The 72,089-nt window shown below is 35.9% G+C and overlaps 1 pseudogene; it reads right to left on the bottom strand.

Moving 5' to 3' along the window:
• Window positions 1-45,334: 45,334 nt before the first annotated feature.
• Window positions 45,335-66,357, bottom strand: LOC131062971 (flavonol synthase/flavanone 3-hydroxylase-like; annotated as a pseudogene).
• Between the last annotated feature and the right edge of the window lie 5,732 nt (window positions 66,358-72,089).

Raw genomic sequence — 72,089 nt, 5'->3', positions numbered from 1 at the left:
CTAACATTTTCATTAAGTATATAAATGTATGCATGTATGACTCTTGGTTGCAGGAGATTTCAGGTCCAGTACTGCATGGGTGCGAGGTTCATCTCCACCTGGATTTGCAAGTTTGAGTGTACCTCTTTAATCCTTAAGAGTTGGATTAGGTGGTCGTGATACCCTCATTTGACCATTGTCGTGCTCAAGTGAGCATCATCAGTCGTCCGTCAGTTTTCCCTTTTGGTTGGGTTGTGGGTCGTCTGTTTGTTTGGCGTTCTTGGGTTGCGTGTTTGGTGTTTATGGTTAAATTTAGTAATTAGTCCTTATTATTTAATTTGATTAAATATGTGTTTGTGCATTAAAGATTAAGGGACTAAATTAAATAGGGTTTTTTATGTGATTAATCGTTAATTGGATTGCCCAATTCAGTTTGGTAGCGAGTGCAATTAAATGGTTAAATTTAAATATTAAATGCATTATGCTTATGCTTATGAAATGAAAGATCGAAATTTAATTGAAATAGAATTAATTTATCTTCTTGACAGTTTGGAAATAGAAAGGTTAATTTCAGTTATTTGGAAAAATCAATTTTAAATTGAAAAGCAAGTTTTATTTATTGATATAGTTGGAAAAGAATGATTTTTGTGAATTATTTTAAATAAAAATATTTTAATTCCAAAAATAAAATTTTGGTCAAACTTCTCCCATTTAACCTAGACTTTTGGAAAATATTGGGGATTGAATTTTTTTTTGGGAAAAATATTTTTGGAAAATATTTTGGATGGAAAATTTGGGGGTTTTGGAAGGAGAAAGATTTCTTGAGCTGTAGGTTGGGGCTCTCCATCAGATCCTTTCTAGGAATGCTTATTGAGGTAGGAATTTTGTTTATCAATTTAGTTATTGTTTAAATAAATAAAAAAATGGGCTTGAATGTTCTTCATGCAATTTTGGTTTCAAATTCTCCATTGATTGCCCAAGATTAAGAACTATTGTGGAAATTAGTTAAGATTGGTTGATTGCTTGTTTCTTGTATGAAAAAAAAGAGCTTCCTTATGCCCAAAAATATTATTTATTTGCATGGTTATTCCACAAATTCTTTCAATTTTAGAAACCTCTATCATGTTGGAAATTTTTATTTTAAGTCTCAAAATGAGACTGTTTTAAACAAAAATGGGGGGGTTTGTCTTTTGAAAAGAAAATATTTATAAATCGAAATTTTTATATAATTGAAAAAATTGAATTTCGTGTTTAAAAAAAAAGAAAAAATTATATTTTTTGGGGTTTGGAGGAAGCGGTGGCCGCAGCTAGCTGTGACCCCCACGATGGCCGCAGGGAACTGCGACCCCCGTGGTGGCCACGTGGGCGCCGCAGGACCTACGACCCCCACGGTGGCACCGTCGTGGCTAGGGCATGACCGCCCAACCCCCGTGTAAGGGACGTGGGCCCAGCCACCCTTGCCACCCTCTCATTTGTGTTTTTTATTATTATTATTTTTTTAGTTTAAAAAAAATAAGTTTATTAAATTTAAAGTTTTTTTTTAATAAAATGTTTAATTAATTATTAAATATTATTAATATATATTTATTAATGCAAATATATATATATATATATATATATATATAAATTAATATTAAAGTTGGAAGTTGTGTATTATTAAAGTATTAATAATATATATTTTATTAATGAAAATTAATATATATATTAATTAATATTTAATTAGATTATTATGTATTATTATTTGTTAATTGTGTATATTTTGTTAACCATGGGTTAATGAATATATATGAGTTAATATTTAATTTTTGGATCTGTAATAATAGGGAAGTATCCTTTTGGAAAAAGATAGAATATTATTTAAATTGGGAAATTTTTGAGATAAAATATACATTATGCAGGAATATATATATTATTTGAAGATTCAAATGTTGATAGGTCTTCTGGAAATGTTAAAAATGAATATTTTTATCATTGGACATTATGAATTTAAACGCCATGCTATTGGTATAATTGGAAATTTAATTAAGTATCATTTGGAAAAATTGTTAAGTTCCTGATGTGTTCATTTAGTAAAATAAATGGTTTAATCATACTTTTCCTCTATTTAGGGAAATAGACAAATGGTACTATTGCAATTAAGGTATTGTAATCACCTGGTAATGATGATTTCTTGTTAGTGTATTTGGAAACTTAGATCATTTAGAGAACTTGATCGACATTTAATGTTTAAACCAATTTGGTAAAAGATTGTATCTGCTAGTTATTGCCTATACGAGTTTAATTTCTGTATTCGCTTTTGCTTGAGTAATGGCAAGCCTTGCTTTGTTTGATTGGACCCTGTCGTATGGTTGATTTGGGTACCTATTTCTGTCCTCGGTCTCGAGTTGACTGTTATTTAGTTGTGGTGTTGTATTGGTCATATCCTTTATGTGGGTGTCTAATGATGATTCGTGGTTGACCATAGTTGGTCAGGTCTCTGGTTAGAGTACCGTCAGAAAGTGTACCTCTTTTGAGTCATGTTTGACCAGATGGATGTTCCCTCCTTTTTGAACTTTGTTTGCTTGACCATGTGTGTTCCTTGGTTTCTAAGGTCTCTTGAGTATAGTCTAGTGTCGTATGGGAAAGTTGCTTTCAATTGGGGGCCGCACCCAAAGTGGCTGCTAGGTAGCCCATCGAAAGTGAGTCTAATAAGTGATAACCTATCAGTAGATTAGAATGTTAATCTCTAAGTAAGATAATTGTGCCTCACACATGGGACGAGTGCTAACATAGACTCAACATGCTGTGAGAAGGCCTGAAATGGCAAACCATCATCCTTGTCTTCATGAGAGGATGTGTGGGTCCACATGAGGCTTGGATGGGCCAAAGTTTCAGATTAGGTTTCTAGGGTAACCTAGTGTATGAGGTCGGAACCTATGAAGACCTGCCATGTTAACCATACCAGGTTGTGTGATGACACTTGTCCCTATGTTCGCTAGTGTGTTGTTGTATTGTCTTGATAGGAGCACATTTGTGAAGTCGTCTTGTTGTCTATGCCCTTGTGAGTACTTGGTTTCATGTTAGACCTTGGGTGGTGATGACTTAGTTTTGTTGATGCTCTAGTGGACCTTTGTATTTGCTTCGTTTATGCTTCAAATGGATCCTTTCATTTTCAGGGATCGTTTATGTATTTATTGATCGATGTGGTCGTTTGTATATTGATTATGTTTCGCCTTGATGGCAGGATTGTAAATTATGAGAACCTCGTATATTCTTAACTTAATTAATTATCAGAGGGGTCTTATAGTTGAGCAAACCCGAAGATGTAGCCCTTTAGGGGTGAACTCCGAGATCATCTTGGTGTTATGTGATGCTTTTTTTCTTATGTTTCATGTTTAGTGTTAGCATGTATCAATGGCATTTTATAGAATGTATAAGAGGATAAGATGAAATTAATTTTAAATGCATGTATGCAGTCCTCTCTTGAATGCAATAAATTAGATCATGAATGAATGTAGCTTAGTATAATGGAATATATTCAGTTGTTGTTAAGGAAATTAAGTATGCATGGAAAGATCTCATAAGTTATGATGAAATTCAAGTGTCTTGTTAAATTAGATGCATGGCTTATATTTTAATGAAAAGTATGAACAAAGGGTATAGATAAATCTTAATGGATGAACCTTATTTTTTGATTATATTTTCATCTATCTGAAAGAAATTATCCTTGTTTAAGAATTATCTCGTTTTAACATAATCAACTTATTGGATTTATTAGTGCGAGTTAAGTTAAATGTGTAATTAAGTAATCACATTAGGAAACTCTTTAGGTGTTAGTTGATGTCTTCCGCTATGTAATCTGAATCTTTGATATCTTGTTGTATCTTAATGTTGTGTAACTTTAAAAAAAAAAAAATTATTGCACTCCATTTGTATGTTTTAGCTTTATCCCTTTGGGGTGTCCTGGTCGGGCATTACATAGTTAATTACATCAAACCGGTAACAACCAGGTTACAACATACTAGCACACATGCTTGGTAGAATAGGTCACACCGGGACCTTAAATCGAAAGATCTATCTTCTAGGCACAGTCTATCTATTTGATGTTCCTTGATCCTTGGATTGATTGCATTCTAAAGCATGATTACAAACATATATATCGATCCAAAGGATCCAGTCGGCCCAAAAAGGATCAAAACCTGAAGAGCAAGACCTAACGTGCAAAATGAATAAGGTCAGCCTCCACCAAGAGATTCCTCTCGAAAATCCAAAGGATGAAATGCAGAAGGTCAGCCAAATGCCAAGCAACATTGAGATCAACATCCAAGGCTCTACAAGCTTCGAAACAGGTTCTCGTAGATCACTAGAATAGGTCTTAGGCAACCGGTAACAAAGGAACAACTGGTAACAAGAAACTATCAAGGAAACTAGTAGCGATATCTTGCTGGAAAGTGATCCAAATGAGATGCGGTTAGAAAGAAAGCAGGGTGATCAAGTCTTCAAGTAGATTCCAACTCCACAAGAACCGGTGAGCCAAAGCCGGAACACACACAAAGGAAAACTGAAACTACAAATAGAAAAAAAATTTTAAAAAACAAATATTTTTGGTTGATGCAAGATTGTTGTGAACCGGGGATGCTCCTACATCAGACATCTGGGATTAATAAAAAAAGTGAGCCTCTCACTTTGTTGGGGTCAGAGGAAAACCAAGGCGGTCTACCTCTGCCTAATAAATCCAAGATGAATCTTCCACTGGTCTGTTTTTCCACTTCACAAGATATTATTTGTACTAATTGCTTTGGGTATGATGCCCAATCCTACTATCCAAAATCTCTTCAATTTGATCTAGTTCCTTCAAGGGCAATTGTTCCTCCAAATCTGTAATACTATCCTCACTGAATTTTTTGTTCATGGTACTCATGAATATCTGTAATGTTGAATATAGGTGAAATACTTAGACTATCCAGTAGCTCCACTTCATATGCATTTCCAGAACTAAACTTTCTCAAGATCTTACATGGTCCAAACTTCTTCATCTACAACTTATTATAAGTTCCAACCGGTAATCTCTCTTTTCTCAAATAGACCATCACTTCATTGCCAACTTCAAATTCCTTATGTCTCCTCTTCTTATCTACCTTCTCCTTGTATTTTCTATTCATGTCTTCCAAATGTTGTTTAACCTGAATATGCAATGTTTCCATGTGATCTGCAAATTCTTCTGCTTCTTAACTCTTTCGGTCTTCACTGCTAATATCTCCTAATTATTCTATTCCTTTAGGATGCACTCCAGTAACAATCTCAAAAGGTGTTTTTCCAGTACTTCTATTCACTGAATTGTTATAGGCAAACTCTTCTTGTGCAAGGATCAAATCCCAACTTCTGGTTTTATCTCCTACTAAACATATCAACAAGTTTCCCAAACTCAAGTTAACTACTTCTATCTATCCATTAGTCTGTGGATGAAAAGTAGAACTGAACTTCAAATCTGTCTTTATCTTCTTCCAAAGTGTTCTCCAAAATTAGCCAACAAACTTAGTGTCCCTATCTGAAACTATGCTCTTAGGTAATCCATGTAATCTTACCACTACTTTGAAAAATAGGTCTACTACATGCAATGCATATGATGTCTTCTTACAAGGTATGAAATGAGCCATCTTTTAAAATCTATCCACTACCACAAATATAGAATTATTCCCTCTCGATGTTTTAGGTAAGCCAAGTACAAAATCCATACTTATATCCTCCCAAGGTCTTACTGGTACTGTCAAAGGTTTATACAATCCCACATTCTGACTACTACCCTTTTCAACTTGACAAAATCTAGAACTCTACACATATCTCTTAACATCCTTATGTATCTGGGGCCAAAAGTACTACTCACTCACCAATGCAGCTATTTTATCAATGCCAAAGTGTCCAGCTAAACCTCCACTATGCTTCTCTTTTATTAGGTTCTCTCTCATGGAACTTTTTAGGTATACACAACTAAACTCCCTTAAATAAAATCCCATCTTGAATGAAGTAGTCCAACCATTTGCTCCTATCAACCATAACTGGTTCTCTACATGTTTTCCAAGGTTTTGCAAAATACGGGTCTTCATCATACAAGGTCTTCAAATCTTCAAAACCTAGTAATGTCTCCATTTATTCAAGGCTTGAATTATGGCATAAAATTCCTGATCATATAATGAATATCTCTTCCAGACATCATTTAATTTCTCACTGATGTTATTGCTCTCCCTTCTTGACTCAAAACTTCTCCTATTGCTATTCCACTTGCATCACAATCCACTTGAAATACCTTATTGATATATGGTAAAGCCAACATAGGTTGTTCAATCACTTTCTATTTCAACAACTCAAAACTTTTGTTTGCTCCAGTGGTCAACTTGAATTTCTTCCTATCTACCCTCATGGTCTCAGTCATATGATTACAAACTAAATTGAAATGAAATGATCTTACCTCTCCAATGCTTTCTAGTGTAAGCCACTCAACAATGGCTTTCACTTTCTCAGGGTCCATCTTCAAACCATCCTCAGATATCACAAATCCTAAATAGACTAGCTCATTCTTCATGAAAGTACACTGCTTGATATTGATCAATAACTTCTGTTCTCTCAACCTCTGCAAAAATTGTCTTAACTGCAACAAATGTTCCTCTTTTGTTTTACTGAAAATTAGAATGTCATCCAAGTACACAATAAAAAACTTACCCAAGAATTTCTTCAAAACCTCATTCATCAGCCTCATTAAAGTACTCGGTGCATTAGTCAGTCCAAAAGGCATCACCAACCATTCATATAATCCTTCATTTGTCTTAAATGTTGTCTTCCATTCATCACCTTCTTTGATCCTAATCTGATGGTATCCACTCTTTAAATCTATCTTTGTAAATTACTTTGCTCCACTCAAACAGTCCATTATGTCATCCATCCTAGGCAAGAGAAATCTATATTTCATTGTGATCTTGTATATTTCTCTTGAATTGGTACACATCCTCCATTCTCCATTCTTCTTAGGTGCTAATACTGTTGGTATTGCACAAGGGCTTGAACTTTCCCTGATCAAACCTTTCTCCAATAGTTTCTGCATTTGTCTATTTAGTTCTTCATTCTCTGTTGGTGTTAACCAGAGTGAAGCTTTGTTAGGAAAATTGGCTCTGGGAACTAAGTCAATGCAATGAGTAATACTTCTAATAGGTGGCAAACCATTAGGTACATTATCTAAAATGATGTCCTCATATTCTGCCAATAAATCTCTTATCTCTGCTCGGTGTTCTCCTTCCAGTTCTGGTCTCTCAGTCTTCTTAGGAATTAAGATGAAACACGCATTCTCATGTCTTAGTCCATCCATGAACTTCCTTCCATCTACTAGACAGATTCTGATATTTGTACAGACTTCATTCTTCAAAGGTTCCTCCAAAGGCAACAAGGTTTGCTTCATCCCATTGGCCACAATAGTGTATGTATTATTCCTTTTATCATGTATTACTTGTCTATCAAACTGCCAAGGTCTTCCCAATAAAAGATGACAAATGTCCATAGGCATAATATCACACAAAAATTCATCACGATAATTCCCAATTTTTAATTTTACTACACACTATTCACTTACTAACAACTTATGTTCATCCTGAATCCATGCTATCTGGTAATGCTTAGGGTGTTTCAATCTCTCCAATTTCAACTTATTCACCATCTCTTCTGAAATAAGATTATCCAAACTACCACTATCATTGACAACTTTACAACACTTACCACATACCTTATATCTAGTCTTGAATAGGTTCTTCCTCTACAAGGGTTCTTTATCTTCTCTTGTATGACACAAAGCTCTCCTCATCATCAATAGTTCTACATCTTCCAGTTTATTGTCTGATCCGATGGCGATCTATTCCACCATTGTGGGTCTTCCGATAGGATTTGACTTCATACATTCAAATGCACAGTGTCCTCCTCCACATTTAAAATAGGTTCCTCTGAATGTCCTTTTGTCTTGTCTTCCAAAGTTCTCATTTCGGTAACCATCTAGTTCTCTCCTCTAGTAGAAATTTCTATCATCCTTCCAGTATGAATTACCTTCTTTGCTCACTTCCTTGTCCTTCTTCTAATTTGTACTGGTTCCTCTTCCTCCAGTGTATCCTCTTCCTCGAAAACTTCATCTGGTAAACCTTCCACCTCTACCTCTTTGTCTCTACTCATGCCTTTTATTCAACCTTTCTTCAGCTTTTATTGCATATTGGTAAGCCTCTTCAACACTCTCTAATTTGATCACACTGAGTTCATCTTGTATAGACATCTACAATCTGTTCAAATATATTGCATATTTTTCAATTTCATCATCAACATGTCGAGATCTGATGTTCAACTTGTAAAATATTTCGATGTATTCCTTCAAGCTAGATTCCTTCTGTCTCAAATTCTGCAACTTCAGGAACAGATCTACTTGATAATTTGTTGGGATAAACTTTGATTTTAACTTAGCAATCATCCTATCCCATGGTTTAATTTTTCTTTACCTCTTCTTTGCCTATCAACTTGCAAGTGCTCCCACCAAAGAGATGCATGACCCTTCAATCAGGTACAGGCATACTTCACCTTCCTCTCTTCTGTAGTGTTTTCAAAGTCAAAATACTTCTCCATCTTCAATATCCAATCCATCAATTCATCTGAATCTAACTTCCCATCATATTCCGGTGGGGTAAAATGAGGTTTAGTGTTCACCCTACTCAAAACCCTTAAAAACCTTTTCTCCTCTGGATCAACTACCGGTAGGTTCACTTGTTCTATCAGGGCTTCTTCTCCTTCATCTTTGCTCACATCCTCAACATGTCAACCTCTTCTCTGGGCTGTCTCCATGACTTCTAACTGTTAGGTCCCAAAGACAATTGAGAGGGGGGGGGGGGTGAATCGGTTGTCAAATAAATTTAAACCAAAACAACTTAACCAACTTAATGTTTAATACCGGTAAACCAATTAAGTATGTCGGTAGACAGTTATAACAATTAATTTCTACACCGGTAAGGATTAGTGCATGAAACATAAACACAAAGTCATCCACAAAACATAACACCAATATTTTTACGTGGAAACCCTGTAAGGGGAAAAACCACGGTGGGAAACCTTACCCACAATCAGATGATACTACTGCAGATAGTAAGTGTACATAAATGGGGTTTACACATACAGAAAGGCCAGCAGCCTAGAGCTCACTGCTCAATCACAAAATGGGAGTCACACTGACTATAGTTGGATGGTTAAATCCAATAACAATGTACTACACAAATTAGCATCTTCATATGCTGGATTCAGTACCAGTGTAATGTTGATATGCTTTCACAAAAACCTAGCTTCACCTTCAAATGATGTCTTCATGTATAACTCTACTTAATCTCACATATACCTTCACACAATCCTTTTTCGCATTCCATACTTGATCTTACAAATAAGATCTTACATTTACACCATAACCTAAGACCAATTTTAGTAGGTTGGCTCTACAAGATATTACAATAAAAATATTTTACAAACAATATAATATCCGATGCAATAACCAATTGAACATGTCAGCTTAATGCATTTACAACAATAATTAATCATCTCCATAGCGTGCCATGCTGATCTAGAAAAGATAATCCTACCGGTGTAACCCTAGACCTATTTGCCGGTAACAACAAATATGCAATTGTGAATATACCAATGAACAAAACTCTAAGATAGGATGTCCAGATGATGTCTTCAACATTACCAAGAGTTTTCCATGCCATTCAAAGTACCGATGATCATTATATCTTGTCGGTGTACCATATACCAGTAATTGTGCAATAGTTACTTGCTTGTCAGTGAATGCTGTTGGATCTCCAAAGTGCTAGTGTTTTATTATGTGTTGACATCAATGAGAAAACCATACCAAAATACCAACAATCTCCCCCTTTGGCATTGATGAAAACACAAGATGGAAAAGCCATCAAAGTGCCAAAATAGAAATGCCAAGTACCAAAAACCAACAATCTCCAAAAAGATCATAACCAGAAATCAGAGAGTAATAATCTTGCCTAAACAAAAATCTCTCCCCCAGGGAGCAACATGTGTTTTTCAAAGTTTCCATACCAATCTCTCCAAAAGATAATGTGTTTTTCCATATATATCTCTCCCCCTTTGACATCAAATGCCAAAGTTATAATAAAACCAGGTTCATATACAAAATACCAATCAATTCAATATACCAACTACTCCCCTTGAGAAGTAGCTTCCTCATCAAAGACCAGAATAAAAGATTTATCTGTTAATTATGTCGGTTGATGACAATCATCAACTTGCTAAGTCTCTATCGGTGGTGGTATGACTCCAAGCCGATCTCTAAGATATTCAAAAGTCTCCTTAGGCAAAGGCTTTGTAAAAATATCTGCAAGCTATTCTTTAGTATTCACATAAACGAGTTTTATCTCCTTTGCTTCAACTTTTTCCCTTAGAAAATTCAGTTTGATAGAAAAATGTTTGGTTTTAGAATGTAATACCGGATTCTTAGATATATCAATTGCTGTAGTGTTATCACAATAGATAGTAATAGGTTCCTTGCATTTTACCTTTATGTCTTTCAACATTTGCTTAAGCCATAGTACCTGTGTACAGTTAGTTGTTGCCACAACATATTTTGATTCTGCTATTGATAAAGATGTACAACTTTGTTTCTTACTCAACCAAGAAACTAATTTGTTTCCAAGAAAGAATGCTCCACCTGTGGTTCTTTTCCTATCATCCACATCTCCTGCCCAATTTGCATCTGTGTATGCACATAGATCAAAATTTTCATCTCTAGGATACCATAATCCAAGATTTATAGTGCCTTGTAGGTATCGAAAAATCCTTTTTACTGCCGATTCATGATTTTCTCTAGGATTACTTTGAAATCTTGAAACAATACATACTGCATTCATAATATTAGGTCTAGTTTGTGTCAAATACAGTAAACCTCCTATCATAGATTTGTATCTTGTTGGATTAACAGGTGTAGATTCATCCCTTTGAGATAATTTGTCATTTGTAGTCATAGGTGTGCTTACCGGTTTAGAGTTCTCCATCCCAAATTTCTTTAGTAACTCTTTTAAGTACTTGGATTGACAAAGAATATACCTTTATCAGTTTGTGAAATGTACAACCCTAAAAAGAATTTTATTTCACCAGCCATTGACATTTCAAATTCTTGCTGCATTTTAATAGAAAATTTCTTACATAATCCATCTTCTCCTCCAAAGATTATATCATCAACAAATACTTCTATAATCAATATTTCATCATTAGTTATTTTGTAATATAAATTGTTATCTGCATTTCCTTTAGTGAAACCAATCTTTAAAAGATACTTATCCAATCTTGCATACCAAGCTCTTGGAGCTTGTTTTAATCCATACAGGGCTTTTCTTAACCTGCATACCATATCATTGTCACCTGTCAAAGAAAATCCATCAGGTTTTTCAATGTATACTTCCTCTTCAAGATCTCCATTCAAAAATGCACATTTAATATCCATTTGATAAACTTTGTAGTTCTTGTGTACTGCAAAAGCCAAAAATAATCTGCCTGCCTCAATTCTAGCTATCGGTGCAAAGGTTTCATTGTAATCAACTCCTTCCTTCTAAGAATATCCCTTACACACTAGTCTTGCTTTATTTCTGACAACCTTACCATCTTCATTAAGTTTGTTTCTAAATACCAATTTGGTTCCAATTACATTTTTATCTTTACGTCGGGGAACTAATGTCCAAGTGTTGTTTTTCTCAATTTGTTCTAATTCTTCTTCCATAGCTTTAATCCAAAATTTATCTTCACATGCCTCATTAACAGATGATGGTTCAATTTGAGAAATAAGACATACCTCTTCATTTTCCAATCTTCCTCTTGTCATAACTCCTTTAAACTTGTTTCCAATTATCTGATCTTCCGAATGATTCAGTCATACATACCGGGGTGTCTTAGTTTGTTGTTGTTCTTAAATTACTGTGGAATCCTCAGATGGTACCGGGGTAATTGGATCTTCATTCTGTACTGGTGGATTTAGTGTAGGTTCATTTGTCAAAATTTCTATTACCGGTTCAGAGTCTATATACCTTGAAGTTCCTCTGAATTGTTCATCAATCTTTACATTTGTGCTCTCAACAATTTTCTGCAATCTCTTGTTAAAACATCTATATGCTTTTCTCTTAGATGAATAACCAAGAAATATTCCTTCATCTCTTCTAGGATCAAATTTTCTAATATACTCATCTCTTCTGATATAACATTTACTTCCAAAAATTCTGAAATACTTAAGATTGGGAGTATTACCAAACCATAGTTCATGAGGGGTCTTACCGATTTCACCTTTGATGTGAACTTTGTTGAATGTATAGACGGCTGTGTTGACTGCTTCCGATAACATACTTCTTGCTACATCCAAGATAGTTCTATTTTTTCTTTCAACAACTCCATTCTGCTGTGGTGTCTGAGGTGCTGATAGCTATCTTCTGATTCCATTTACTTCACATAATATTAAAGTCCCTAGATGTAAATTCACCTCCTTGATCTGATCTTAAACATTTGATTTTCTTACCAGTTTCATTTTCTACCATTGGTTTGAATAATTTGAACTTTCCAAGTGCTTCTGATTTTTCTCTAAGAAAAGTGACCCAACACATTCTAGAATAGTCATCAATGATTAGCATGAAATATCTATCACCTTGTAAGCTTTTAGTTCTAGCTAGACCACATAAATTAGTGTGAATCAAATCAAGAGAATTATTTGATTTTTTCTGGAATACTTTTGAAACTAGCTCTAACTTGTTTTCCAAATTGACAATCCTTGCATACTGTTTTATGAGGTTTGACAATTTTAGGTAAATCTCTAACTACCTTAGTAGTACTGATCTTTACCATGCAATCAAAGTTTACATGATACAGTCTCTTGTGCCATAACCAACTTTCATCTATATGTACAATTAAGCATGTCTTTTCATTTTTATTCAAAAGAAAGATATTACCTCTAGTCTGATTACCGGTTGCAATTTCCAAACCAGTTCTATTCATGATTTTGCATTTTCCATTTTTAAGTTGTAACTGAAATCCTTTCTCAACTAATTGACCAACACTCAAAATATTATGCTTTAATCCTTCAACATAGTAGACATTGTCAGTGTTATGCTTACCATCAAGAGATATTGTACCCTTACCTTTTATTGAACAAGCTTTGTCATCTCCAAATCTCACTAAGCCTCCATTGTATTCTTGAAAGTTCAAGAATTTACCTTTGTCTCCTATCATATGATGTGAGCATCCTGAATCAATGATCCATTCATCCTTTACTTCAACATTAGCTACCAGAGCCTGTACTACCGATTGAGCAGTAGGTGCCGATTGATCTTCTGTTATAGCAACAAAAATCCATCCATTGTCTGTCGGATCGTCATCAGAATCATCAGTCACACCTTCATCAACAATATAACAAGATTTGTCTTTATTCTTCTTACATCTATACCTCTGATATTCAGGGTTAGGCTTGTATGTTCTTCTAGCTTCTTCTCTTAGTCTAGCATGTCTATCAGGGCATCTTGAAGCCATATGACCAATCTTATTGCAATTAAAACATTTAAAGGGTGCTTTACCTTCATACTTACTTCCAATTGGACCTTTAGGCATTTTCCTTGCAAATAGTGCTTCAAGTTCTTCATTTTCTTTCCTACTTTCTTCAAGTTCTCTTGCATAAAAGGCTTTCCAATCAGATTTGTCAAATGATGGAGTAGATGATGTTGATGCTTTAAAGGCCAAATTTGTCTTTATAGTAGTAACAGGACCAAATTCTTCAATTTCAAAAGCTGAAAGTTTCCCAATCAATGTATCCCTAGTTACTGATGTATTAGGCATTATTCTCAACTCATTTATAGTAGTGACTTTCATTTTATATGCTGGTGGAAATCCTCTTAAAACTTTTGAAACAATTTCATCCTCACTTAAGGTTCCTCCACAACATTTAATACCCAAAACAATTTCATTTACTCTTTCCATAAAAGCAGAAATCCTTTCATCTTCTTCCATTTTCATATGTTCATACCTGACTTGGAAGCTTTCAAGTTTTGCAATTTTGACTGTGGAATCTCCTTCATTTAGTGTTTCCAAATGATCCCAAATATCTTTAGCAGTAGACCTATATGATAGTCCCATGATTTGTTGATCTGATAATGCGCTCAAAAGTGCTTCTCTTGCTTTGCAATCATTTTCCTCATCTTTTGTCAAGTTAGCTGGACTGGGCTGACCTATTATAGCAGCAGTATAACCATTCTTTGTAACTTCCCAGATGTCTTTTCCAATGCAATTTAGATGTGTCTCCATTCCGATCTTCCATATGCCATAGTTGGTTCCATCAAGTTTAGGACTGTCCTTCCTGAAATAGTTAGTAGACATTGGATCTCCTCAAGTTGTTAAACTTCTACAAAAGAGGACTAATCTCTGATACCAATTGTTAGGTCTCGGAGACAACTAAGAGGGGGGGGGTGAATCAGTTTTCAAATAAATTTAAACCAAAACAACTTAACCAACTTAATGTTTAATACCGGTAAACCAATTAAGTATGCCGGTAGACATTTATAACAGTTAATTGCTATATCGGTAAGGATTAGTGCATGAAACATAAACACAAAGTCATCCACAACACATAACACCAATATTTATACGTGGAAACCCTGTAAGGGGAAAAACCACGGTGGGAAACCTTACCCACAATCAGATGATACTACTGCAGATAGTAAGTGTACATAAATGAGGTCTGCACATGCAGAAAGGCCAACAGCCTAGAGCTCACTGCTCAATCACAAAATGGGAGTCATATTGACTATAGTTGGATGGTTAAATCCAATAAGAATGTACTGCACAAATTAACATCTTCATATGCTGGATTTAGTACTGGTGTAATGCCGATATGCTTTCACATAAACCTAGCTTCACCTTCAAATGATGTCTTCATGTATAACTCTGCTTAATCTCGCATATACCTTCACACAATCCTTTTTTGCATTCCACACTTGATCTTACAAATAAGATCTTACATTTATACCATAACCTAAGACCAATTTTAGTAGGTCAGCTCTACAAGATATTACAATAAAAATATTTTACAAACAATATAATATCCGATGCAATAGCTGATTGAACATGTTGGCTTAATGCATTTACAACAATAATTAATCATCTCCATAGCATGCCATGCTGATCTGGAAAATATAATTCTGCCGGTGTAACCCTAGACCTATTTGCCAGTAACAACAAATATGCAACTGTGAATATACCAATGAAAAAAACTCCAGGACAAGATGTCCAGATGATGTCTTCGACTTTACCAAGTGTTTTCCATGCCATTCCAAGTACCGGTGATCATTATATCTTGCCGGTGTACCATATACCAGTAACTGTGCAATAGTTACTTGCTTGGCGGCGAATGTTGTTGGATCTCCAAAGTGCTAGTGTTTTAGTAGGTGTTAACATCAATGACAAAACCATACCAAAATACCAACACTAACCAGGCTGCTATTCCTCGCAACATCTCCATTGCAATAGGGTCTGCATTCCCACATGCTCCACCATTCCTAGTTCCTCTTCGTGCAATTGATCCATTCTAGTCCTTTGCAATTTTAGGTCGAATCCACAATCTGCCACCCTACAACAAGATTCAGGACATGCAACCTTCGTAACAAACTTTTCTTTGATACCACTTGGTGTTGTAATGCCCACCAAAATACCCCAGAGAAATATAGCTAAATACACACTAATTTAATTTTTTTTTTTTTACAATACAACACATAACATCACTTAAGCAATGCAGCAAGCACAAAACAACGTTTAAGCGTTATCAACATAGAACATTTCACTCAAACTATTTAACAATTATGCAAGTGGAATACAATAAATTATTACTACTAACTCCCTAGGGTATCTCAATGCCATTACTTAATCTATCTACATAAGCAATAAGCATTTACTTTCTTCCAAATCAATACCTAATAATCTTAGTCATTATACATGCATAGGTGCAACATAGCAATACCTAACACTCATGATATGCAACCCACTTAATCTTTCATTTAATATATGATTCTATCTTTCAATGCATATCTATTTCCCTTTTTCTCTTAGGTTCATTTTATACACCAAGTTCAAATGTTTCTATTACTATTAACCAACCTTCAACTATAAACATCACCATACACATACCAAGATTAACCCTTATATTACATTAACACAATTTCCATTTACGATTAACTTCCACATAATCATTTATGATTATATGCTCCTAGCATGCTTATTACTTCATCATGATTCTCAAAGTACATAAGGCAATAATCACAAAGTCTTCCTAAACATTTAACCCATAGCTCATTTAATACTCCTAAAATCTCTTACACTATATCAATTAACCAACAATCATCTTATTACAGATTACGTAAATATACGAATTCATCTCAACACAAGCTAAGATACAATATTCTTATTCCATAACAAATAATAGCATCCACCAAATGGAGATATAATGTTAAACCATAACACATGATACATTCTACTCCTTTCCTAAAAGACAATCATCCATTTTACCATCTACCCATACTCTTACTAGTAATTTCCATTAATAAGATTAGTAATTCATTCATTTAGATCATCCCTACAATATTTTCATAAGGAACATTCAATTACATCCCAACATTATAAGATTTCAATCCAACCACTAGATCACTGTCTACGAAGTATGATACTACAATTTCAAATTCTTTAATCACAACTCATAAACATGTCCTAAGATATCTTCCAATATTACTCATACTCATACATCCTACCAAGGCATAACATTTCTTCCACTTAATGCATTAGTTAAAGACATCATTTAAGTCTAATACCATTATCATAACATTTATACTATTTCCTTTTAACATGCCTTATCAAGAATACAAAATGCATCATTTAATTCCAAACCACAATACTTATCCACATCTCATGCATCAATTTCATTTAATATAAATGCATTACAATAAAACTCAAGGTTCATCATTACAATCATATACCATAACCAAAAGCTATCACTATAACTAGAATAACTTAATCATTCCTCATAAGCACAATTTCTTTTACAAACATTACATAAGAATTTCATTACATAAATCACATCATCATTTACATTCTTGCTGCAATTATTATCCATGAACAATCTGAAGAAGCATCCTCATCCACGCAAGAAGAATCCAAAGACAGGAACATCCTAATGGTTTAAAAGCACCAACCACCCGACCATGTGGAACCAAAGGAACTACCCCCCCATGCTAGGAGATGACACAAGGTCCCAACACACACTCTACATCTAGGCTAACACTTAAACCAAAGAGACTAAACAATACAAGGACACTCAAGCAAGAACCATCACAAGGTAGCACAAATAGAAAACTCCCAAAGGTGCACAAAACAACAAGGCATCAATACATATCAAGAAAAGGACACATGTAGGAGTGGAGTGTCATCACATGCTATCCTCCCCCATAATATTGCCAAACACAACTCTTCACGGTATAACCCTAATAGATATGTGGATATATTTCTACCCATGAGAGAATCAAGGGAGGTTTGACTTACCGTCTTCACGGCCTTCTCATGCCTATCCTAAAACATCCTCCCTAGGAATAAGCCATAAGGCTCAAATATTAATTATCTTGTTTAAATGAGATCTAATTACCCATCCCAATTAATTCATTATCAATGTTATCACTTGTTTACAAATCATAGAAAACTCTAATGTGCCCTCGTGGTCTAGACTTCATGCATCCTTACAAGGAACCTCATGCAAGCCTATCTCTCGTGACCCCGGTCATCACAAGGAAGCCCACTCCTCCTAACATGGCCCAACAATAAATCACAAGAGGCTCCAATTTAAATTTCAAAAAAATATCCATAACTTCATCATGCAGCCCAACAACACATAAAAAACATGCAAGGAAAAAACCATAGCTAAAGAGCGTAAAGGGCTGAAATCCATTATAATGCAAAATGAGCCTCAATATGGAAATCTATATCAAATAAGAGATATTCCATCAATAAAACATATCAAATTCTGTTGTCTTCACAACAATATCATCTTGTTGTCTCCACAACAATAATATCTTGTTGTCTCTACAACAATAACATCTTGTTGTCTCCACAACAATACCATTTTTCCATTGCAACATCTCAATATAAGAAAAGATTCAAATCTTGAACAATAAATAAGTCAAGAATGTTACAACATAGAAAACATAAAATCGCATCAAACTGATAAATAACAGTAGCTGGAAAATGTCTTCAAAAACCCCAAAAAGCCTCTCGAATGAAATCAACTTGAGAATCCAAATTTGATTGGAGAAATAGTGAAAACACCAAAGACAAGTAGAACAACACTTTTGTGTTGCAGAACAACGCTTTTGCACTTAAGTTTAGCACTTATGCATTGCAGGTTAGCACCCATGTTAATAGTTTAGCACCTCTATAGTTAAGGACAACACTTTTGCACAAAAGACAACGCAAATACACCTAAGTATAACGCAAATGCAACAAAAGACAACGCATATGCAAGAAAGGACATCACAAATACAACAAAAGACAACACTTTTGCATAAAAGAGATGGAAAAACATAGAACTTTCGACAGAGATTAAAAATTAAACTTGAAGCATAAGGCTTCGAAAAACATATACACAAAGTCGCCGAAAACCAACAAGTAAGAAGAAACAAATAGAATAAAGTTTAATAAAATATAGGGAGAAATTCTAAAACATATCCATAGCTGGGAGACCCATAACTCACACACTAAGACTTCTTTTGATTCTAAAATTCACAAGTAACTCTACCAACAACAGATACAACCAATACTACATAAAAAAAAAACACCAATCACATGATCTAGACAATGATACAAGATCTCACTACAAGCAACCATGAATCCAAACTTTTCAATGTCATGAACAACAACATATAGGAGACCAAATATTTCTCCAATACAACTATACAAACACCCATATAATATAAAGTTTTCTCCACCATATATAAATGTGAAAACTACAATAAACCAAATATTTCATCCCCAACTCCCGAAAGACATTTTCAGACATGGAGCATACACAGATAAATTTTAAGGCTGAAAGTAAACAAAAGACAAGAAACCCAACTTGCACCCTGAGTGATGGATGAAAGTTGAGGTAGAGCTCCAACCAAATCCAAAAGCCAGACCAAGAAACTCCAGCAACAATCCAAGCTAAAACCCAAAAGAAACTCTTGCAGAAAATATTTTTGCAAAAGAAGAAGCCAACCCCAAACACATCACGGGAATGAAAATAAAAAGACAAACAATAACCAAAACCCTAGCCTCCACAACAGCCAATCAAAATATTTCAATCTTTAATATATTTTACCAACCCCACCATATAATATAGTTTTACCCCCCTTTTCAAATTCAACCAATAAAAGAAGACAGTAGGTAAGATAAATACAAATCATGCTTTTACAATTAGGTGGGAATGTTTTATTATTTTATTATAAAGTGAATTTATAAAACCCACTTAATATAAAAGTCAAACTAATAAATAAAATATGAGCCACAATTAAATAAATCAAATGGGGAAATTAAATTAAATAAACCAAAGACTCATAAATGAATTAAAGAACTAGATGAACATTAAATACCAAATAAATATTAAACCATAGGTGATTAAATAAATAAATAAATAATTAAATACCAATAAAAGGTCAAATCACAAATAAATATAAAACCACAACATAAGCTAAACAATAAATATTAAATCATCATTAAAATAAGTAAACATTTAAATATCAAATAATTAAATACCCAAAAAGGCAAGAATCCAATAAATTAAATTAAACATTAGATAATCAAATAATCAAATCGCTATTAATCAAAATAATTAAAATAAACATTATTAACTATTTAATCTCACATCAATAATCAAATAATCAATCTCGACATAATGGAATTAACCAACCAATACCAACATACTCACAACATAGAAGAAACCAAGCTTACTAACTGACATGGCGACTTGCGCCAAGACGCTGATGACTCACAGTGAACAACTTAGACCTAGAGTATGTGAGGGGAACTTGTGTCAACTCTGAACCACATACCATTGGGATTTAAAGACACGCTCAGACCTGTAGAGCCAGGTGGATTCAGTGTTTGGTACCTGCCAATCATGCATCCACAAAGCAACGATAGACATATATATATTTACATATATATATATGTATATATATACATATATATATGTATATATATATATATGTATATATATATATATATATATTATAACAGACAAGGGTTAGAGAATCGCAATGACACATCCTGCTCACAATGAGTGATGTGGCATTGTCTCTATCCCGAAGACAGTCATACAACAATCAAACACACCATAAGCTCAACTCATCATAGATAATCATTAAATATGGTCAGTACATAAAAACATCATGAAGTGCATGATTAGTATAATTCATGATTATAGTACAACATGTAAAATCCATCAATACTTATGCTCCTCAAATCACATGATCAATATAGTCTTTCGATAATCAATCACATAATAAGTATATAGTGTCTAATAAATCACGCGATCAATAACAATAGTATCAACATCATATAAATCATCTGAGACAGCCTATTCCCAATAATGTCTATCATGCATGAATTAAAAGTCAACTCTAGTCAAAACAAGTCAAGTCAAGGGTGGACACTATAGGTGTAGTCACCAGTGAGGAGGGACCTCGAGGAGATCAGTCCAAACCAGTTAGCAAGAGTAAACACAACACAATCACACAGATATGATGGAGGCAATGCATAAAAAATAGTTTTATTGCATGATAGTTAATTACATCCAACCAGTAACAACTAGGTTACAACATACCGACACACAAGCCTAGTAGAATAGGTCACACCAGGACCTTGAATCGAAAGATCTATCTTCTAGGAACAGTATATCTATTTGATATACCTTGATCCTTTGATTGACTACATTCTAAAGCATGATTACAAATATATATATCGATCCAAAGGATCTAGTTGGCCCAAAAATGATCAAAATCCGAAGAGCGAGACCTAACATGCAAAATGAATAAGGTTGGCCTCCGCCAAGAGATTCCTCTGGGAAATCCAAAGGATGAAATGTAGAAGGTCGGCCACATGCTAAGAAACATCGAGATCAACATCCAAGGCTCTGCAAGCTTCAGAATGGGTTCTGGTAGATCACTAGAATAGGTCTCAGGCAACCCGTAACAAGAAATTGTTAAGGAAACCGGTAGCGATATCTTGTCAGAAAGTGATCCAAATGAGATGCAGTTAGAAATCTAGTAGGATGATCAAATCTTCAAGTAGAATCCAACACCATAGGAACCGGTGAGCCAAAACCGGGACACACAGAAAGGAAAACTGAAACTACAAATAGAAAAGAAAATTTTGGTTGATGCAAGATTGTTGTGAATCGGGGATGCTCCTGCATCATATGCTCTTTTGCTCAACATTTGCACTAGTAATTGCCAACAATGTAGTCTTGGCTTCTGATTCTCTGATAGATTCCTCTCCCTTTTTCTCTAATGATGGTGCAGAAACACTTGTCTCAATTTGAACTTCCCTTTCCTTCTCTCCTTCCTGACTTTTCTCTTTATCTTTCTCTTCCAGTTTAATTTCTCCTATATTATCTTGTTTTGCACTCGTGGCTTTCCCACTTGGTGCAAATTTGTTACTGTTGGTTTCACATTCATTGTATCCATAACCTATTCATTCTGATCTGGAGGACTATTGTCCTCAGCATCTATAACCTGTTCATTATGTATACTAGCCTTCTCTTCTTGTATCCCCTCTTTAATCTGTACATTAGCTTCTGTCGGAGATATTGCATTTAGTTCCTTGGCATCTTTCAAAATTTTAGATGGGCTATCCACTACACCTTTTCCTTTCCCATCAACCAGGATTTTTGAAGTGCCAGACTTAAGATTAGCTTTCAGTGATGTAAAGAAAGTTGGGTTGTCAATAAAGAATTTAACCCATGCCTCATTAGCTTCACTGATTATTTCTTTGACTCTACCTACCATAAGGCTAACTGTCCTATGCCTGCTTCTGAAAAATTGTTCTATTGGCAATCTCAAGACACCTATCCATCTCCTCCAAAGTAATTGAACCACAATTAGTTAATAATGCTTGAATATTTATGTGTCGATCTTCCTCCATAGCAGATAATCTTCTAGCATTTAGATTATTATATAATTGTGCTGGTATTTTCTTTGCAATCTCTAATAAAGGCTTCTTATATATGTCCAAGTATAACACAACTGCCTCCCCAATTTCTTTTTGTTAATTATCATCCAAATGTTCATAATAATGCTGAATTTTCTTTAACATACCATCCTTGGTTATCTCATCTATTAACTCAGCACATGACATAGGTGGAATGATAGTTACATTACCAGTTTCAATAGCTCCATCTATGTCTTCCTTCTTCTTGCTGATTGATGCAGTAGTTTCTTTCACTAGCCATTTTCTTCTGAGTAGGATTCCTTTCAGCTGGCTGACTTGCCAGTATCTTAATGTTTACCTTCCTTGCCGATTGCTTCCTTGTCTTCTCAGCTTTCTCCTTTGGATCTTCTACCTTCTTTCTCTGCACCCTCTTGAAAGATAGAGGAATTTCATCCTCAATCTTAGTCTCTAAAGTAATTGGTGCAAGGAGAGCTTTAGGTGGTTTCCTCTTCTTGACTTGTTTGGATGATGATGCATCAATTATAGTTTGAATATATTTTGAGACTTTTTCAACAAATTGACTAACTTTTCTTTGCTGCCTCTCTCTCTTCTTCTGATTGAATTCATTTTTAACTTCAAGTTCTTTTTGCTTTGTAGTCCCAAATGATTTTTTATAATAATCCATCGATGCATCAATAAGCATCCTAGCATATGCATCCAAAATGCTTGCATCTACCTCATAACCCATTTCCTCAATCTATATCTTTTGGGGTATACAGCTTCTGTAAGAGTTTCATCCCTTTTCACCTTGAAACAGATTTCAACTGAGTATTTCTCAACTATGTACTTTGGAATTCTTTCCCTTGACTTCATGGATTTCTGAAATGATTTTAAGTATCCTCAAACTTTGTCATCTCTTAGGCTCCCCAAACTGGCGATAGCATCCTTAAGCTACCTGCTTACTGGTATATCAAAGGCCCATTGATTTTTGCCCAAACCTAGTATCTCATTCAAGAATAAAAGCATTAAGTACACTAACAGATTTCCATACCAGAAAAATCCTTTCTTTTCTCCCTTAATCTTGCCTAAGCTCATAATCAGCTTCTCTTTCATCCATTCACACAGATCATACTTTTCATCCTTCTTAAACATTTGATATGCAACAAAAATGCAAGAGCTAGAAACAGAGTTAAGTTGGTTGGATTGGGTTACCTTGTAACCTATAATCATGCTGACGAATTTGACATCTTTATTAGTAATGATACTGACTCTCATTGATCGATTATCTAAGGTTGCACTTGTGAGATTGTTGATCTGATCATTTGATATCTTCTTTTCTGGCTTCTGACCTATTTGAGGTAAGCTAGTGATAGCTCTAATTGCTTCCTTGGGGATCTTATGGGGTCTATCCAACCAAATAAATTCACCATGAACCCTTCTCAGCATATACCAAATTATTTCATCCTCAAACTCAGGAATATCCAAGATTCCAGTTAACCCTAGGTCTGCAATATGCTTGAATTCGAGCTTGATAATTTTGAAGTCGTTCAATAGATCAGATATGTACATTTATTTGGTCTCAGATGTTCCCAAATTCTCTAGATTATAGTGGATGTAAGCTCTGACATCCTCAACATAAACAACACCTTCAGGAACCCTTGAAAAAGCATCGACCAAATCATCTAGAGTTGCAATATGTGCATCTCTTAAATACTGGTCTTAGATGGTCCTTAACCTATACTACAGTGGGATTTGCAACAAAAATGGGGACATAAGAAGAACCAACCTCCATTTTGAATGATTGAATTACGGAGAATACCTAGAAATAGTCACTGGTGATAAACCCTAGATATCTCCTTCGAATGCAGTTGAAATCGTTGATGGTTTCTTCTGATCACTCTAAATGCAAAGTGAACATACTGAAGTTGACTATCCCTTTTATACTTCAAGAAACCCTAATTTTCCATCGACATAAATGCCTTTCGGTGAGACATACCGGATCTCAATTCACCATATATATCCCAGATAAATTTTTCAGATGTCTGAAACTTCCTTCCAGATCTCTTTCTCGGGGAATATACAAGATTTACATGAAATTTTCCTACCCCTAAAGCATCTATCTCAGTTGCTGAATGAGATTTCTACCAGTGTAGGAACATTCTGCTCTGTTGATTGAGTAACCAGAGCAGTTTCACCTCCCGATTGATCATCTGACTTCTTGACCCATCTCTTGGTATGATCATACCGAATCTCATTGATCTTTTTCTTTCCTTTATCATTTGATCCATCATTGCTAACTAGACAATTTTTGCTTCTACAAAATTTGGCTATGCATCCACTCTTGTTGCATGCATAGCATGTAACATTGTTCATTTGAATTGCTTTGCTATATCCAGAATAATTTCTTGACCTGCACTGATTAGCCATGTGTCCAAACTTTCCACATGCATGACATTTTACATTCATTCTACAATATTCTATCTTATGACCATACTTATTGCATTTGGAACATTAACCGAGGACAGAGTTATAATTCTAATTTTTTGTACTTCTATATTGTCTAGCCATATGACCAAATTTATTACAAACAAAGAATCTACCATTAAATTTGTGAGAATTGAGTTGCCTTACCGGTGTCTTCTAATTTTGGTTGTTCTGATCATTCTCCATACCGGATGTCTGATCTTCATTTGTAGTACCGGAGCTCTGACCTTGTTCAAATCCAAGTCCTCTGGAGTCTTTATTCTGCCTTTGGCTTTCCAATAATTCATTAAGCTATGTTGAACTAGCCTTGAATTTTTCCTTATACTCATTTGCAATAGTCAGATCATCTCTTAGGATTGTCATCGGTCTTTCAAGTTCATGTTCATTGTTTTGGAATTGCATTAATTATGTTCTCAACACATCATTTTCATGAGCTAACCTGATGCATTCTTCAGATCTTTCCTTCAGTGATCTAGCAAGGTCTTCTTCCTTTTTCTTTGTCTTTAATTTCTTTTGTCATCCTCATAGTTAGGGCTTGTGTTTCATTTTTCATAACTTTATTTTCTTGACTCATCTTTTGACATAGGTTCTTCAGAGTGTCCTTTTCTTCATCATCTTAATCTTGCAATTGTTACCATAGTTCCTTTCTTTTGGCTTGAGCATTTGATAGCTTTTCTTGCAGAGTGATAATGAATTCTTTTGCAGATCTACGTTCATATTTTATCTTTATGTTCTTCACCTTTTTAGCTTCAAAATCTTCAAGAGCAACTTCAAGCTGCTATCTCAAACACATCTCCATGGATTATGGATTCAAGATCTCCCTCAAGCTGTTAGGCTTCCTCTGAGGCACAAAGCTTTGATACCAATTGTTGGAATCCAAGAACATTGAGAGGGGGTGGTGAATCAATGTTCTACTGGAATATAAGATTTTAGCCCTACCAAAACATTTATTTATCAACCGGTAAATATAAATACATGTAACTGAAAAAAATAATGCAAGCACACAAATGAACACCATAACACAAATAATTTATATGTGGAAAACCTCAATGAGGAAAAGCCATGGTGGGATTTGTGACCCACAATATTAGTTCACTAGCCATATAAGGAGATATTACATATAATAGGGGCCTGCACATGCAGGAAGACACACTGCTCATCACAAAGAGTCTCACTGACTACAATCACTTTTTGATACAAAACAGCAAAACTGAACTCATATAATGCATCCGCTATGCCTGATTGAGTTCTGGTTAAGGCTCTAACTGTCCCGGTTCTTAAACCCTAAACCCTTGCCAGAATAACATACACCTTATGAGTACCTTAGAAATCGTCTACAAATCATTACAAAATATTTCTTTCACAAACAAATGATCTCACATACATAAACTTCGCATGTCAGATCTTATCTCCAATGTTATGTCTTAAATGACCTAATAGACTGACTTATACAAACATTTATGCCATATGTTAGCTTACATACAAAATGATAATGCATATCGGCTCATTAGAAATACATATGAATTATAAATGCTTTGCCAGTATACTACCCTTTGCCGGATCTCCAAGCAGTTTTGGCTTCCCATACTAGTACCTAGTTTGTCGATTACCTTTGAAATCCTTTATGTTAGTAACGTGTCTGCCGGTGCTGGTGAACCAAAATATGTTGCCAATGTTGTCATCAATGACAACATAAGAAACTGAATGAGTGTCAATTGCCAACAGAATCAATAATATGAGCAATACCACGCAAGATATCAACACCATGTTTATCACTTTGAATCATTCTTTTTAATCCTCCAATCAATGAGAGAGCTTCACTTTCCAGGTATTCTTGACTCATCCATTGTTGAAGATTGTCAAATTGATTATCCATCTTCACCAATTGGTCAACGGATACCCTAGCTAGTTATGCCACCTCATTATGATAATTATCAAGAGGATAAACGAGAATATTTATAAGATTGGAAGAACCACCGATATCCTCATTGAAAAAGCTAGCCAAATTAGGCTCCATTTCCTCGATATTTAAACCTTGGGCAACCTTAATTCTACAACTTCTTCTCACAGGGATACTATCAGTAGGACTAATAGTAGTTAAACTCATGCACTAAGGGAGGGAATTGGAAATTTGAATTTTAGAATGTAAAATAATTGAAAGAATAATGCAATCTCCTAGGAATTTGAAATTTAAAATTAGGGTTTTGTTAAAATAATCTCTTAATTTAAATTTGAAATTATCCATTAGAAAATAGAAATTTAAATTTAAAATTAGGGCTGAAAATGACCTCTTAGTTTTAAAAATTTGAAAATTGAAAGGAGGGAAGATTAAATTTAAAATTAGGGTTGTTCAAATCTAGCCTCCTAGTTTTAAAATTTTGAAATTTTGGAATGTTGAAATATTGAAGAAGTCAATTTAATTTAAAAATTAGGGTATATGTAATTAACCACTTAATTTTAAAATTTAAATTGAAAATGGAAATGTTGAAATTCAAATTTGTTTTCGACCTTAGGGCGACCTAAAATCAATAAAATTTCACAAATCTCTAGAATTGAGCAGTAAAATACAATCAAAATAGGCTCCTGAAATTTGAGGAGAAAACGTCGAGACCTGGTAGGTACCTACTTGGTCTGCCCAACTTTTTACCAAATTTTCAGCGAAGCAAGACATTGTGATTTTAATGCAATTTCGAGAAGGATATGGGAATTGGAGATGTCTAGATATGTGAAAATAAGCCTTGAAGGTCGAAATAGGACACACTTAGGATGTTCGAGAAGATGATTAATTGAAAGAATAGAACAAAAAGGGGGCACACTTAAGGGATGACTTTTATGATATTTAGAAGTATAACAAGAGGCTTTAGATTTAATTGAGTCAATTAAATGCTTAAAGGAAAATTTGAAATTGCACAAGATTAATTTAATTTTAAAAATTAGGGCTCATTGCATAAACCACTTAATTTAAAAAATTTAAATTTGAAAATTTGAATGTTGTAAGGTGGGAATTTGAATTTTGAAATTGAAGCAAGGACTCAAATATAAAAATTAATTCAAGATCTACACAACCCACAAGTTCAATTTTAAATTAAAAATTAGGGTTTTTTTATTTAACCACTTAATTTTAAATTTTTTGAAAATTGAACATGTAAATGAAAACTTGAAGAGTTCTTAGATCTGAAACAATCAATCCAATTTAGACAAATCACAAGCTCAATTTTGAATCTAAAAAATAGGGTTTTTGTGGATTTAACCTCTTAATTTTTTAAAATTGGAAGGAAATTAAACTTTTAATTGAAAATTTGAATTTTAAATTGCATACACTCAAATCGAAAAACAAAAATCAGAATTAAGGGTGTAAGGAGTCGGGTTCACCAAAATGTAAAGTGGAAAATTGGGAGCTTAGAAAATTCACCACTTGGAAGGGAGAATTCACTAAGCTCAATTTTTCACTCGGAGAGACTTTACATTCAAAAGAGGGGATGAATCTACTAGATTCAATCCTAAAATGATGCAAGGACTGAATACTAAATAGATTGATTGTGTTTGGGATGTGTTTGACCCTCTTTTGTAAGTTGACTACTTGAATTAAGACTAAGTGTTGGAAATGAAGCAAAATATGAGAAAACAACGAGCTACATATTCAGGATTTCGTCATGCACCCGAATCTGAGAATTTCAAGATGATTTGGAGCTGCATTATGAAATCTACCAAAATTTGTAGGGACCGTGTGTCTGGACCAGGTTGCCCTCCTATTGGTCCTCTGAACTTTCCAAGTGTCGAAAAGGGTTTTTCCATCTCTACAAATAAAGCTTAACTCCAGAAGAACAGTTACGCACCAGCTTCCTGCACACAAAAGGAAAGGGAAATGTGCTAGGAATTGGGGTTTGCCTTTAGGTCAAACTCTGGTTTTGGAATTAACCAAATGGTTGAAATAATTGAAATGACTAAAAGTAAAAATCCTCCTCTTTCAGGGGATGTTGAATTGACTAAAAAAGAAATGCTTATACCTCCTTGTGAAGTTTTGCTTTCCTCCACATGTAATTATGATTTCATGGATTAGAATGATGATATCCTCTTCGATGCTTGAAATATTGACTCTATTACTGCTCCAAAGCTTGAAGGAAGACTAAAATTTCTCAATTTCTCTTGAATGATTGATCTCTTGAATGCTCAGATGCTTGATTGAATTTCTTGATATATCAAATGAGAGGGGAAATCCCTCTTATATACTTGCTCGTAGGATGAATTGGTTAATTTTTTGACATGAGCCTACATAAAGGGGATTTTCCCACTTCAAATTTGAGATAGGTCAAGGGGAGGGGCCCAAGATAGGTCCCCATTAAGGGGGACTAGGGCACCATGCCCTGGTCTTGTTTTAACTTAGGGCAGGATCAAGGTGCAGGTAGGATGCATTACTAAGTTAAATGATTTTTTTGACATGTGTGAGCATAATTAGGTCTTTGATCAGGTCGAGGGGTGCAAATAGTAAGGTGGAGACCCAAATTCAGTCGAAAATTGCAAGGGATGCAATTTTAGGATGTTACAGATGTAAACTGATCAAAAGTATAAATATTATTGAAATTTATGTTTGTTATTTTTTAATTTTTTATTTTTTTAAATTCACATTTTTTTATATATTCAAAGATAGCTTTGTTATTGCTGAAAAATCAGGGGTTCTAGTTAGCGTCACCAAAAAAGTGAAAACAATTTTTTTTTTTAATTTAAATTTTCCAAATAGAGGACATATATATGTAGTGCTAAAAAACTTTAAATTTTGATGTATATTTTTCTTGTAATAATATTTTTAAGTCCAACATAGCTGAATTTGGTAGTTTTCATTTGACGTCAGCTTTTGTCTACTAAATTTATCATTATCAAAAAAAATTATACCCTTTTGGAGAAGATTCTCACATCTAGTGAAACATATTTAAAAAAAAAAATTAATATCATTTAATATTTTTTTTAATTTAAAATTAGCCTCTTTTTGAACTTAAAAACCCTACTTGCAATGTTTAAAAATTTAAAAAAAGTTAAAATTAATCAAAATATTAATAAATTCATATGTCTAGATTCCTAACTTCAAGCTCTACAAAAGGGTATTTTTTATTTTTGTAATAAAATATTCTGCCTGAAGAAAAATAGAGTAGAAGTGAAAAGTTTCAGAAATGCAAACAAAATGGTGATTTTGCTACCACATCACCTGACACATATGCTAGTTCGACTAAACTATTTTGAACTATTTTGAATAAGTTTGGCTAAACTTTTAGTGCCATCTAGGCACCACGACCATGCCAACAAGTGCCACCGTAGTAAGAAAATAGTTTGGTTGGACTATGCCAGTTAGCCCAAAGGGTGACACTTCTTTGTGATTTTGCCCTACTGGTAAGCTCATACACCAAGACAATATGTTGGCCAAGCACAAATTCTTTACATAATAATATGCTTCCTAGATCAACATGTTATCCAAAATATGCCTCGACCAAAAATAGGATAAACAAGTCATCCTATACCAACCTCTTACATGCTTCCTTCACATACTTCGTTTATTGAAATGTATTCCTTAATAATCAAAACAATTTAGGGGTCTACCAAACCCATAGACTTAGACCCATAAGCACAACAACTCCAAGCTCCAAGATACCATATATTTTGGAGCAAGATAGAAATAGATACAATTGATATGACTGATATAACTGATATGCCTTATATAACCAATATGCGTGATGTACTTGATATAACTGATACTGGGACTCACATAGATGATACCAAAATTAGATACAAACCAGGATAAGCACAACACATGATTTCGGGGATCAGGGTCTTCCAGAAATGACTCTAGTAGATCATGTATGCCTTACTACTTCATATCACATACATACCTATCTTTCATTGATACTTAATCTACAATAAAAAAACTGATTACGCCACATCTGGTCCTAACCGGATGACCGGATTTGACATCAATGACAAAATTCATACAAATCCAACAATCTCCCCCTTTTTCTTTGATGACAAAATATCAACTCAAAAACATATCTGCATACAACTCCCCCTTACACATATATCTCCATTATCTTTCTCCTACTCCATTAACTTTCTCCCATTCCATTATTTTCCTCCCCCTTTTACATCAAGGACAAAGGGTGCCTTTGATAAAAAAAGAGAAAAAAAAAAGAAAAGAAATGAATGCGTTCAACTGCAAAAAGAATGTCAAAAATTGTATGCCAACCAAAAAGGATTCTCAACTACTTTTCTTTTGAAATGTTTGTTTATACTTCTCCTTAAGCTCTGGAAGGAGAATCTTCTAGGAATGAACAACCAACTTAATATTGATAGGTGGATTATACTCATATTCAACAACAACACATGAACATGAGAAAAATTATCAGAAACAAACGAATTCTACTCATATTCAACAATATCATCAACCGATACTGAAAAGTGCTCTAGTTTAGCTTCAACAATTTCCTTGACCTTCCAGAAAACACTCACAAAGTCTTCCCTTTTCCTTTACAAAAATAACAATCAACCTGAAGAGAATTCACCTTTTTTCTTTGCTCTCCATCCTTGTCATTAAGAAAATCAAATGACTTACCTAAAGAATTCAATTATTCTTCAATAGTTTCAATCTTTGCTTTATGCTTCACTGCAGTAGCCGACCATGAAAGACAATACCTGCAAATTTTGCAAGTACTGCTAATACAATCTTATAGAAGTTGAGAAATACAACCCCACAGTAGCCCTAGGTTTGCACATAATAATTAATTAAAATAATTAATTATATGCACCTAATGTTAGCTTAAGTGTAAAAAGATAATTGGAAACTTAAAGAATTAAACAAATAATGTTTAATTAATCAAGTAAAGACCCAATTACTCTAACACCCCCCCTTAAGCTAGACTTAGGGAGAAGCTAAAACCTAGAACAACTACTGAAAGCATGAAAGATGGGTCTCGGCAACAAGGCCTGATCAGGTACCCAAATACAATGAAATCTCTATGAAATGGAGACAAAGGAGAAAACCTAGTGGGAAAAAACTCCTCTCCAAAAAGAGATAAAAGAACATGCTGAAAGAAGAAGAAGGAAGGAAGGAAGGCCTCATAAAGACCCCCCAAGGACAACTTCCTTCACCCCAAGCATAGAGTGCAACTGAAGATAGCGCGGCGATGCAAAAGGTTTCGTGAAGATGTCTGCAACCTGCTTAGAAGTAAGAATGTATTCCAGAATGAGAACACCATCCTGAATCAACTGACGGATGAAATGCATATGAAGCTCAATGTGCTTCGTCCGCTGATGCTCTACTGGGTTGCGGGAAATATGAATAGCACTCTGATTGTCACACCAAAGAACAGTGGGACTATCAGGAGGAAAACCAAACTCAGTCATCAATTGTCGAAGCCATAAGATCTCCTGACTAGCAAGCACAGCAGAGCGGTACTCAGCCTCTGTAGATGATAATGCATGAGCAGTCTACTTCTTGCAAGACCATGTGATAGGACCAGAGCCAAGATAGAAAACAAAGCCGGAAGTAGACTTCCGATCAGTGACATCACCAGCCCAATCTAAGTCAGTGTAGCCAACAATGTGTGGTTCTCCTGATGTATAATGAATGCCATGAGAAATAGTGCCTTGAAAGTACCTCAAAATACGTTTGGCAGCTTGCCAATGACTCTCATGAGGATCATGGGAGAATCAAGAGACAAGACCAACCGCAAAGGAAATATCAGGACGGGTGTGAGTCAGGTACAACAAACTGCCTACCAACTGCCTATAAAGTGTAGAATCGACTGAAGGAGTGGGACAAACTGTGGTCAAAACAACCCCTGACTAAAATGGTGTGGGAGCAGGCTTGCAATCAAGCATGCCAAAGCACTGAAGCATCTCAAGAGCATACTTCTGCTGGTAGAGAGAGATCCCATCAGAAGATTGAATCACCTGAAGACCAAGGAAATAGTGCAAGAGACCGAGATCTGTCATCTCAAACTGATCCATCAAGGCATGCTGAATATGCCGAATCATAGAGGATGAGCTACCCATGATGAGAAGATCATCAACATATAGCACAAGAATCAAAATGTCACCCTCAAGAAGCTGAATGTAGACGGTGTGATCAGAATGACTGCGGGAGAACCCAATGGAGAGCAAGAAAGAGTCCATCTTCTCATACCAAGCCCGAGGGGCCTGTTTGAGACCATACAATGAACGCCGAAGTCTGCAAACCAAAGAACTATCCTACACAAATCCTTGAGGTTGTTCCATGTATATTTCCTCCTGTAGATCCCCGTGCAAGAAGGCACTCTTCACATCCATTTGAAAAATAGTCCAATGCTGAGAAGCTGCAAGAGAAAGTACAAAGCGAATGGAATTCACCTTGGCGACAGGGGCAAATGTCTCAGAGTAATCAATACCCTCAACCTGTGAAAAACCCTTTGCAAGAGGACGTGCCTTGTACCTATCAATGGAACCATCAGCAGCATATTTGGTGTGATACAACCAGCGACACCTAACCATCTTTTTGCCCTTAGGAAGAGGATAGAAATCCCATTTATGATTCCTCATCAAAGAAGAATACTCCTCCTCCATAGCACAATCCCACTCAGGGTGACCTGTCGCCTCTGAAAACTTTTGAGGATCATCTGAAATAGCATGACTCAAAATACTAGAACCCACGGTGTGAGAACGAGTGTGACGAGTATGTGAAGGGTCACCAGCCAGAGGACCGGCTGCTGCAGCAGTAAGGCGAGCCCACTTGGGCATCTGAGGTGGGGCAGGTGGAGGTGGGGATGGTGGAGGTGGGGATGGTGGAGGTGGGGATGGTGGATCATTAGCACCGTCATTAGAATCATCCTCAAAAAGATCCTGAAGTGGTGCAATGGCCGGAGTAAGCAGAGGAGTAGACACTGAAGTCGGGGTATCCACTGTGGGAAGACGCTCATCAAACTGAACATCCCGTCGAAATAGGACCTCTCTAGAATCAGGATCAAACAACCTATACACCTTAACATCCTCACAGTAGCCAACAAAAATGAGTGGTCGGCTCTTCCGCTCCATGGATTTCCTCTGAGCATCAGGAATAAAAGCCCATGCCTCACTACCAAATACCCGAAAAAAGGAAACATCAGGCTTGTTATGAGACCAAGCCTCCTCAGGAGTCAAATGTCGAATAGCCTTGTGAGGCATCCGATTCTGAATATAGTTGGCACAATTGATTGCCTCAGCCCAAAAAGATGAATCCATGGACCTGGACTGAATCATACAATTCGCCATCTCCTGTAGAGTTTTGTTCTTGCATTCAGCGACAACATTCTACTTAGGGGTGTAGGGAATAGTAAACTGATGCTGCAAACCATGCTCAGTGCAAAAATCTCTGAAATCTTGATTCACATACTCCCCCCCATTATCTATACGTATCCACCGAATAGAACAGCCAGACTGCTTCTCGACAAATGTCTTGAAGATTCGAAATGAATCAAAGACATCAGACTTGTACTTAAGAAAGTACACCCATGTGCGTCTGGAGAAGTCATCAATAAACGTGAGTACATACTTGGCCCCTGAAAAAGGAGTGGGAAATGACATGAGATCACTGTGAATCAACTCCAAGGGTGCCAAAGCACGAGAGGCTCTCCCTTTTGGAAAGGGATCTCTGTGATGCTTGCCAAGAACATAACCATGACAAACACCATCAGTGCAGGAAATCTGTGGGAGCCCAAAAACAAGTGCCTGTGTACTCATCTGCTGAAGATATCTGTAATTGACATGGCCCAATCACTCATGCCAAAGCTTACTCACTGAATCTGCATGTGCTATGAGAGATGAACCTATACCCGAAGAGGGCTCAAATTCGTCAAATCTGTAGAGACGAGATGCAGAATCCACACTACCAGAAGCCACAACCAAATCAGGGTCATAGAGGTCCCGAATAACCACATCATGTGGTGAGAACTCAACTATCTTACCAGAGCCAGAGTGGCAAATCTGATAAATGGACAGGAGGTTTGTCGAGATGTCAGGGACAACCAGAACATCCTGTAGAGTACCCCCATCCAAAGAGACAGAACCTGAACCCAAGACGGAAAGCTGAACTGAGTCACACACTACAATCTGTGAAATACCACAAGAGGCAAGAGAAGTAACCAACTGCTGAGTGTGTGTCATATGGTGAGAAGCACTAGAATCTAGAATCCAAGTGGACCCAGAGGTCAAAGCTCTAGCAGTGAGAGCATGACCTTTCCCTGTGGAAGGAGAAGACGCCTGAGGTGAGGAAATGTGATGCTGCTGCATGGCTTCCTCTAAAGCCTCTAATCATTTCCAACACCTGGAAACTGGATGTCTGTCCTTTCCACAAAAACTGCATGTGTCTGATGATTTCTTCTTAGTCTTGGAGGAAGACTCACCGGACTGTGAAGATTTCCCTTGTTTGGGAGTAACAGGTTTTGAATCAGACTTAGGAGCAGGCTTGGAGGAATTCTCACTACCTGTAGAAGGCTTTTTCTATTTTGGTTTCTGTTTCTGTTTGTCCTTCTCCTTAGAGGACTGAGCAACCAATGCTTTGTTCTTGGATCCTGAGAGCATATCCAACTGAGAAAGATGAGACTGCTCACGAGACAAGCGCTCACAAAAGACATCAAAGCTAGGCATGGTGAAATTAGTACCCAAACCATCCATGGTGGAGTAGAAAGCAGAGGCAAAAAACTGAAAGGGACCCCAAAGATTCGAAAGAATCAAATGAATGCACTTTGTATCGGTCTTGTTCTTTCCACATCCCTAAAGAACAGATCTGGTAGTCTTGAATTTGTTCAAAAAATCCTCAATAGTGGGAAAGGTATCCGGTAACAATGAAGTCAACTCTGCCTCAATCTGTAATGCCCGAATCTCATTGACCCTCCCAAAGAGAGAATCAAACTTCAACCACATATCCCGAGGAGTAAGCAACTCATCAAGGTGAAACAGAAGACTGTCGGAGACATGCAAAGCAATCAAACCCATGGCCTCATCCAGCTTGTTCCGGTACATAAGAACCTCATAAGGACGGTGAAGGTCTCGCTGAACCTCATCCAATGTAGCCCACAACCCTCGTGACCTGAGAAGCCTTGTGATGCGGGGCTTCCAAGTGTGATAGTTGTGTGAAGTCAACAACTCAACTGAAGGATCTGCCATGAGAACAAAGAAAAAAAACTCTGCACCTACACCTGCACCTGCTTGTTGGTTATTTTTATTATGTGATCTTTCAGAATAGACAGAAGATGCAGAAGGGTTTGTTTGTTTTGAGAGTTTAAGTGTTCCTGATTTCTGAGATAAATGACAGAAAGTGAGAAAAAAAACACCCCCCCACAATGGAGAAACCCAAACCCTAGTACATAGTACTGAGAAGGAAGTAGTGCATAAGCAAAAAAAACTTCAAACTGATATCTCATGTACCTGGTGAAAATTCCGAGAAAAAAGATCACAAATCTAAAGAGAGCATGCTGAGAGCTTTCCAACACCTATTCATTTTCAAAAAACGGAGTCCGTTTGCCCATTCTATGGCCCCGGAAGTGCAAAAAAGAAGCTCGACTTTGACTGGTTAAAAACACAGTCAAAATCCAGATCCAGGAAAAAATTCCACCACCATGAGGTCCAGCTCGAAATCACCTTTCCAACGCCTATTCGTTCGCCAAAATCCGACTCCGGATGCACGATCTAGGCCAAAAAAACCAACCCCCTCTCAAAAAGACTAGAGAGGAGGGATTGGTTGTGCTCCGAGCGGAGGTGGCGCGCGGGCTGGGCAGAGGTGGCGCAGCCGGGCGGAGGTGGCTCGCCGGCGGGGGCCGGAGATCTTCGCCGGAGCGGGAGCAGGGACTTGCCGGCGGGGGCCGGAGCTCGACCGGTGGCGAAAACTTGCCGGAGCGGTGGCAGGAGCCGAGGCCGGAGGCTGGCGGCGCCTGTGGGGCTAGCCTGACAGGTCCGTACGGTGCTGGACTATCAGGTCCGGTACCCGTAGGTTTTTAAAAAAATCGTTTTTTTTTTTAATGTGTTTTTTATTTGTTTTGATTTTTTTTTGAAATTTTTTTTTTTTGAAAAATCAAAACAATTCGGCCTGCATGCCGTAAAAAGGCAAATTTTTTTCTTCAAATTTTTTTCTCGATTTGCGTGCCAGGGCCGTACGACCTGGCTTGGAGAGAAAAAAAATCACCCAGATGCTCAGGGGTCAAAAATGGTCAAATTTTATATGACTATAGGGGTTTTTGGGTCTTCTGAGCATGATGGTGAGGTCCTTTTAGGCCCAAAGTGCTCAGAAAAAAAAACCTTAACCCTAAGCACACAAAAAAATGCCTGAAACCCCAGATCTGCTTCAAATGCAAAATTCTCAAAAAACAGGAACAGGTAGCTGCAGATCTGAGCTCTGATACCATATAGAAGTTGAGAAATACAACCCCATAGTAGCCTAAAGATCTTCTGCAAGCCAAATAACCTGTTACAAGGAGAAGCAATGAAGCAAAATCTGAAGAACAAGAAAAACACAGGAAAAACTATTCTCAAAAAAAGAGAGCTCCAATTCACCAGAAAAAATGTATATTGAAAAGATGATACAATGAAAAGAAAAATAACCTCTAATAGGTCAAGAAACCCTAAAAAGGGAAAACCCTAGGTTTGCACATAATAATTAATTAAAATAATTAATTATATGCACCTAATGTTAGCTTAAGTGTAAAAAGATAATTGGAAACTTAAAGAATTAAACAAATAATGTTTAATTAATCAAGTAAAGACCCAATTACTCTAACAAATTTAAAGAATTCAATTATTCTTCAATAGTTTCAATCTTTGCTTTATGCTTCACTGCAGTAGCCGACCATGAAGGACAATACCTGCAAATTTTGCAAGTACTGCCAATACAATCTCTCATTTTATTTATGTATTTGGACAGATTCCTCTATGTATCATTGCATTTTTCCAACATTCTCTATATGTTATCAACTCCTTCCTTTGAATCTTATTCTTCCTGCACTGCAACCTCAAACTCTTCCTTAGCTATAGGGGTTTCTAAATCATCCAACTCAATGAATTCTTATGTTTTTTTCTCTTTCTTATTTTTCTCAAGTTTTGGAGAACCAAAGGACATAATCTCCTTATTCTTTCTATTTTTGGAGGCCGAACCCTCCTTAACCGAACCGGTAGTAAGGGATACCAGAGCAATATTCCACATGTTCATAAATGATTTGAAATAAGCATCACATGATGCATCTTCTTTCTCATCCTATCTGTTAAGATACCAAAAGATTTATCTACCAATTGAGCCTCTAGATTCCCATATGACATTCTCCTTAACCGAAAGAGATCTCAGACAATACATAGTGAAATACACAAGTAACGAACCAAATTGGAAATGGTAACTTTTCTCTTTTATCATTTTAACATTCTCTAATAGTTGATTCTTTAGTAATTCACACAAATCAAACACATCTTCCATAGTATTCATGTGTGCAACATGCACTGCAATAGTCGATGTAGAACCTTCCCTAATTCTGAAATAAATCTTATAAGATATACCATATGCCGCATACCTCACAATAGGACTGATGATTTTGTCGATCAACAATGCTCTCTGATCACCTGTCACACCATTTAGGGTTTCAACCTCTTTGTTCTTCACTTTCTTCTTAACTGATATCCTCCCACTATTGCATAAGCCAGTAACAACTAGAATAATATACTTCGTGATCAGATAGGGTTTATCTAGCACAATATATTCATTTTGCACATGGCTCAAGATTAACCTGATTACTTCCTTATTGTCAAACCACAAAGACTCACTCCATAAATCCATTCCTTTGTGACTCAACTCTTTGACCTTCTGCAAATCTACTTCACCTAGACTCCTTTCCATTTTTATGATCTTCTATGTATCCAAACTCTTCTAATTGTATCTTTCCCAAAGACTCAAAAGTTACGTTGCTTGGTTCTCTGACAGTCATCTTCGATTCCATACTTGAACTTTTACTCTATTTCTCTACTCTTCATTCTTTAACTATTGCTCTGCTTCTTAAAATGTTTTCTTCATACAATGATGAAAATGATCTCAAATTCCCACATTTATCTTACTAATTCCTCCTAGGGTTTTTCCATCAAAAAGTATCTTGTCAATGATGTCAGCACAAACCATGAATTTACCAGATTGCATCTCAAACACAGTCATTTCAGATCAACGACATGAACTAATTTAGAAAGGGGGGATGAATAGATTTTCTTGAAAACTCTCCCTGAGCCAAAGCAATAAGACCAGTTACCAGAAGAACAAGTGTTGGTACTGGATTTTGGTACACCAAGCTTTCTCTCATTGTTGACCTCCTTCTTAATCCATACCATGACTTACCTCTTCTTTGATTCATTGGCCTTCATCATATTTTTCTTTCTTGACTTTTCCATACCACCTTCATTTCTACACTAATTAACATAATGTCCCAATTTCTTGCACTTGTAACAATTGATGTTCCTCTATACTAAATTTGTTCTATATTTGTACTTATTATTTTTGTGACCATAACCATTTCATACACAACGATATTCATGAAAGTTATTATTCACCTTATTTGCTCCAATTGGATTATGATTCTAACTCAACATGATTTCTATAGTAATTTTTTTTGTGATCAAACCTCTTGAAATTGTAACATTGAATACTTTTATTGTCTGTAGCCTTATGACCGATTTTATTTCTTTGAAAATAATAACCATTATATAGTGGGTACCTTTGTGCATTCAGTTGAAGAACTGGTAGTCTCTTTGTAGTAGATCTCTGATTTTGGGTTTTGCTTGCATCTTTAGGTTTCTTTTCAGCTTCAACTTTGAATTTCTTGCCTTTATCTTTATCATTCTAATTTGAACATTCACCGGTCTAAAATCCTAGTCTAGTCTTGTCTAAATGAGTTTTATGCATGTTAATCAAAAATTCCAAAAGTTGTATGCTTTCAAGAATATTACTTTTTGTCTTCAACTTCTTCACTTCTTGTTATAGCTTCTCACATTCTTTGGTCTTCAGCTTGATTGATTCTTTTAGGGTTTTCTCTATCTTGTTCTTCTCCTCAATCTTCTATATCAAATCTTTAACAGTTTCATTCATTTGCTTCAACTGATTGGTAACTTCCTTATGTCTCAACTTGAAATTTTGGATCTATTCTCTCAGCTTCTGCACATGTTCATTCACTACCTTCACATTCTCTTTCAATTCTTCATTCTTAGATTTCACACTTTCCAAATCTTCAAGAGTTGTCTTCAATTCCTCATCTAGATGATAGTCTGGTCAAACACATTGGTGTCATGATTCAACCAACAAGGATCTCCCTCAAGTGATTAATCTTTCAAGCAAGGGACCATACTCTGATACCAATTGTTGAATTTGTTGAATGGACCAAAATATTGAGATGGGTGGGGGGGTGAATCTGTATTCCCACTCTTTAACAACTTTTACTAATATATCAATTTCATCAATTAAGCTTATCAACATGAAATAGAAAATGCAAAATAAACTAATAACAAAGCCACAAATTGAACACCGGATTTTATACATGGAAAACCCAAATGGAGAAAAACCCCTAAGAGGGTTATCTCTCAAGATAATATAACTAGTTATATGGTGATTACAAAATGGGTGGCTCATTAAAGGATGCCTCACTACCGGAATGCTCACTGCAATAGAAAATAAATGAACTAAGGAAAATTTCATCCTCTAATGCATGAGGTAAATTCTAGATTAAGCTCAGATAACAACTCATAAAAACCTCATAGTAGATCCAGCGATGGATCACTATACCATTGTCCACAATCTCCTGCAGTAAGTCTAGTAAGGGATTACTACACTACTTTGTTGAACCAACTACTTGCAGAAGATCCGATAAAGGATTACTATGACACCTTCTGCACTCTGACTCTTCTTCTCATACCTTCGCTCATATAATGCTCATGCCATAGACTTCTCACATACTAACTCTATCACTTGCACACTTCTTGTCCTGCTATACCACAAACACTCTGCTTTCTTCTATCTCATACTCTTCTCTCCTTGTTATTTCATTTCACACACCTTCTATATATATATTAGTAATCTCATACAATGAGATAATATGTCATCCAAGCACAAATGCTTTACACAATAATATGCGACTCAGATCAACGCGTTATCCAAAACGTGCCTCAACCAAAAATAGGATAAACAAGTTGGCCTCTACAAACCTCTTACATGCTTCCTTCATAGACTTCATTTACCAAAAAATATGGCTTAATAAATGGAACAAAATAGGGCTCTACCAGACCCATGGACTCAGACCCATAAGCACAACCTCCAAGCACAACAACTCCCAAACTCCAAGATACAAATACCAAAAATTTTGGAATAAGATAGCAATAGATACAATGGATATGATTGATACAACTGATATACCTGATATACCTAATATGCTTGATAAAATTAATACTGGAACTTACACAACTAATACCGAAACTGGATACAAACCAAGATAAGCAAAACATAGGAATCTAGGGATGAGGATCTTCTGGAAATGACTGCAGTAGATCATGTATGCTTTATTGCTTCATATCACATGCATATTACATACATACCTATCTTCTATTGATACTCAACCTGCAATACGAAAAATTCTTATGCCACATCCATTCCTAACTAGATCACCGAGTTTGACATCAATGACAACATTTACACAGATCCAACATAAATGCTCGGAGCATCTTTCACCTCAAGATTTATACTAATTTTCTCTCCTTTTTAATTATTTTGTCGAGGTATTTTAGAAGATTTGAATGCGGTATTAGCAGGTTGTTTGATCAGAGTCCGAATTGACAAAAGGGAGGGATGGTTCTCCAATCCGATTAATAGCCTTTACAAGACAAATGGCGTTTATAGGCGAGATCAAAGAGAGACGGCTATAAGATTTCCTAATTTACCTCACTTTTTGGTTGTTAGGGTTTTCAAAAGGATCCTTGGCGATGAGTTTCTACGGACCAACCATAAACATAGAGTAAATATGGAAATCCTTGCGATATTTGTGGTGATGCTCCTTCACATGGGTCTATCCAAAGATAAGACAAAAAATCTTTGTAGGAAATTTTTCAAGGCTAGAATATTGGGTGATTTGAGTAGAGTTTGGAGAAACATTGATGAAAATATTAATATCCCACTCCCAAAATATTATATGGTCACAGTTAGGAATAGGAAACTTCTGCCATATTTTTCCATTCTCTATATTGAAGATATGGAGCCCTTTTTAGCTAGGAAATTTGACATAAAGGAGAATGCAAATTTAATTTGAAAACTCTTTCGTCTTATGAAGATTGAGGAAGAGGGTTGGATTAAAAAATACCTGAAAAATGATGGCATCTCTCTATCTTCTTCAGAAGATAGAATCAACTTATGGGTTGTAGAGATACAAGAAATCATTGAGGAGTTAGGTCTTGAGCCATTGAAAGTGACAATTTTCTTCCTCCATGTTCCTCTCCTCCATTTTGTCCATGAAGTTTCCTTTGACAGATGAGGGGTCAATCTAGGAGCTATTTTGGTAGATCCTCCTTTTGGTTTGGTTCGTGGTTCTATCACCCCTTCTTTTTGTTACAAGTGTGGTTGTCATTGCACCAAATGATCAACTTGTTAATGCCCGATACAACCACTAGACTTATAGAATCCACAGGAGGCAATTAAGCCATGTCACAAAACCGAGCATTATGTTGCACAACACAAGGAGACCAAGGGCGCACACGTTGCAACAAGTTTTATTGTTGGGGTTTTCTAGAAATTTTGTTAAATTTCATAGAAGTTGTTTTTAAACTGCTCACATTGCTCTTGTTTCATTTGCCCTAGATAGGCTGGTCTGGTTCTAAATATTGTTTATTTTTCAAACTCTTTCAATATTTTTAAAACTTTAATATGATATATCAGCTCTAGCCCTTTATTGACTAGAAATGTTTTATAATAAATTAAATTTCATTAATGGTGTTTGAGGAGATATATCTCATTAATTGAGAAGTAAAGTAAAGTGGACTCTTCCACAATTGAAATGGTATAAAATAGATTTTGGTTATTTCTTAGAGAACTCCAAACATATTTGGTATAAGATGCATCACTAGAGATTGAAATGGAGATGAGATATGCTTGGTTTTGAAGAAACTCTGAGCTATCACTAACAAGTGTTTTGTAGAGTTCCTACCTAAGAATGCAAGAACAATTTTGTTTTTTTTGTTTTGTTGCTATGTTTGTTTTGTTGTTGTTAAAGAGATAACATGCGTGTCATATTATAGCATCACTGGGGACATATTACCAGATGATCAATAGAGTCAAATTCCAAAGTTTCAATGCCACACAACAATGGAATTTCCATGTAGAATACCTTCAAAATCCTACCTGATACTTTGCACAATTGACTAAGGAAATATTCTTCATTAGTCCTGAAAGCATAGTCAAAAATTTTAAAAAATATTCCCTTCGGCTAAAAATTTGATGCACTAAATCCATCTTTTGCAGAGGGAATACACTTTTAATGACTTTGTATTTCAACCAAACCCGATGGCCTAAATGTATTTCTGAAACAAATTTGGATCATGGGCACTTCAGCGCCAAACAAAAAAAAAATTGTGATAAAGAAAGATAATGACATATTACTCACTTGTTACCCAGAATAGAAGGGAGCTTTATTATAAGCTCATCTTCTTTTGGGGGTAAATTTTACCCATTTAAGATTGAGGGCTACGATAATTTATCCATCAAAGTCTGCAACTCTTCCCACAGTGCTACAGTCCGGCCAAAAATGGATAAAAGAAATAGAAAGAACAAATTCATACATTACTGAATCAACTCTTATGCAATAATGGTATAAGCCTGTCATACGGTGAAGCGTATTGGCCCAAAAGAACTGAATTCAATAAACATAAGATTATAAAAACTCAGTCCTTAGAAACACAGATATTACAAAATATTTTTCCTATATTGTTTAGACCCAGAACAATATTGTAGATCAACACTATACCAATAAACCAACCTTAAATAAAAACTTATGGTACCTAGTTAGAAGCATGCATTTCCTTCCTCTTTTGACTTAAAAAACTCATCAACATGCATGGGCTTTCAAATACTGTTGGTATATTCAGCTTTCAAGGCCTGCGAACTAAGCTTAAGCAGTAGCTATAGACCCACCAGCAACAAAGTGAGACCATACCCAGGTTATGCTGTTCGATACCCACCGACAACCTCGAAAGTTGAGTGCCCCCTAGGGTGGGTTGGGGAGAGTACCTCCCATCTCTTTCTGCCACGAAGTTCAGAATCGGAGAACCGGAACCCCACACTTGCTGCTACGTTGCTTAGAATCAGGTTAAGAATATGAGAACAAAAGCAGAAAGCTAGTAGAAGATCTCAGTACAACAATACTTAATCCATTCCTATCTCATTGCTTATGTAAATCATGTTTAACTTTTAGAATCAAGAGTTACTAATTTACAGTGAGAAGCAACCTGAATTTAGGGAATGGTGACCTATATACTAATAGCCAAATATAGAAACATCTCCATGAGCTTTCTAAAACTCGAGATTCACAGACCATGTGCCTAGGCCTAATATTTGATTATTAAGGTTTTCTGTACTTGTATCACGTGACATGATAGTGCATGCCATCTCTTAAAGTGAGCATCCTTTACTGCCCAGCCTCTTGATCACGACTACATTCACTCCCATTATGTCAAAAATGTCATCTATCCTCATCTATGGTTGTTAATATGTAGAGATAAAATCCTATATTGGCTGATGATTTATCATAGTTGGTCCTTCTAGTTGGTCCCAGCTTTTGATGCAAGGATGAGTATATAGTATGCTCCCCAGATGGTTAAGCATACAATATGCTTTGTTGATTTTTGATGCAAGTTTAACAGTTTGTTCCCTAACAAGGAAATGTGCACTAAGTTTTTACATTCCATTAGTGTGTATTATTTCAAAATTCAAAATGTTTATGTTAATTTCTTTTGACTCAAGTTAAAAAGTTAGACAGGTATTGATGGTTTCTTAATACTATGGCAACTTTAAATTTTCACCCAAAAATTCATATCAATTACCATTCATTGCAATACATTCCTCAAAATTTAGTTTTCATGTTGTAATTGTAATGTTTTCAGTCTTCTTTGAACTTTTGAGGTGTGATTATTTTCACCCAACTTTATTTTGTTTTAACTAGTAATATATACAATATTCATAAAAAATATATTTTTTATATAAATAATACTACATAATCTCACCAAATATTCATGGACAAGTGCTACTTAAGAAATAATACGACATCATTCATTTTAATATGTTTTTTTATTAAAAACTATAATATTGTTTACCACCATAACAAAAAATAAATTTAACTATAATAATATCAATAAAAATTAATTAAAATACTATTTAATAATTAATAGTAACCCAATATGTTATTGAAAATGGTAAAGTAAAAGATTTCACTAAACAAATCAAACTTTTCATAGTGATAATTCAATTCAGAATGAATAATACACCTTGTTGAATATTGTAATTTTTATTCACTTTTTGGTATTGAAAATGAGATGAGAATAAACATCAAAGCAATTGGAAGGTTTACTTTTATTGTTCTAGCTTGTTAATCTTAGGATGCTTAAACTCTGCATAAGTCTTAGCATTGTATAAGGGAGGATTTTTGTCATGAATCAAATCTTTCATTGGGCAAATAATTTTATTAGGAGGAGGAGTGCAAAATAATGGCCATGACATTCTCACTTTGTCCTTGCTCACCACACTTCGATGCAAAACACTCTTGTACTTTCCATTGCTCAAAACCTACACCATTACTTCCATCATGAGAAAAATGTAAGAAATTAAAAGAAAAAGAAAAAAACATATATATATGAAAATAACCTCTAATTGGTCTCATATGTGGACAATTATAGCATTGGGAACATACTCTACACCAACCCAATGACCATCTTTATGCACTTGTAGACCTGGAACTTCATTGGGCACAAGAAGGGTTAATGAACTCATGTTGGTGTGGGGTTCTACTCCCAAAGCAAGTTCTGGTTGGGGACATGGTGGATAGTAATTTATTTTCATCTCCATCTCCAAATCTTCACCACCAAGTTCTTCTTTCATAGCTTGTTCTTCCACACCAAGATAAAGTGACAAGGCTGAAAGCAAATTGTTCACCACTTGTAAAAGCGCCCTAGCTTATTCATCATTCACCTCTCTAAAATAGAATTATTAGTAAGTATAAATATTAATCGCTCAAAACTAAATCATTTTTTAAAATTTAATTACAAAAACATTAAACATATTAAAACATGATTTTTAATGAAATATATAATCACATAATTCATTAATAGATCTTAAAAGTAAAAAATAAGTGATTGAATCATTTATTTATATTGATCTTAAAAGCATATATAGACCATTTTTTATTGTTCGTTTGAAAAATTAGTATAATTGTTAAAAAATAGAAAGTTAAATAGTCATGGTTTGAAAGTGACCTACAAAATATTAAACCTAATCAAACTAGGTTTGTTTTACACAAAATTACTACTTTATTAAAATTAAAGTAAATAGAAAAATTATATATTTTTAGACAAACTTGAGTTATACACAGTCCAACATCTATAAATAAAATATATTAAATTAATATAATTATCTTAAATATATTAAAGTATTTTGAATTTATATTATATACTTACAATTTATTTAATAAGTGTGATTTATTTAAGAAAGATCAAATTTAAATATTTTTTAACAATTACAAATAATTAAAATTACTGAAATCAAAAATTAATTTAACTAAAATAAAAGTAACTTTTTTTAACTAACAAACATATATTTATGAATTATTTAAAAAGATAAACAAACTATTAGTGCCAATGACTTTGATGAATTGGATACCCCAAAAACCTTAATTCTCAATCCAAGAGTTACAAACATAGACTAGTGGTAGTGGAACCATGCCCCCAACAACTTTGATGTATTGGATACCCCACAAACCTTAATTTTCAACCCAAGCATCATGAAAATAGACTAGTGCAAGTGGGACCATGCCCCCAAACCATGACTATGAAAATTGATGATATAAAATACATACAAATTATTATATAATTGTGATTTTTTTAAGAAAGATAAAATTTAAATATTTGTTGAACAATTACAAATAAGTAAAATTAATGAAATCTAAAATTAATTAACTAAAATAAAAGTAACCCTTTTTAACTAACAAACATATATTTATGAATTATTAAAAAAGATAAACAAACTATTAGTCTAGGTGGGACCATCCCCCAATGAGTTTGATGAATTGGATACCCCACAAACTTTAATTCTCAACTCATAAGTTGCGAAGATACATTACTGCAAATGAGACCATGCCTCCGAGAACTCGAATGAATTGGATATCCCAAAAACTTTTATTCTCAACCCAAGAACTATGAACATAGACTAGTATAGGTGCAATCATGCTCCCAAAAACTTTGATAAATTAGATACCCAAAAATCCTAATTCTTAACCCATGAACTATGAACATTGACTAGTGGATTATATTACATAAGAAAAGAACTTATAAATGATATAAGACCCTCATGAATTCATAATTGGATGGCTTTAATCACACACACTAAGCTTTGGCTTCTAGACTTAAAAATGTTAAACACTCAGAATTGAATGACATTCTCTAGACTTAATATGTTGATTAATATGTGTTTTAAGATAAGTCATTAACAACAGATAAATGAAACTGAGAAAAATAAACTAAATAGAAAACTCACTCATATGGATCAACAAAACAAATTCACTCATATGGATCTACAACAACAGTGGAAAACAAATGATGATACCCTTGCTTTGTTATTCTTCTACTTTGAATAAATTTTAACCCCTCCTTTATTTCAAACAGCGGAAAACAAGCAATGATGCATAAGTAAATGAAAGAGAGAGGAAGAAGTATACATGTAAGAGGATGGATGGGGAGGCCAAGTTTTGAAGTCACATCTGGAAGGAGGCCACAACATATGCAAATAGTAGTTAATCCACTCCAAATTTCCATCAATATTATGGGCCAACTTGGTGCCATAGCCCTCCATAATACCCACCTCATAATTGTTAGAATACTTCTCCTTTTCTTCCTATGGAAGATCAAAAAACTCCTTCCTAATGCCCTGAAGTTGTTGGATGAGTTCTTCTGAAGTTCCATGATTCACCACCTTGAAAAGACCCCATTCACTAGTAGCACTTCCTATGTCTGCTATGGTCTTTTCCCGGAGGTCCTGGTGTGCAGTGCCACTTAAATCGGTGATATCTAACTACTACAAGTGAGTATAAAGAAAAATTCAAGATTAGCTCAGCTCAGCTAGATGAGTTATTGAAGAGACAAAGGCAGATTGGAGATTCTAGTGGACTTGGATTTGAGCAAGGATAGAGTTTCGGTACTACCAATGAAGATCAAAACCATAAGGCACCAGTAAGCCAATTTAATGCTTATAAATTTAATGGTAGATGTTTTGTTTGCAATAGATTTGGTCACATGGCTAGATAATGTATAAACAGAGCAAATCAGAACCCTGATTCTGCTCCTGGTAAATGTTCTAAATGCAATAAGTATGGCCATAAGATAGAAGATTGCAGAATGAATGTTAAATACTATGCATGTGGAAAGTTTGGACATATGGCTAATCAGTGCAGGTCAAGCAATTTCATTGGTTTTAGCAAAGCAATTCAAAGGAACAATGTTACATGTTATGCATGTAATGAGGCTGGACATATTGCTAAATTCTATAGAAGAAGAAATCCACCAGTTGGTAATAGAGGATCAAATAAGAAAGGGAAAGAGAAGGTTAGTGAAATCTGACAACATCATACTCAGAGATGGGTTAGGAAGACTGAAGAAAAATCATCAGATGGAAATGCATCGGTTACTTATCTGGTAGAGGAGGTTGCTCCTGCATAGGCATGTAGCTCATCCGATAACTAAGGCAGATGCCTTAGGGGTAGGAAAAATTCATGAAGATGTTGCATATGCCCCGGGAAGAGGTTTTGGAAGATGTTCCAGACATTGGAGATGTTTATTGGCATGGATATGTTCTGTTCGAGATCTGGTATCTTTCACTGGCAGTCATTTATGTTAATGGAAGATTAAGGTTTCCCTCAGAGGTTAAAATGTTGAATTTACTTTATTATTGATCACCTTGCATTCAGAGTGATTAAGAGTGACTAAGAGAGATCAAAGGCATTTCAGAGCAATCAAATTTCTTCTTGAGCGATTTCACCGGCAACTTGAAGAATTTGTTAAGGGTTTTCACCGAAAGCGATCAATAGGTATTTATCTTTAAACATAGAAGTGGGATCATCATCTATTCCTATCTTTGTTGCAAATCCCAACTATAGTAGAGGTCAAGGACCACCCCAGGACAATTTTCAAGAAGTATCCGCATGTGGCTACCCTAGAAGATTTGGTTGGAGCATTTTCCCATGTTCCGGAGGGAGTTGTCTATGTTGAAGATGTTAGGGCATACATACATTGTCACATTGAGGACTTAGGAACATCTGAAATAAACGACATGTACATGAGCAAGCTGATGGGAGAATCTAGAAAGATCAAACCAACATATAAGCACATTGAATACTTAGGGTTTATTGGCATTCTGGACATCCCAGAATTTGAAGATGAGATAATTAGGTATGTTTTGAGAAGAGTACATGGGGAGTTTATCTGGTTAGATAGACCTTAGAAGATCACCAAGGAAGTCATCAAATAAATCACTGGTTGGGAAACATCCCAATAAGAAGTTTTCAAATGATTTTGTCAACAAAATCACTAGCGCGACATCTGGTAGGAAATCTATGAGAATAAGCACTATTACTGACATGGACATTAAATTCAGTAGCATGATCATCAGATATAAGGTAACTCAGTAAAACCGACTGAGTTCTATTTCCAATTCCTGCATTTTTGCTACATGCAAAATGATGAGAGAGAATGTGAAATTGGATCTATGCAGTTGGATGTTAGATGAACTATTAATAAACCTAGAAAAGATTAAGGGTGAAAAGAAAGGAACCTTCCGATATGGCAACTTAATTGTGTGTTTAATTTTATTTTTCATGGATGATACACTCTGTTTTGGGAAGAGGCAATGGGCAATTGATATCCCGGTAGGGAGATAATTGAAATAGTCAATTGCTACCTTAGGCAGACAGAGAGATGATAAATTATGGGGATATTTCAAGGGGTTCCATAAATCTATGAAGTCCATGGAAAGGGTTCCTAAGCATATTGTAGAAAAATATTCAACTAGCATATGCTTCATGGTGAAGAAGGATGAAACACTTATGGAAGTGGTTAAGTCCCAAAAGATTTGGATTGAGTAAATGGGCTATGAAGTGGATGCACAGAATCTTGAGGCTTATGGAAAAATGTTGATTGATGCACCTATTGATGAGGCGGAGAAGCCATGTGGTATTGCAAAACAAAAATCACAAGAGGTTGAAACAAAGTTCAACTAGAAGAAGAGAGAGAATCAGAAAGGAAAAGCAATCAAATTTGTTGAGAAGGTCTCACAGGACATCAAAGCATTAATTGATGTTGTCCTAGATAAAGGCAGGAAGAGGAAGAATCCAGAAGTACACATTAAGCCTGTTATAACTTAGAATCTGAATTTGAGGATGACACGTCCTTGGCATTAAAGAGGGTTGTAAGGAAGAAAACAGAGGAAACAAAGGTAAAATCTAAAAAGAAACTAGTTAGGAAGGTTACATTCAAAATACTGACATAGAAGCAAGCACCAAAGGCAACACCTTCAGCTGCACTGGTACTACAAAGAGGAAGAAGAAGAGTGACATCGATCTGGAAATTCAATCTGGTAATGTGACTATCATTCCACATAAAAATTGTGTAGAGTTAGTAGATGAAATCACTAAGGATGGCATGTTAAAGAATGTACAATTTTATTGTGGACACAGAGGATGATGAACAAAGAGAGGTAGAGGAAGCAGTCTTATTATATTTGGATATTTAAAAGAAAGCCTTAATAGAAATTGAAAACCAAATACCAGCAAAATTATATAATATGTTAGATGCTAGAAGACTTTCAGCAATGCAAGATGACAAGCATATTAAAATTCAAGAGTTATTATCTATTTGTGTTACTATAGCTTCAGAGGAAATGGAAAGGACACTTGAGGTGGAAGATAGAAAAGTCTTTAATAGAAAACATAGAATAACCAGTTTGATGCTAAGAAGGGTAAATGAGATAATAAAAGAGACTCAAAAGGAATGGGTTAAGTTCTTTGGAGAGAACATAGGTTTCTTTACTTCACTGGAATCAAAGACAAACACTATAGACACCCCGGTTGAAGGAAAAGGAAAGGGGATTATGGGTAATTCACCCTCAATTTTAAAAAAGCATTAAGATAGTGGAAATCAAGCCCCTGGTAAATACAAATGTACAGACAGATGTTGAGATACCAGCTAATACAGAGAGTGAAAAAGGTAATGATGTAAAGGATACTAATTTTGAGGATAACATTCCTCTAGATACAAATGTACTGGTTGAGGTTACCATTCCTACTAAGGAACTGACAATTACAGAAACTGCACCAAGTGGTGGAGCCACCGGTGCAAGTGAGGAAGCCATAAAGGATAAATCATCATAGGAGAAGAAAGGGGAAACCTATAGAGAACCGGTAGTTGGTCCATCATTGTTGTCAATTGACACCTCACAAGTTGTAAAGAAAAACATAACAAAGATGAGTCCTACTGAACTCATGATGATGGCAACACAAAAACTAATGAAGGAGGGATCTACAAATAAAGGGATTATTGATCAGTCAATCACTGCTTTACATAGACTACTCCTAGAGTGCAAGATTAACGATGAAGCGAGCCCATACGACAAGCTTAAGACAATTACTAAGCACATTTCAAAGGATTTTCAATTCTTATAGTAGATTTCAAACTAGCAAGCACTGGAGAGGTTCACTCAGGCTAAAAGAGCTGCATTTGATCAGGGGATTAAATCTGAGAAGAAGATTGATAAAAAGTTGAAACTGATAGATAATTCTTTGAAGTAGTGTACAAATATTAATAGGGTATGTTGTAACACAGATATACTTACAGTTAATGTGGATAAGAAGATAAAAGAATTTCAGGAGAAAATTGCAAATATAGCTAATTCTTTTGATGGATTGACTTCATTGACTACATCCATTGATGGTCAAATTTTGATTTTGGAAGCCCAAATTTTTGTTCTTGAGAAGGAAAGAGACAAAATCATAAAAAGAGCCAGAAGTCTGAGAGGCTTGGTGAGTCCCCGGTTGGATTCACTCAGTGTACATAAGAAATAATCTATGGATATGGTTGGAAAACCCACACCGGCAGAGGTAAATGAGAAAGAGTCATTTGCACATATATTAAGTGGACTTGTATCTATTTCTGACACTTTCAAAACTAGTTGGGATACTTATCTTGAGCTATTGGAGAAGGCTTGTCCAAAAATTTTGAAATTTGTTAAGCTCCGGTAAGATATTTTTGGGATATTCATTGTACTGTTATTTTTTTGGATCTTTGACATTCTTTTTGGAATTTTTGATGGCATTGATGTTAAAGGGGAGTGATATAGATGTGAAAAAGAATAGAAGGAGTTGTATACATTAGGGGGAGATATGGAGATATGGGAGTATGGAGCATTTTGCATTAATGAATATTCAGCTCAGGGGGAGCAGGTTGGATGAAATCGGCAGATGAAACCTTGACCATTTTTCACATGAGTGTTGCCATCAATGCCAAAGGGGGAGATTGTTAGCAATTGACACTCAATTGGTTGGTTTCACTATGATTGATGGCAACATGGTATTTTGTTCCGACTTCACGTTTTGGTTTAGTTGTGTACTGACAGGCACTTCACAGACACCACACCAGCACCGACACCGACATCGATAGGACAAAAGGTTTTCTTTGCTTACCGGTAATGCAGGCCGACATGGTTTAGAATAAGGTTATCAGTAGGAGGCCGACATCTCTTGGATCCGACATCGGCAATTATTTTTAATATTTATGCATTCATATTATCTAGTCGACATGTAATTTGATATTGTAATTATCTTTATAAGCTGACATAAGGCATGATAAGTTATATAGGGTATGTTAGGACCCAGAGGCAACTGAGAGGGGGGGGAGTGAATTAGTTGTCTATTAATTTCAACCAAATATACCTTAATCAAACTTGATGCATAATACCGGTAAACCAATCTTGATGTCGGTTAACAGATGAACAGTTAATATCAATACCAATGAAACTTAATGCATGAAACATAAAAGAGAGAAAACATCCACAACACATAGCATAGAGATTTGTACATGGAAACCCTGTAAGGGGAAAAAAATAGTGGGAAACCTTACCCACAATCATATGATACTACTGCAGATAGTATGTGTATACAAATGGGGTCTACACATGCAAAAAGGCCAACCGCTTAGAGTTCAGTGCTCAATCACAAAATAAGAGTCACACTGACTATAATTGGATGGTTAAATCTAGTGATAATGTACTGCTCAAAGTAGCATCTGCAATGATGGATTCAGTATTGGTTAAGCTCTAATAATCACCTTCAAACCTTCCTTGAACCTTCTCTATGGTCTACTCATATGATCTTCGATATTCGCACATACCATGTTACAATACCATAACTTTTTTCTTCTCTACTCATACCATATCTCATCTCACAAATGAGACCTTACATATATACCAAAACCTAAGACCAAATGTGTAGGTCGCCTCACTAAGAATATTACAGTTAAATCAATTACAAATTAATCAATATGCGATGCATCATGTCAGCTCAATACATTTACAAAAATATCCAATCAATAAATCATCTCCATAACGTGTCATGTTGATCTGGAATAGATAATGCATGTCGGTCCATAACCTAGACCAATTTGTTAGTAACAGAAAATATGTCAACCTGATTAGACCAATAACCATAACACCAAAACAAAGTATCCAAACCATGTCTTCGACATAACCAAGTGATCTCCATATGATAACAAGTCATCATCAGTGTCGGTGAACAATATACTAGTGACTATGCATAAGTCATTGAACATGTCGGTGAACACAATGTGTCGGTTCAACATAACCAATGCAACCATAGATCTCTAGAAGGATAAGTGTTGACATCAATGACAAAAATAATGCAACACATCCATAATACCAATAATCTCCCCCTTTGGCACTGATGGCAACACAAGATGGAAAAACATCTAAGTGCTAAAATTAGAATGCCAAAAACCAAAAACCAACAATCTCTAGAAGAGATCAATTACTAGAAATCAAGATACAAATGCAGAGAGTATATATCTCTCCCCCAATGAATAATCTCTCTCCCTAGGATAATGATTCCTAAATACAAAGTTTTTCCATAGATATCTCTTCCCCTTTGAAATCAAATGGAAAAGCAATAAAAATACCAGAACATACAACCAATTGTTATAACCAACTACTCCCCCTAAGAAGTAGCTCTCCTCCATCAAAGCCAGAAAAAGGTTTCTCTGTTAATTTCTATTCGTTTGATGCCAATCTCCAACTGTCTAAGTCTCTACCTGTGAGGGTATTACCCCAAGATACTCTCTAAGATATTCAAAGGTTTCCTTAGGTAAAGTCTTTGTAAAGATATATGCAATCTGCTCTTTAGTATTCACATAAACCAATCTTACTACTTTTGCTTCAACATTCTCTTTCAGAAAATTGTATTTGATAGAAACATGTTTAGTCTTAGAGTGAAATACCAGATTCTTTGATATAATAATTGCTATTGAATTATCACAATAAATTATTATAGGTTCTTTGAATTTTACCTTTATGTCCTTCAACATTTGTTTAATCCATAATACCTTAGTACAATTAGTTTTTGCTGCAACATATCCTGATTCTGTTGTTGATAATGATGTACAACTCTGCTTCTTGCTTAACCATAAAATCAATCTACTACCAAGAAAGAATGCTCCTCCAGTGGTGTACTTCCTGTTATCTACATCTCCTACCCAATTTGCATCGGTGTATGCACATAAATCAAAATTTTCATCTTTAGGATACCATAAACCAAGATTTGGTGTGCCTTGTAGATACCAGAAAATCCATTTTACTGTTGATTCATGATTTTATTTAGGATTATTTTAAAATCTTGAAACAATACATATTGCATTCATAATATCAGGTCTTGTTTGTGTCAAATACACTAAACCTCCAATCATAGATCTGTACCTTGTCGGATTAACAAGATCTGAATCATCCTTCAATGTCAATTTGTTAGTTGTAGTCATAGGAGTACTTACCGGTTTAGAGTTTTTCATACCAAATTTCTTCAGTAGTTCCTTCAAGTAATTTTTTTGACATATGAATATACCTTTATTAGTTTGTGAAATCTACAATCCTAACAAGAATTTTATCTCCCCAATCATAGACATTTCAAATTCTTCTTGCATCTTATTAGCAAAATCCTTACACAATCCATCTTCTCCTCCAAAAATGATATCATCAACAAAAACTTCAATAACCAAGATGTCATCATTAGTTACTTTGAAATATAATTTTTTGCCAGCATTACCTTTAGTGTAACCAAGCTTCAAAAGATATTTGTCCAATATTGCATACCAAGCTCTAGGAGCTTGCTTCAATCCATATAAATCTTTCCTTAATCTACAAACCATATCTTTGTCATTTGTCAATGAAAATCCATCAGGTTGTTCAATGTAAACTTCCTCTTCAAGATCACCATTCAGAAATGCACATTTAACATCCATTTGATATACTTTATAGTTCTTATAAGCTGCAAATGCAAGAAATAATCTGACTGCCTCAATTCTAGCTACTCGTGCAAAGGTTTCATTATAATCAATTCCCTCTTTTTGTGAATATCCTTTACACACTAATCTTGGTTTGTTTCTAATTACCTTACCATCTTCATTAATTTTATTTCTAAATATCCATTTAGTTCCAATTACATTTATGTCTTTAGGTCGAGGAACCAATGTTCGTGTATTGTTCTTTTCAATTTGTTCTAATTCATCTTCCATAGCTTTAATCCAATGTTTGTCTTCACATTCCTCAATAATAGATGTTGGTTCAATTTGAGAAATTAAACACACCTCTTCATTTTCTAGTCTTCCTTTTGTCATAACACCTTGATACTTATTCCCAATTATCTAACTTTCAGAGTGATTCAGTCTTACATACCTGAGTTTGTTTACTAGCTACTATTCTTTAGTCACTATGGAATTTTATGATGATTCCGATGTGATTGGATCCACATTCTGTACCGGTGCACTCTGTATAGGTTCATTTATGATCATCTCAACTGCCGATTTAGAATCTACAGACCTTGAATTTCCTCTAAATTGTTCATCTATCTTTACATTTGCACTCTCAATGATCTTCTGCAATATTTTATTAAAACATCTATATGCCTTGATCTTAGATGAATAACCAAGAAATATTCCTTCATCACTTCAAGGATCAAATTTAACAACATACTCATCTCTCCTAAAATAACATTTGCTTCCAAATATTCTGAAGTATTTAAGAGGAGGAGTATTACCAAACCATAGTTCATGAGGGGTCTGACCTGTTTCACCTTTGATGTGAACTCTGTTGAAAGTGTAAACCGTTGTATTCACTGTTTCTCTCCAGTACACATGAGGTAGGTTTGCTTCCAATATCATGCTCCTAGCTGCATCCAGAATAGTTTTGTTCTTCCTTTCCACAACTCCATTCTACTGAGGTGTCTGGGGTACTGATAGTTTTCTTTTGATTCAATTCACTTCATGAAATGTATTAAACTCCTTAGATGTAAATTCTCCTCCTTGATTTGATCTTGAACATTTGATTTTCTTACCGGTTTCATTCTCTACCATTGCCTTGAATAGTTTGAATTTTCCAAAAGCTTATGATTTCTCCCTAAGAAAAGTAACCCAACACATTCTAGAATAATCATCAATAATTAGCATAAAGTATCTATCTCCCTATAGACTTCTAGTTCTTGTCGGACCACACAAGTCAGTATGAATTAAATCAAGAACATTATTGGATTTCTCATAAATACTCTTAAAGGTTGTTCTAACTTGCTTTCCCATTTGACATTCCTTACATACCAGATCCTGAGGTTTTACAATATTAGGTAAATCCCTTACTGCCTTGCTTGAATTGATCTTTACAATGCAATCAAAATTTAAATGACAAAGTCTCTTATGCCATAACCAACTTTCATCAATATGTGCAATCAAGCATGTCTTTTCACTGTTATTCAAATGAAAGATATTACCTCTAATCTGATTACCGATTGCAATCTCCAAACTAGTTCTATTCATGATTTTGCATTTACCATTCTTGAATTATAACCAAAATCCCTTTTCAACTAATTGACCAACACTCAAAAGATTATGCTTCAAACCTTCAACATAATAAACGTTGTCAGTATTGTGCTTACCATCAAAAGATATAGATAAAACAAGCTTTATCATCCCCAAATCTTACTAGACCTCCATTATAGTCCAAAAAGATAAAAATTTACTTTTATCACCAGTCATATAATGTGAACATCCTGAATCAATGATCCATTCATCCTTTTCTTCAATTTTAGCTTCCAGGGACAGCTCTACCGATGGAACAGTAGGTGTCAGTTGATCTTCTTTTATTGCAAAAAAATCCCATCAATTTTCTATCGGTTCTTCATCATAATCATCAGTAACTCCTTCATTAGCATAATAACATGATTTATCTATGTTCTTCTTAAATCTGTATATCTGATATTCAGGGTTAGGCTTATATGTTCTTTTAGCTTCTTCTCTCAATCTTGCATGTATATCAAAGATATCTAGATGTCATATGACCAACTTTATTGCAGTTAAAACATTTAAATGGTGCTTTACCTTCATACTTACTTCCAACTGGACCTTTAAGCATTTTCCTTGCAAATAGTGCTTCAAGTTCTTCCAGTTCTTCATTTTCCCTTCTGATATCTTCAAGCTCTTTTGCATAAAGTGCTTTCCAATCAGATTTCTCAGATGATGATGATGATGATGATGCTCCAGATGATGATGCTTTGAAGGATAAATTTGTCTTAATTGTAGCAACAAGACCAAATTCCTCAAGCTTAAATGCTAAAAGTTTTCAAATCGAAGTATCTCTAGATACTAATGTATTAGGCATTGTTCTCAACTCATTAATAACAGTTGCTTTCATTTTGTATGTCGGTGGCAATTCTCTTAAAATGTTAGAAACAATTTCATCTTCACTTAAGGATCCTCCACAACATTGTATACCCAAAACAATTTCATTAACCCTTTCCATAAAAGCATAAATTCTTTCATCTTCTACCATTTTCAGTTTTTCATACCTGACCTGGAAGCATTCCAATTTTGCAATTTTGACAGTGGTATATCCTTCATTCAATGTCTCTAAGTTATCCCAAATAGCTTTAGTAGTAGATCGGTCTGATAATCCCATGATTTTTTGATCTACCAATGTGCTCAAAAGTGCTTCTCTCACTTTGCAATCATTCTCTTGATCTTTACCCAATGTTGGTGGATTAGGTTGATTCGGTGTAGGACCAACATAGCCATTCTTTGTAACTTCACAAATGTCTCTTCCAATGCAATTCAGATGTGTCTCCATTCTGATCTTCCATATGCCATAGTTAGCTCCATCAAGTTTCAGACTGTCCTTCCTAAAAAAGTTTGTTGCCATAGAATCTCCTCAAGATGTTAGACTTCTGTAAAAAGAGGACTTAGCTCTGATACCAAATGTTAAGACCCGGAGGCAACTGAGAGGGGGGGGGGGGGTGAATCAGTTGTCTATTAATTTCAACCAAATATTACTTAATCAAACTTGATGCATAATACCGGTAAACCAATCTTGATGCCAGTTAACATATTAATAGTTAATATCAATACCGGTGAAAATTAATGCATGAAACAAAAAGAGAAAAAACATCCACAACACATAACATAGATATTTTTACGTGGAAACCCTATAAAGGGAAAAACCATGATGGGAAACCTTACCTACAATCAGATGATAATATTGCAAATAGTATGTGTATACAAATGGGGTATGCACATGCAGAAAGGCCAACCGCCTAGAGCTCACTGCTCAATCACAAAATAGGAGTCACACTGACTACAATTGGATGGTTAAATCCAATGATAATGTAGTACTCAAAGTAGCATCTTTAATGTTGGATTCAGTACCGGTTAAGCTCTGATAATCACCTTCAAACCTTCCTTGAACCTTCTCTATGGTCTGCTCATATGATTTTCAATATTCGCACATACCATGTTACAATACCATAACCTTTTTCTTCTCTTCTCCTACCATATCTCATCTCACAAATGAGACCTTACATATATACCAGAACCTAAGACCAAATGTGTAGGTCAACTCGCTAAGAATATTACAATTAAATCAATTACAAATGAATCAAGATGCGATGCATCATGTCGGCTCAATAGATTTATAATAATATCCAATCAATAAATCATCTCCATAATGTGTCATGGTGATCTGGAATAGATAATGCATGCCAGTCCATAACCTAGACCAATTTGTAGGTAACAGCAAATATGTCAACCCGATTAGACCAATAACCATAACAACAAAACAAAGTATCCAAACCATGTCTTCAACATAACCAAGTGATCTCTAGATGATCACAAGTCATCATCAGTGTTGGTGAACAATATACCAGTGACTATGCATAAGTCACTAAACATGCCAGCGAACACAATGTGTCGGTTCACCATAACCAATGTAACCATAGATCTCTAGAAGGATAAGTGTTGACATCAATGACAAAACTAATGCAACACATCCATAATACCAACAAGGTATATAGGTCAGTTGGATTAAATCATTTTTAAAATAGATAATAGACATGGTGATGGATATGTGAATGTGATATAATGTGAAATATATCAGAGAGATTATGTATGTGAGGATATTTATGTAAGGTTTATTCCAGTAAAGGGTTTAGGGTTTTAGACCATAACAGACAGAGCTTAAACCGGAACTGTATTCTAGCATAGAAGATGCTATATTAGTAGTTCAACACTTCTCTAAATTGTAGTTTGGATTTCTATGTAGTTAGTGAGGCTCCATTTATGATTGAGCAATGTGCTCTAGGCTGTAAACCTTCCTGCAAGTGCAGGACCCTTATATTTTGTAATATCTCTTCATATGGACAATGGATTGATATTGTGGGTTGAACAAATCCCACCGCGGTTTTTCCTCTTTGAGGTTTTTCACATATAATTTTGTGTGTTATGATTCTCATTTATGTGATTGGATTATTGGTTGCTTTACTTCTTTGAATTTTGTATGTACCAGTGTACCAGTTGGTGTATGCATATTTTAATAAGGCTAAAATTGATCATTCTGGTATAACATTGATTCACCCCCCCCCCTCTCAGTGTTATTAGATTCAAACATCATGGAACTTAGATCGAATGATATCTGATTAGATTCAATATGCCTCGTGATCAGTGGAAGAAAACCTAAGGTGCCAAGATGGAATGTTGCTTTTGGCATGAATGTCTGATCGTAAATATGGTGGCCAAAGATAGAAGTTGATGATGCCTCAGAGAGAGATGCTGCTAAGTGATGCACAACGTTGAATAAAGATGTAGCTGAAGTGTGATATCTATAGAGGAGCATAGAGGTTGATCAACAGGGAGACAATCGGTAATAGTTTTTGGTGAAGGTCTAATCGGTGAGATTAAAGCAACTGGCAAGTTACTGAATGAGAGAGGGTTATTGCATTTGGGAGAAGATCAATCAAGTACTCAATGAGTATCTGAAGAGAAACTGAGTGTGCGAGATTCTAAGGTTGAAGAGTTGAATCAACAACAGTGAGGTAACTGGTGGTGACCAAACTGACAATGAAGAGTTGCAGAAGAGTGCAAAGTAGACAAGCAGACAACCAACTGAGAGAGAGAACCGATAGAGAAGGAGAAGAGGCTAAACCAATAAGGTTGAAGTAGGAGATAACGTTGTAGCAGTGAGAGGGTGAGGAAGAGAACTGAGAGTGAATCAGACAAGAGATCTAATAGTGAGATTTGCAGAATTGTTACAAAATCCTTTTGTAACAAAGATATTAACATGTAAATGATTATGCTTTGTATTCACTGAGTTGTAGCTCAGTACAGGGGTTGTAGCTCCTTGGGTTGGTGCCCTAAAATCATGGGTTGGTTCTCCTTGGGTTGGTGCCCTAAACATTATAAACAAAGATTCATTGTGAGGTTGGATTGGAGCAGTAGTCTCCACCAACATTTCTCACTGAGGTTTTTCCCATCTTGGGTTTTCCTTGTATATGCTAGTGTTATGTGATGTCCCTTTTATGTGAGTGCATTTGTGATTAGTCTCCCCACTAACCGGTAAGCCTGCATTGAGTTAGATCTGATAATCGGTATACACACATAGGATAGTTAAAGGGAAAAGATTGAGAACCACTAATTCACCCCCCCGCACCCCCTCTTAGTGGTGCATTGTGTCTAACAATTGGTATCAGTGACTAGGTTCCCAATCAGATGAGCTTTCTCCATCTTGGGTAGATTCTAGCTTGAGGACATAATGGTAATATGTTTAGTGTCAATCCAGCTCTGGTGTTTAATGGGTCTAACTATTCCATTTGGAGTTGTAGAATGGAAGTTCACTTATCCTCTCTAGGGTATGATGTATGGATGTCTGTTGTAAATGGTTGCCCTAGTAAAGTCAACCCTTCCACCGATTCTGATGTAGAAAGAAGAAACCAGTGCAATGAAGTAGCAATGAAATCTATACTCTATGGGATAACAGATGATGTCTCCTCTCAGGTAGACAAATGCAGATCAGCAAAAATCTTATGGGAGAGATTGAAGAAGGTCTACAAAAATGAGCCTACTACTACAGAATCAGCTTGTGAAGATAGAATGAGAAATACACCTCATGTATATGTAGATGATGAAGGCAGATGTGCTAGTAGCTGCAACAATGATGATGAAGGAACCTACCTCTTCGTGGCTCAAGATTTAGAAGATGAGAGGCACACATCTGAGAATGATCATGCAGATCACTCCTAGTGACAAGATGTGTATGGCAGTGATAGTGAAGGTGAAGAAGAAGAGGAAGCAAAAGTTGATCTCGAAAGTGAGATTGTGAATGCACTTGAAGAAATCAGTAGAGTAAGAAAGGAATACAAGCTATTCAAGAATGTTTCTATAGTGGAGAAAAACTAGTTGATGAAATGCTTTGAAGAATCAGAGAAGTGTATCTCAGAGTTGGAGCATCAACAAGGAGACACCAAGGAGTGTCAGTGTAGTGATCTAACCTCTGAGTTAGAAGTAAAAGATAAAGGATATCAACAACAACTTAGAGAAATGGAATTTCTCCTAAATGACCTTGAGAAATGTCAGGATGAGCTCAAGGTAAGAATTTGGTTTGATAGAAGCAGTGATGCCTTGGAAAAAATATTGAAAAACAAAAAGCATGCCAAGGACACTGAAGGTTTAGAAAGTGGTGTCGGTGAATGCTCCACAAGTAAGAATTTCCCCCACAATGACATTTTGTTTGTCTCCTCAAATGGAGAGAACAAGGGTCGGACCTTCAAAGTTAGAAAAGCTCCCCAGAAGAAGGTTGATCTAACTACAACTAGTGAAGACTCGCAAACAAGAATGAAGACCGGTGTTGCAAGAAGGGGGAACAATGCAAATCCCAAAGGTAAAAGGAAGATGGGAGAAGATAGCTTCACCGAAAGAAGGAAAATGATAAGACAACAAAGAAGACATCCTACCAGTAGAAGACAAGACAAAACTAGTGTAAGAGAAGAAGAGATTAGATGAAAGAAATGAAATGAATGGACAACCCAGGATCTATACTCAGAGAAGGACAAATGGAGATGCCAGACTGGTAAGATCTCCCCATGCATGGAAGAAAAAATTTGTAAGTCATACGCCATCCTTTACTAGTTATTGCTTTGCTTGTAATGGTCATGACCATAGGGCAGAAGAATGTAGAAAGAGATCTAGAAGGAATAATCTAGGATCTCGTAGATACATGCATATCCCCTCTCCCAGTTATGCAAGTAATGTTTGTTATAACTGCAATGAAATTGGCCAAAGAAAGTTCGAATGCAGGAAGAGGAACTTGCAGTCATATGGAGGTTAGTATAGCAACTATGCTCAACATAGAATTGGATACAAAGCATATGGAAGACAAATTCCTACATTGAACCCAAGGAGAAATGTTCCTGCAGGATCAAGAGGTCCACCAGTTTTGGTTGCCAATCATAGCAACATGACCAAAAGAAGATGGTCAAACCGGTATGTTAAGAGATTCCCCAATCATGAAGTTGGGATGGATGTTCTGTGCTACTAGAGGACCGCTTCTAGTTATGATGGAGAGCCTGGAAATGAAAGAACCCATCAGTAGAAGAAGGTAAGACCTGCTCCCAAGACTGAAAATGGGAAGAAGAATGAGACCAAGTAGGTATGGAGGAAGAAGCAAGAGGATACAACTATGGACCGACACTGTGCATTCAATGCACAGGTGATATCTCTTAAGGCCTAAAAAAGATGCAGGACCTTAGGGGGAGTAACATATTGACTAAATCATTCACCCCCTCAGTGAAGAAGGGCACTTGGAAGAACAAGATGTTGTCGGTATGAAGGATGGAAATGAGAAGATAAGTGTGTGTAGTAGCTGCCTTGGCTACACACCCACATATCAGTGCTGGATCACTATTGCATATGTCAATGTATGGATATTATCAATTGAAATTAGATGCACAGTGACACAAAATGTTAGGAGTCACATGAAGGTGCTCCGGTTGTGATGATGGACCGGTATGTACAGGATGTTTTCGGCATGAATGCTAACAGGGACTTGCAAGTCATGTAAGACAATGAGGTTGGAGATCATTGCATTATCTCTGGTAACATGACATGGGAAGTTATTTCTCAAGTGGTGTTGATGAAGACCTGAAAGACATATGTTGGCCCGGTTGTTGATCATGCATGCATGCATATCTTTGGGGCTAACCAGTTTGATTCATGGCATGATGATGAAATTGTATGGCATCGCGAAGATCTTGGATCAGGTCGTAGGCTATGGTGGATATCATGGATCTAAAAGATCATTGGATGATCACATATGCACAACTCAACTAGTATATAGAGTTGATTAGAGATCCAGTTTTGGACTTGACCAACAATGTGGACCTGAGTTGCATGACTCAGGGGGAGTTGATAGCCATGTTTTTAGAGGTGTATCGGACTTTCTGGACACAGAGGGTGTGCATGTCTCTATGGTTGTACTGGTATGTTTTGGAGGTATCCAGTTTTTGTGAGATGTTTCAATGCCTATTCAATTGAAATTAATTGGACCACTGGGAGTGTTGCCTGCAAAGAGAGAAAGTTACCTACATAAGAGTACATGTATTTAGTATCAAAAGAGATACAATTGGTATCAATATTAGCCTCAACACTTGGTATCAGCATTTTGGGGTCAAAATGGCTTCTGCATATCAAGGGGAGATGATGCAGTCTGACCAGCAAGTAAGTAGTATTTATTGACACACCCTTCTACACATTAAGTGCTTTTGCAATTTATATCATATATGCATGCTTAATTGGTGTCAGTAGATGGTTGAACTCCTCTATCTCAAGAGATGTAACTTGATAAATTGTACCAATTGGTATCAAAAGAGGAGATGCATCCGGTAAAGAGAAAAAGGGGAGAAAAATATATGACAGTGCCCTTTGTCATTGTTGTCAAAGAGGGGGAAGGACTTTTTAGTATGTCCGATACAACATGTGTTGACATCAATGCCAAAGGGGGATATTATTGGCATTGTGTTGTCATTGATGTCAACTGGTATAGAAGGACAACTGGTATGGGAGTATTATTGACATGCAGTTATTGATGTCAACTAGTCTTGAAGGTCACCAATAAGGAAGAAAATGTCATATAGTACAATGACCATTGGAGTCACAGTTGAGTCACGAGTACACAAGTTAGTGTCTGACTTGTGTGGAAGATATAGATAGGTGATGATATCTGTGAGTGGGCAAGATGTTGAGTTGTTGTTTGTGATGAAGAGGCAGAATGTTACCTATATCACATCAACATGGGAGGAGAAGAATGTATAGGTCACCGGTATGCTGAGTGGATGCAGGACTCCCACCTGATAGAGATGCACACTAATACATTTGGCCTCAAATTCCGATGGAGGTTTCCGAAGGACAAGGCATTTTGTGATCAAATTTGATTTTTTTTTTAAATGCCCGATAACATTGAAATACCGACAACATTTTCCGATGAAGCTCATGTTAGTCGGAATTCAAAAAACCACTGACATTATTAAAAAAAGAAAAAAAAGTGTGGGTTCATTTGAAAACCGTGCGCAACGGATTGAATTAAGTCTCGACCTCCTCTGCCTCTGCCAATTCCTTTGTTTCTTTTCCCTCTTCCTCTACCTCTACCTCTACAAATTGGGTTCGACGTGTCCTTCTCCCTTTAACTCTCAACTTCCTAATTAACAACAACATATTTATAGCCAAGCGTTTTGTTATTTTTAAAGCCTAGCAGGGATATCAAAGGATTCAGTTTTAACTTGCTCTCGAACAAGACTATCAATTCAAGGGCATCTATATGAACTATCTTTTCCTCGTTTAAAATTGGGTTGTCTAGCAGGTGATATTGAAGGACTGAGTAGCTAGTTTGGAGGGTATCAAACTATTGGAGATGGCAAAATTCTTATATATTTATGCATGCCTATAAATTCTTGTGGACTTGTAGGTTGTGTGTTTGAATCATGTAAAGTTGGTTGTAGACAAGTTCATTTCAGAGTGTGTGTCTCATAAATTTGAGCTTATCATCCTACGGGTATGTTCTCATTTATCTATTTCTCTTTACTTTCCTAATGATGCAGTTCCTAGTTATTGAAAAGTCTTCCAATTATCGATTATGTTAGATAAAGGCTAAAATTATTGTATAAAAATTAAAAAATAAGTAAACCCTATTTAGTATACCAGAATTGAGACATAAACAACAGTGATGTCCACATATTTATCTAAGTGGTGTTACAAAATAGACTTCAACTTCCAAGTTTTGTCAAATCCACAGAAAAATCTTTTAAAATCAAGTAAGGTGATAAGCATTTGAATCTTCCATAGTTCAATTTGGCACCAGTTGTAAAGTGTGTTGGGATTCAATCTTATAGTTGAAATTTTTTCTTGAATGCCCCCTTGTGCATATAGCCTTATTTTGCCCATCATATATAACAGATTTGAGAAATCTTTAAATGGATCTCCCTCGGTCAAATTTTTCTAGGTGTCGTTCCTCTTCATTCCACCTGCTATTATCATATGTTGAAAGTTACAAAAGCCCAAAAAAAATCTCTGTCCAGGAAGGTTTTGGTCATTTTTCTCACTTTTTGTGGAGTTGCAAACTTTTTGTTGACTATTGTCAATCCCACGTGGAATCTTTGCTAAGTATATTGGGTTTTTCTTCTCTTCATCTATTTTTATTTCCTCCTTTTGTGAGTTTTTAACGAACAGCTGGACTTTTGTCTCTTTGTACCAATATTCCATTATCGTATGCCCCTAATAACCTATTTGAGGGTGTAGAATGAAGAGTTATCTTTAATTCAAGATAGGTTTGAAGGTCACCCATGGATTATTGTAAAGCGGAAAATCACGATCGAACCCTAGTTGCTCTCCCCTCTTCCAACTCCAAGGAGAGAGAAGGGAGATTCACTCTAGGGTTGATGGTTTTCACTTAGGGGAGAGACTTTACATTCAAAAGAGGGGTTGAAAACCCACAAGATCCAATCCCACGCAATACAAGATTGGATGCTAAATGCGTTTCAAGGGTTAAGACAGCAAGGCTACCCTCTTTTGTAAAGAATGTGCATAGAGGAATTAAGCTAGGAATGCATAGAAAGTGAGAAAGATTCGCTTATAAACTGAGATAGGAATACAGTATGAAGCTGCGGACCTGGAATTAGCAGTAAAATGTCGATATGGCGCTGTCCTGCAAATTTGAGCGAAAGTTGCCGGGACGATGGCGCCCGACACCACGGTCCTCCGAAAAATCCACGAAACGAAGGGGGATCTGTTCGTCTCTGCACAAGGATTCCAGATCTTCAATTTCAGCCGCGTACCTGCAACCTACACACAGAAAAGCGAAGACGATTGGGGGGTTAGGGATTAGGGGTTTGCCTTTAGGTCAAACCCTGGTTTTGGAATTAACCAAGAAATGAGCAATGCTGTAAATGTAAATGTCTGTAATGTAAAACAAGTACTAATACCTTGTTCTAAGGATGTTTGTATCCTTATGTGTGAAGGTATAGATGTTGTATGTTGTATGTTGTAGTAGTATGTAGTAAGTGATCTCCTCTTCAATGGTTGAATCCTTGTCTTGAATGCAACACTTAGCCTTGAATGGAGACTTGAAATGATCAATTGCTTGAAGGAATGCTTGAGTATAGTTTCCACGCTTTTTCCGTCATGTATGTATCTCTCCAAATGAGAGAGGAAAATGTAGTTTATATACCCTTCATTTAGGGCCGATAGACTGATTTTCCCGACCTTAGGCCGACCAGGAAAGATAATTTTCCAATTTGCAAACATAAAGACCCAAAGTCCAAAAGAGACCAGGCCCAAAATAGGACCCAGGGACTAGGGCGCTGGGCGCCATGGTCCTGGGGGACCAGGGCGCTGGGCGCCCTGTTCCTGAAGGACCAGGGCACTGGGCACTCTGGTCCCACCTCCCGGGACAGCAGGGTGCAAAGGAGGTTCAGGCCAGGGTGCAAGAAAATGCAGTTTTCAGTGTCATAATCAGGTTTCGGGGTCTCCATTCAGGTTGCGTGTTGCGTCGCCATCGTGAAGACTGAAATGCAGTCGAAATTGCAAGTGTCACAATTTTAGGATGCTACATTTAGCCCCCACTTTAGCGGGAGTATGTATGCTCATACTTCCAGTAAAGTACAAGGAAACAACATTGAAAAACTTTCACCACGTCAAGGAGGAAAGATACACCAAGCCCCCAGTGGACTAAGGATCTTACGACTTCGATTGACAAAGTAAAAGGGAAGATCACGAGGGAGAACCATGACTGTCAGTAGTAAGGTTCCCTCACTATGAGTCATGCAAGAAAGATATCAAAAATTTTCAAGGCAAAGCTAAATTTGTCAAGAAATTTTCAAGTATCTTGAAAAGATATGAACGGGATGTATGCCCCCCTACGTTAAAGCGATTGCACATGCCTCACCAGGGGTGATTTCTTTAAGGTAGTGATACATATAAGAAAATGAAAAAGGGAAAGGAGCACGTTATCACAAGGATTTAGCCCCCAAGTGTGAGATAAGCCCAAGGATAATAGACACAAAACACAAAGCACAAGGTGACTTCGCTTTCCTGGGGGTCAGTATGCTGTATGATAATTCATGTATATCATATGTATATATGCATAATTGTTCTTCATTCCCCAATCAAGGAAGGTTACCTAGAAGAAGGGAACACATGTGTCTTTTGAGTCAACATGAGAGAGATCGAGAGATCTCAATGCTTTGCATCGTCCTCAAGTAGCCAACACCAAGGACAACAAATAGAAGAATGAGAGTAACATATAGAAGAAGTAACACAAGAGAGGAGGAGAGAATCTGCTATGCTAATGTAACTAGTCTAGCACGTCATCTACCCCTCGATCTTGCTGATCAATGTTTCGGGAAGGCAGGGAACATGCTAGAGGAGGAACATCCAACATAGCAGATGGAGCTATCACAAGATCCAAACAAGGGCTATGTTCATGTTCCGAGCCACATTGTTCTTGTCTAGGAGCTAGGATAAGTGCTTTAGAAAATTCATTAGATAAATGGTTATCAGTATCAACAAGTTCATATTCACTATCAGAAGCAAGAGAAGCAACATTTTCATCATGAATAACATTTTCATCTATAGCATCATCAAGATTTATAAAAATAGGGTCTTTAATTTGCACAAGATCAAGACCATCATGCATCTTATGTTTAGGAGATTTTGGAGAAAATGGAATAATGCTTGTTGAAGGTGTTTTTGGAGATTACAAAGTTTGAGAAGCAGCTACTTGAGCTCTAAGACGACGCTTTCGTCGACGTTCACGTGCAGAACGATTTCATCTAGTCTTAGTAGGAAGTGAAGAAGATTGAGGAGGTGGAATGTTCTAAGCCTTATCACTTGGGTGTTTAGGTTGTGGTCTCTTAGGTTGAATAATAGGAGAAGAGGAAGGTCTCTTCTCTCTATAAAAAGAAGGAGGAGGAACTGCTCCATACAAAGGAGGAATATTTGGTTTAGGAAGAAGACCAAGTCCATCATGACGAGGAGGTATAGGTCTACTTTTAGGAAGTTTATTAGGTATAGACATAGTCACATCCATAGGGATGGGTTGGGAATCTTCTTGAGGAAAGACATTAGTTTTATCTTTCAAAGGAAGAACTTCCTTCTCAAGAACGATAGGAATGTCAAGTTTGGGTGTTCTAGGTTCACTTAGAGATAGGATCATATCTGTTTTCCACTTTTGATAAGATTTGAAAAGATGATCACTTCGCGGAGGAAGAGATTGGAATTGTTTAGGCCAAAAGTAATCAATAGGAACACTAGAAGTTCTTTCAGCTAGTTTAAAGAGACTATGATTGACAGTAACAACTTCACCATTATGGGGAAATTTCAAACACTTGTGAATAGGAGAAGCAATAGCTTTCATGGAAGATAGCCAAGGATAGCCAAGCTTCACACGAAATTGTTCAGAAGATGGAATAATAGCAAATTTCACATCAAGGGATTTGTTATGGACCTCAATAGGCAATGTAATAGAACCAATTGCAGGAGAAGAAAATGCATCAAATAGTTTCACAATCACATCTGTTTTGTCATTATCACTTGATTCAATTGCAAAGTAAAAATAAATTCTTCAGAAATAACATTAACCATGCACGAAGGATCAATAAGCACTCCACGGCAAGGTGTATTCTTGACTTTTGCAACTATATATAAAGGACCATCAGGTGCCCTAATGGTTTCACTGGAATCAAATGTGATGGAAGGTTCTTTAGGGTTTTCTTGCTGCTCTACAAAGTTAATCACATTTGGAGTCATAGACACAAGACCATCAGATGAAAGAGAGGAATCATTAGTCTCAATCGCATTAGAGGTATGAGAAGGTAATGGATCAGTGGAAATCTGAAGATTTTGATTAGGAGGAGCTACAGATGTATTGCCTTTATCATTCACACCAGAAATAGAGATAGTATTATTATCAATCAAATCTTGAATTTTACCCTTTAAAGAAAAACATTTTTCAGTATCATGCCCAGGCTGACGATGAAATTGACAAAAAGCTTTGTTATCAAAATAAGGTGAAGTAATCTTTGCAGGATCAATTTGTCTTATAGGAGGAAGAGTAAGCACATTTTGTTCCAATAACTTATTCATAATACTATGCAATGATTCATTCAAAGGAGTATACTTTCTTTCTTTCTTGAAAAATTTAGAAATAGGAGGCACACCTGATGCTGCATTCACATTGTTGTTGATGATGTTTTCATTGAATTTGATGGAATCTATGTTCAGTTTAAACTTCCCAAATGGTTGTTGACTGCTATCACCCTTATCACTCGGAGCCATAGGATGTGATTGTTCCATTTGACTCACAGTCAGCTGATAATTGTGAAGAGTTGCACACAACTGTTGGAAAGAAGTAAACTCAGAAAACAGAAGTTTGTCTCGAATATCTTTTTGTAAATTAGAAATAAAGATTCTTTGAATATCATTGTCAGGCACTGGAAAAGAAATTTGAGCATACAAATGCTTATATCTACCAATGAAATCAGTCACTTTTTCTTTAACACCTTGTTTACAATGCATTAAATCAATCAAAGTAACTTTAGGACTTATATTGTTTTGAAATTGTTGAATGAAAGCATTTGCAAGTTGTTGGAAAGAAGTAATAGAATAGGAAGGCAATGAGCAATACCATTGTAGGGCTTTATCTCTTAATGTTCTAGTAAACAGTTTTGCAAGCAACCTTTGGTCATAAGCAAAATCGGTACATATTGTTTGAAAGGTCTTAACATGTGTTAGAGGATCACCTTTACCATTATAAAGCTCCAAATGCGGGATTTCAACATGTTTAGGAGGGATAGCTCGAACAATGTCAAGAGAAAGTGGGCTCGCGACATCAAATGTGGGCACACTAAACTTAGATTGATTCATAGAGGCAATTTGTTGCTGTAAAGAAGAGACAGTTTGTGCAAGATTGTTAATGGTCGCTTCAGTCGAAGAGTTCATATTAGATGTTTTAGATTGAGATGGAGGTGTTATGTTATTGAAAGAAGGTAAAGAGTAAGGTGGTGGGACCCTATGATAATTAGTCATAGGAGATGATTGGACAGGAGGAACACTACAAGGAGGAATGGAATGATTGAATGAATTGCCCCCTTGCGTCATGTTCATTTGTGGAGATATAATAGGGACACTCATTGAAGGAGTGAATGAAGAAATCGGATTGAATGAAGGAAGAGGGTTAATTGAAGAGGAAGGATTGCCCCCCTTACTGGTGATCATAGGAGTAATGTCTTGTGTAGAAGTAGCCATTATGTTTGATGTAAAGGTAGGTATGCTAGCAATAGAAGTCATCAGAGGAATAGAATGATTGACTTGAGTAGGAGGTTGTGTATAACCCAAATTTTCAGCACAACTCTTCATAGGCATCACATTCGAATCCACAATGTGTGCAATACCACGCAAAATATCAATTCCATTCTTATCACTTTGAAGTATACATTTTAGACCCTCAATTAAAGGAAGAGCTTGACTATCGGGGTATTCTTGAGACATCCATTGTCGAAAATCGTCAAATTGGTTATCCAATTTCAAAATTTGTTCTTCAGAAACCTCATGGAGAGCTTCTTCATCATTAGGAGGATTAGAGGAATTACCCATATCCTCATTAAAAAGTCTATTCAAATTAGGTTCCATCTCCTCGGTAATTAAACCTCGGAAAGACTTAATTCTACGGCTTCGTCTAACGGGAATAGTGTAAGTAGGGCTTATTGTTGTAAAACTCATGCACTAGAGAGGGAGAGAAAATTTTGATTTTAGAGGTAGCAATTTTCAGTAAAATTAGCCAATCTTCTGGATTTAAGCTGTTAAATACAATCAGGACAATCTCCCGAAATTTCAGAAAAAATGTCAGGGACCGTGGCGCTTCGGAGTGCACACGGTCCCGGCAACTTTTTTCGAAATTTGCAGGGATGAAAGTTATGATGATTTTAGAGCTAATCTGA

Source organism: Cryptomeria japonica, chromosome 2, assembly GCF_030272615.1.
Source record: "Cryptomeria japonica chromosome 2, Sugi_1.0, whole genome shotgun sequence".
NCBI classification, from domain to species: domain Eukaryota; kingdom Viridiplantae; phylum Streptophyta; class Pinopsida; order Cupressales; family Cupressaceae; genus Cryptomeria; species Cryptomeria japonica.
This window is presented reverse-complemented; position numbering and strand designations above follow the sequence as displayed.